The sequence below is a fragment of the Cervus canadensis genome, chromosome 10 (genome assembly GCF_019320065.1).
Source record: "Cervus canadensis isolate Bull #8, Minnesota chromosome 10, ASM1932006v1, whole genome shotgun sequence".
Lineage (NCBI taxonomy): Eukaryota > Metazoa > Chordata > Mammalia > Artiodactyla > Cervidae > Cervus > Cervus canadensis.
This window is the reverse complement of record NC_057395.1, coordinates 65,567,234-65,638,515: the sequence shown is the minus strand read 5'-3', so window position 1 is coordinate 65,638,515 and position 71,282 is coordinate 65,567,234. Positions and strand designations below refer to the sequence as shown.

The 71,282-nt window shown below is 50.7% G+C and overlaps 1 protein-coding gene across 1 annotated transcript; it reads right to left on the bottom strand.

Annotated features, from left to right (window-relative positions):
* Positions 1 to 21,158: 21,158 nt before the first annotated feature.
* Positions 21,159 to 59,562, bottom strand: VSTM2L (V-set and transmembrane domain containing 2 like). Its single transcript, XM_043480079.1, has 4 exons — positions 59,150 to 59,562; positions 33,178 to 33,347; positions 31,199 to 31,249; positions 21,159 to 22,557 (listed from the first exon to the last, which is right to left on the bottom strand). The coding sequence occupies exons 1-4, from the start codon at positions 59,268 to 59,270 to the stop codon at positions 22,285 to 22,287; spliced, it is 615 nt and encodes a 204-aa protein (XP_043336014.1). The 5' UTR covers positions 59,271 to 59,562; the 3' UTR covers positions 21,159 to 22,284.
* Positions 59,563 to 71,282: the final 11,720 nt, after the last annotated feature.

Sequence of the window (71,282 nt, the reverse complement as noted above, 5' to 3'; positions counted from 1 at the left end):
GACCCTGAGACAAAAAGGCATACATTCTGTCTCCTAAGAGCCAAGCTCAGAGGAGAGCTGAACAAGACAGTCATCGTGAGGAGGCAGTGATAAAGTCTGGATTGGAAGAAGGTTGGGAGCAGCAGTTAAGAGCATGGCCTCTGGACACACAACCTGGGTTTGACTTCTGACCCTGCTGCCTCAGCAAGTCTCTTCATTGCTCCAAGCTTCAACAGAATGGACCTAAAAATCATAGCTCCCTGAGAGCATGGTGAGAATTAGAGCCTGGTGAGAATAAAGTGCTCGACTCAGGGCCTGGCCTCTGGGCAGTGCTCTGTAGGAGCTGGTTGTCAGGCGATGATGAGACCTTAGGGGTGTAAGTGCCAGCTCAGAACATGAACTGAAAGGAAACGGAGTCTCCGCTGAAGAGAGGCCGTCCAAGCTGGCTTTGCAGTATTTGCCCCTCAGGTACAAAGGGAGGGACCCCTCTAGGAAGAGGGAAGGAGGCAGGGACAGTAAACAATAAGGCTGGGGATGTTCCTGGTGGTACAGTTCAGTTCAGTCACTCAGTCGTGTCCGATTCTTTGCAAACCCATGGACTGCAGCACACCAGACTTCCCTGTTCACCACCAACTCCCGGAGCTTGCTCCAACTCATGTCCATCAAGTCGGTGATGCCATCCAGCCATCTCACCCTCTGTCATCCCCTTCTCCTCCTGCCTTCAATCTTTCCTAACATCAGGGTCTTTTCTAAGGAGTCAGTTCTTCGCATCAGGTGGCCAAAAAATGTATTGGAGCTTCAGCATCAGCATCAGTCCTTCCAATGAATATTCAGGACTGATTTTCTTTAGGATTGACTGGTTTGATCTCCTTGGCATCCAAGGGACTCCCAAGAGTTTTCTCCAACACCACAGTTCGAAAGCATCAATTCTTTGGGGTTCAGCCTTCTTTATGGTACAACTCTTACATCCAAACATGACTACTGGGAAAACCATAGCTACCTGGTGGTACAGTGGATAGGAATCCGCCTGCCAGTCTTCCCAGTCTGGGAAGATTCCACATGCTGCAGAGTAACTAAGCCTGTGTGCTACAACTACTGAGCTCACACTCTAGAGCCCAAGGCCTCAAATACTGAACCCACAGGTCAGAGTTAGTGAAGCCCACTCACACTAGAGCCCATGCTTTGCAACAAGTGAAGCCACTGCGATAAGAAGCCCATGCACCGCAACAAAGAGTAGCCTCCTCTTGCCACAATAGAGAAAAACTTGTGCAGCAATGAAGACCCAGTGTAGCCATAAATATAAATAAGTAATAAATAAACATTACAAGCACAAAGTGAGTTGATGTTATTTTTTTAAAAAAGCATTGTGCTGAGGGGTGGGAGGGGGTTCAAGAGGAAGGGGATATATGTATACCTATGGCCAATCCATGTTGATGTATGGCAAAAAAAAAAATCACAATATTGTAGTTATACTCTAATTAAAAATTTATTCTGTAAAGCAATTATCCTTCAATTAAAAATAAGTAAATTTTTAAAAAAGCATTGAGGTACAATCCTTAAGAAATAAGGCTGTACAAAAAGATGAAACTTCAGGAAGGGAGACTGGTCTATTCCAAACCCAAAGGCAGACAGAACTCTACTTCCAGTGGGTGCTCAGTATGTGCCTGAGGAATGGATTGGTAGCATTGCCCCGGGGAAGTTGTTCTCTGTGACTTTTCTGCAGGACTGGATGGAGGGCTGAGTTCACCCCTGCCAGGCACCCCCAGTCCTACCCTCCACTGTCCCTGAGGCCTCTTGTGGGGACAGAACTGTCCTTCATGTGGTGAAGTGCATGGGATCTGAAGGCAGCCTGCCTCTGCCATTTATGCACTTTCCAGACATATGACCACGTGACAAGTCAGTTTCCTCATCTGTAAAATGGGAGTAATAATAACAGCTCATCTTGTCGAATTGTGTGAGGACTCACAAAAATTTGATGTAGGAAAAGTGATCCCACGTGTGGGATCTTAGTTCCCCGACCAGAGATTGAACTTGTGCACCCTGCATTAGAAGACAAAGTCTTAAGCCCTGAGCCACCAGGCAAGTCCCAGGAGCCTGGCTGTTAATAAGAATGAAAGAATTCAGGACACTGGGACTGCCAGGTAGCCACATTCTCAAATAGACCCTCTATTGGCCATCAAGGAAGTTAACACCAGGGTGTGAGCTGATACTCCTGGCTACACAGCTCTCTCTGATCTTTACAACAGCCCTGAGACTGAATGTTGTGCCCATTGTACAGGGGCAGAAACTGAGTTCAGAGGACTGAAGAAGCAGATTCCCAGGGTCCCACTGCGAAGTGGGGCTTTCCAGCGCGATTCCAGCTTGTCAGCGCCTGCTTTCCTGACTTTTGGGAAGTCTGCACAAAGTAGCGGGGGAAGGGTGGGGGGAGCCCTAGAATTTACACTCCAGTGTGGGAGGCCAGACTTTCCTGAGAAACATTTTCATTTACTAATGGATTTAATGAGTGTAGAACTTCCTGTTTTAAACAAACAAGTGATTAGCATTGACTACAGAAGTGAAAACGAATCCTAATGAATTGCTAATTAGCCTCCTCCCCTTCCTGGATCTTTAACTGGTAAATTCTCTCTGACTACTGGAAGTCCTAGTCAGTGGGACTGGAATTAATTCATTTTTTGCTCATCACCTCACATCTATTTCTTGAGGACCTACTATGTGTTGCTGTGAACAAGGACAAGCAAGATCCTTCCTTACAGTCTGATTGCAAGACAGTCTGTGAGGAAGACATCAACTAACCTCACAAATATATAGTAACACACTTACAGGACAGCGAGCTCGACTGGTGTGCAACAGGAGGGCTTGTCCTTGTGCTGGGGTGGGAGTGTCCCTCAGAGAAGGCTACCTAGAGGAAGGGATGTTTGAGCCAAGAACAGAAGAATAAGTAAGACTTGACTACATGAAAGGGGACAGGAAAGAGTAGAAGAGTGCTTCAGACAGCTCCAGAACAGCACATGCAAAGGTCCTGTGGTGAGAGAGAACAGAGTGAGTCTGAGGAAAAGGAAGAGGCCAGCAGGAGGGGTGTGCAAGTAGTGTGTGTATGTGTGTGAGACAGAGAGAGAGATGTGAGGCTGGGGTTAAGGATGTTGGTTCTCTCCTTTGTAGCAGACAGGGCCCAGTGTCTAGCCCACATTCTTCAAGTCTTACCACCTCAGTGTGCTCCCACTAACTTCCTGCTACCCCATATTTGCATCTTTTTGCCTGAAGACTTTGCATAGATAAGGAGGGCCTTCTTAGCAGACCACAAGTCTTGGCATATTAACAGCTTGGGAGCAGCCTTCAGCCAATGACTGATGGAAGTTCATGTATAAAAGCCACAGGTCCCCCAGCGCTAGGGGTGACTTTGAGGTACATGCACTATACTGGCTCCCAGAGCTCCCTGGTAGGACAGAGCCCCACTCGCTCACAGTGGCTGCTTGCCTGACCACTCACACTTTCCCTGTCTCACTTCCCCACTCCCCTTCTGGTACTTTCTGGAATCACCTCCCCAAGTAAACTACTTACCCTTAAGCCTTTGTCCCAGGGACTTCCCTGGTGGTCCAGTGGTTGAGAGTCCGCCTAGCAATGCAGAGGACTTGGGTTCGATCCCTGATCGGGGAACTAAGATCCCATATCCCACGCCACAACTACTGAGCCTGTGCTCTCTGGAGCCCGCGCTACAATGGAAGATCCTGCACGACACAACAAAGATTTCAAGTGCTGCAACTAAGACCTGATGCAGTCAAGTAAACAGATAAATAAACTTTAAAAAATAAATATTAAAAAAAAAAAAACACCCTTGTCCCAGCATCTGCTTCTGGAGGAACCACATGCTACAACATCCCTTAAACAAGACACAGGTAGTTTTCCAGCCGCCTCTGCATCCTTGCCTGGACGCCTTCCTCTCTCGCACTTGCTTCCCTTGCAGAGTGGGGCCCATGCACTGTGGTGGCCCAGCTGGGGTCTGCCTGGCACAGTGCATGTCAGACCCATCACCCACCTCTTTCTCAGTACTCTGCCTCTGTAATTCAACCTGAGTTGTCTTTCCTCCAGGACAGCAAGTCCAACAGAACGTTCTTCAGTGATGGAAGTGTTTTATGTCTTCTCTAGCCAATACGGTGGCCACTAGCCACTTGCAATGTGGTTGGTATAACTCGGACTTAATATTTTATTAGCTCAGATTTAAATAGATACATGTGAAAGGAATGAATCTGAGTCAGTTGTAGTGAGGTGGATGAACCTAGAACCTGTTCTACAGAGTGAAGTAAGTCAGAAAGAAACAAACAAATACTGTATATTAATGCATATATATGGAATCTAGAAAAATGGTACAGATGAACCTATTTGCAGGGCAGGAACAGAGACACAGATGTAGAGAATGGACTTGTGGACACAGTAGGGGCAGGAGACGGGGGTACAAGAGACAGTAGCATTGACATATATACACCGTGATGCGTGAAATAGCTAGTGGGAAGCTGCTGTTTGCCACCAGGAGCTCAGCCCTGTGCTCCGTGATGACCTAGAGCGGTGGGATCAGGGGTGGGTGGTGGGAGGGAGGCTCAAGAGTGATGGGGATGTATGGATATACATCGCTGATTCATGTTGTTCTACAGCAGAAACAAATACAGCAATGAAAAGCAATTATCCTCCAATTAAAAATAAATAAGATATTATGAAAAAATGTGTGGCTAATGGCTATTATATCGTACACACAGCTCTGGGATATGCCCTACTGTCTGTAGGCTGCTATATTTCCTGGACATCAAGTCTGATGGATTGTGGGAAGGGCAGCCAAGTGGACCCAGCTCTCTGCACCCAGCTCAGCCAGTGGGCCCATCAGAGCTTCCTCAGGTGGGTCACCAGAAGGCAGCCACTCAGGTCCCAGGGTGGTCAACAGTGCGGGTCTGTCTACAGATTCCGTTCTTAACTCCCTCTTCTCTGAATGCACCACCCTTCAACTGCTTCCCACCCCTCTCTCACCCCCTGTAGCTGGAGCAGAGAACTTTGAGGGAGAAGCTAATGTGGCTGGTCTGGTGGTGGGGAGTGGGGAGTTTGGAGGTGCTGAGTGAGACACCTCCTTACCCACCAGCCTGGCTTCCTTTTGTATAGTAAATTAAAAAGTTCTCCCTGATTTTGAGGAATAATTGTATTTTTCTACTAAGATAGTATATTAAACTCAAAGTGCCTAGAGTTCAGGACAGAGGCAGGCTCAGAGTAGGGCCTGCTAGAAGTCATCAGTAATTAACCTCCCCTTCTTCTAAGTAAAAGAACCCTGGTATTTATCTAGGCCCACAGCTGGTCAGAATAAAGGTCACCCTTTCCCATCTCCTTTGAGCCAGATGTGGCCATGTGACTAAGTTCTGGGCCATGATAGAGAAGCAGAAATGATCTGCAACTTCAAGAAAGCATCCTTAAAGAGAGGCTGTGTGCCCCTCTCTCCCTTTTCCTCCTTCCTCCTGGCTCAAATGCAGACCCAGTGTTGGGAGGTAGAGTGGCCATCTTGGGCTATGAAGAGAAATCTGGCCAAAGGGACCGTAGGTCCCATAGTAATTAGAAATGCCAACTAGTTCAAAACAAGGGTCTTGTGATATTTAGGGAAGGAGAAAACAGGGCTCCAAAAAACTTCCTTTGTTTAAATGAGATACAGTCCAAACTTTGACCCAACCCTTAAAAGCTGTCAGTGCCCGTCAGGGACAGATCTTTATTCATTGATTCATTTACTGAGTGCATGCCATGAACCTCGAGACCTGTACGAGGCATTGGGGACACAGCAGGACACTAAAAGTCTGTGCCCTCACAGAGCCTTCATCACCATTCCTGACATTTTATAGCTCGGGGTACATTCTAAAGTGTTTTTACAATCACCTACAGTGAAGATGGCATTGAGTTCACGCTTTAAAAATAACCTGCCCCTCAACCAGAACACTCATATATTGCAGATGGGAATGCAAAATGGTGTAGCCACTTTGAAAAACAGGTTGGAAGTTTCCAGACATACACTTACTTTCCTGGCCAGCAATCCCATTCAGGTATTTACCCAAAAGAAGTGAAAACATGTCCACACAAAGATTTGTGTATGAATGTTCATGGCAGATTTATATATAATGGCCCCAACTAGAAACAACCCAAATGTCCATCAGTAGGAGAGTGGATAAGCAAATGGTGATATGTCCATACAACAGAATACTGCTCAACAGTGGAAACAAATGAAGTAGTAGTATACACAACCTGGATAAATCTCAAAATCACTATGCTTAGTGGGAGTTCAGTTCAGTTCAGTTCAGTTGCTCAGTTGTGTCCGACTCTTTGCAAGCCCATGAACCGCAGCACGTCAGGCCTCCCTGTCCATCACGAACTCCCGGAGTCCACCCAAACCCGTGTCCATCGAGTCGGTGATGCCATCCAACCATCTCATCCTCTGTCGTCTCCTTCTCCTCCTGCCCTCAATCTTTCCCAGCATCAGGGTCTTTTCAAATGAGTCAGCTCTTTGCATCTGGTGGCCAAAGTATTGGAGTTTCAGCTTCAACATCAGTCCTTCCAATGAGTATATACTGTCTGATTCAATTTATATGAAATTCTAAGAAAGGCAAAGCTAATCTATAGAAAGTAGATCACTGGTTACCCGGGGCTGCAGTTTGGAGAAGGGGATTGATAGCAAAGGGGTACAAAGGAAGTTGGGGGTTCATGAAATTATTCTTGATTATATACTGTATATGTTTATCATATAATGGTGACTTTATGACTGCATCAAGTTATACACTTTATATGGATGCTTTTATTCTATTAATATATGAGTCATATATACCTTAACAAAACTGACATAAGAAATATTTTTTAATTTTTATTTATTTTACTTACTGTTGGCTGTGCTGGGTCTTTGTTGCTGTGCATGGGCTTTCTCTAGTTGTGACAACTCTCTAGTTGCAGTGTGTGGGCTTCTCATTGCGGTGGCTTCTCTTGTTGTGGAACATAGGCTCTAGAACACGCACACTTCAGTAGTTGTGGCATGTGGCTTCAGTAGTTGTGCATGGGCTGAGTTGCTTGTATAGTGTGGGATCTTCCCAGACCAGGGATAGAGCCCCTGTCCCGTTTTGGCAAGCAGATTTTTAACCACTGGACTACCAGGGAAGCCCTTGACAAAAGAGAATTCAACCATATTATCCATAAATTAGTGAGGAAAGATAACCTGTTTATATACTGGGCAACAGATAAATTATATTTTTAAATAAATAAAATTACATAACCACACTCACAAGCCCTGGATCTGGAAACAGGCAGAAGCGACCTGGAATTCAAGACCAAAAGGATTCTTCAAGAAGTAGAGATACCATATTAGACTCTTGCTTGAATCCATATCTTAGGTAATGGGGGGAACAGAAGCTGGTCTGGCAATTAGAAATTGAGCCATGCCACCTTGACTCATTAACTGCATCTGTGACATCTCTGATAGCACTGAAATCTGGGAATCCTAAGCTCCAGTAGGAAGCACAGTTTGCAACTAGATTCCTGGGGATTTAGACAAGTGCAGAGAGAGAAAATGAGCATAAAGATTCCTCTTCAAAACAAGCTTGTAAACCAAAATTCTAAAGCACTTGAGGTAAACTGACAGACAGCTGACAAACTCAACTCTTAAGAGATGAATTTGCTCATGAGAAGTGCCAATAAAAAAGAAATCTGAAAAATCCATTAAAGGTTTAGGATCCTAACAAAGGTAAATGTTAGTTGCTCAATCATGTCCAACTCTGTGACCCCAAGGATTGTACCCTGCCAGGCTCCTCTGTTCGTGGAATTCTCCAAGCAAGAATACTGAAGTGGGTTGCCATTTCCTTCTCCAGGAGATCTTCCCGACCCAGGGATCAAACCCAGGTCTCCTGTATTGCAGGCAGATGCTTTACTGAGCCACTGGGGAAGCCCCCAACCAAGGTAAAGGGATGAATAACTTGTAAAAAAAAAAAAAAAAAGAGTTATGAAACAAACAATTAACTGCTAATGTGAAAAAGAAACAATCAGAAATCCTAAAAATGAAAAGGATAAGTATTGAAGTGAATTCAAATGAGATACATTCTAAATAAAACACAGTTGAAGAGACAATTAGTGTATCAAAAGATGTGTGCACGTGTGCTTAGTTGTGTCCAACTATTGCGACCCCATAGACTGCAGCCCGCTAGGTTTCTCTCTCCATGGATTTTTCCAGGCAAGAATACTGGAGAGCGTTGCCATTTCCCCTACTCCAGGGCATCTTCCCGACCCAGAAATCAAACCCTCATCTCCTGCACTGCAGGCAGATTCTTTGCCACTGAGCCACCTGGGAAGCCCTAGGTTTGAAAGATATTCCTGAGTAATTCACCCAGAAAGCAGCACAGAGAGATAAAGAAGTGGAAAATAGAAAAGAATATTTAAGACATAGTGAGCATATAGAAAGAGTCCAACATATATGTAATAGAAATTCTGGAGGATAGAATAAAAGGTATAGTGGAGATACAATATTTAAGAAATGGTGACTGAGAATATTTCAGAATCAAAACAGAAGTCCTCAGATGAAAAACACTTACTGTGTGCTCAATAGAATGGCTAAAAATCTCAGGAATTCCCTGATGGTCCAGTGGGTTAGCACTAGATGCTTTCACTGCAGCAGCCTGGATTCGATCCCTAGTCAAAGAACTAAGGTCCTGCAAGTCTCGCAGTGTGACCCCCATCTCCTCGCCCCCAAAGAAATCTCAACCAAGAAGCATTGTAATGGTAGAGTAGAATGACAAAGATAGAGAGAAAAATCTTAAGATTTAAGAGGATAAGGCAAATTGCCAACAAAGGAAATCCAGTTGCGCTCACAGCAGATTTCTCATCAACAGCAATAGATGACAGAAACAGAGAAATATTATCCAGATCATGCAGAGGGTAAAATTGGATCAGCCTACCTCGATGCACAACAGATGAGCACTGAAAAAGGAAATCAAATTACAGATCTTTTCATAGATTAAGAGAGTTTACCACCTGTACTGTTACCACCTGTACCACCTGAGTATTAAAGCAAGTACTTCAGCAAAAGGGAAAGTGGAAGAAGGAAAACATTGAGTGCAGAAACTGGTCAAATATATTGGTGAATCTAAATAATTTCTGATAATATAATTAATTTCTGTGATAAACAGTGGAACTAAGATTCTAACAAGGATGATGCAATGGGGGATAATTCAGCTCATAGTTAGATGGTGTTAGAGGGGTTGTCTTTTCAAGAGGAAAATAAAGATACTGAAAAGCTTTATATGAACGCTGTTAGGAAAATATATACTTAAGTATGTTAAAAAATTAAATCAGGGATTTCCTTGGTGGTCCAGTGGTTGAAAATTCACCTTCCAATTCAGGGGACGTGGGTTCAGTTCCTGCTCAGGGAACTAAGATCCCACATGCTGCGGGGCAACTAAGCCCTCACGCCACAACTAGAGATCTGCATGCTTCAAGGAAGATCCCACATGCTGCAACTAAGACCTGACACAGCCAAAACACAAATATAAATAAATATTTTTTTAAAAGAAAAAATGTTAAAATAGTAAAAGAAATGTGATACACAGCTTTCAAGTCAGTGAGGAGGATAAAGGATGGGGTGCTAAAGAGTGCTATCCATCAAAATTCAAAAAAGAAGAAAAACATTAAAGTAAACCTATGCGTTCCCCTCCCCCAAAAGTGTCATGTTAATAGAAAACACACACACAAATACACTAAAAATAAGATGGTAGAAAATAAGTCTAAACAAGTCAGTAATCACAATAAATGTAAGTGGATTAAACTTACCTATTAAAGACAGAGACTATGAGATTTTTAAAAGAATCAAAATCCAGCATCAGCTTTGTGTAAGAGATACACCTAAGACAACGACACAGAAATATCAAAAAAGAAACAGATATCACAGGCAAATAGTAACCAAAGAAAATGCATCTAAGAACTCCAATATCAGCAAAATAGAATATAATGCAAAAAAGGACTACTAGGGATAAACTGAGTCATGATATTTATGATAAAATGAAGAATCCCATCAAGAAAGTGAAAACTCATGAACTTTTCCTAGCATTTCAAGGGGGTTTTTTTGCCACTACACTTATTCAAGGATTCATTGTTCATTAAACTAAATCTGCATGCAGGCCTAAGTCCCTTAATGTAAGAAAGGGTGAGGCATGAGGACAAAGGGAGACTGAAAAATAAGGTTGCTTACTAAGTTATTAAGTATACAGCTCTGGGCTAAATCAACATAACTGCAAGTAGAACAATAAAGGCCCAGCACAACCTAAATCACTTGTGGTACATTGCATATTACATTGGAACATTTATGTCGCTGTAGCCTAGAAAATGGCCTTTATTTAAATGTGTCCACAGTTAACACTTTCAGAAACCAAACTCCTATGGCTCCAAATGCAACTCAGCAAACCTCCTTTTCTTTGTGAGACGTGAGGGCAGTCAAAGGGCTGAGTTGTAGGTGAAGGAGATATTGGAGGCTCAAGAAACCTGGGGCATTTGACAAAAATTACATTTGATGACCATGTAGACAAGAAAGAGAAATGAGCTAGATGAGCCACAATTAGGTAAATTTATCTTGGGCCCCAAAGGGCAGCTGATTAATTGATGCTGTTAAGCAGGAGGAGAGTTCTTAATTGTAGAGTTCTATATAACCCAGCCTCAAATACTAGGTCCCTCATTTATTTACCAGCTAGGTGATCTCGGGAATTGCTTTTCTTTATTTCTCTGAGCATCAGTTGCCCCAAAAGAAATAGCTGCCCATTTCAAGGGTTGTCGTGAGAGTTAAATAACTCCTTAAAGCATTTGGCACACGATAGACATTCAACAAAGAATAGGGAGAGAGTTTAAGAGCCAGATGGTAAAGAATTTGCCTGCAATGCAGGATACCCAGGTTCCATCCCTGGGTTGGGAAGATCCTCTGGAGAAGGAAATGGCAGTCCACTCCAGTATTCTTGCCTGGAGAATTCCATGGACAGAGGAGCCTGGTGGGCTATAGTCTACGGGGTAGCAAAGAGTTGGACTCGACTGAGCGACTAGCAAACCTTAGCATGATTCCAACACGTGCCAAAGTTTGAGAATCAGTGATCTGGATAGACATACCTGTCAGTGGTATATGAAGGTCTCAAAACTATGCACACGAGTTCCGTTGAAGGACTTGAAGATGTTCAGCCTCGAGGAAAGATCTGACCAACCTAAAAATAAGGATCAGATGGAAGATCTGATCCTCCATGTTACCACAGTGATGGTTAGGACCAAGTGTGGGAGACGTGGCAGAACAAAGAGAGCATGTAGGTTAGAGAACGTGCCCTCATCTGCAAGTAAAGCACAACTAACTGACACAGCAGCCTGAATCAGAAGGGATTTAGTGATTGGTTACAGGAGTCTAGAGGTAGGGAGGTTCCTGTCTGGCTAACCCACCAGATCAAAGACCCAGTCTTCTCCCATCAGTCTTTTGCATCTCAAGTGTATCAGCTGCTCTCCACATGGCTGCCCAGTGATGGGAGAAATTCCCAGCTTACATGCTCAGAGGCTAAGCAGCAGAGGAAGAAAGTATGACTTCCTTGTGTCTCCTCTTAAGAAACTTTTCCCCAGAGGGACTTCCCTCTCCCTCCAAGAGGTGGCTGCTTGCATCTCATTGTGAATGTGACATATCAGGTCACATGACACTTCCTAAACTAGTCTCCAGCTCAGATAATGGAACCGCCAGCATTGGCGTAGGCCAGAGTTAATCTACCTCTTCTGTGCCAGGGACCCCTTTGGTGAAACCTAGGGACCCCTTTCCAGAATACTCTACTTAACCTCATAGAATAAAAATGACAAAAGAAATCAATTGTATTGAAATACAGTTTTCAAAGTTATATTTTTTAAGTGATTTAAGAATAAACTTGCTTCTTTACTAGTGCACTAAATAACAAAATCTAGCAGCAAATCTAATAACAACCATAATTCTTAAGTAGTGATGAAGGTAAACAATTTTCTGAGGTACCTGTAATAACTGTTTTGTGATACGAAAATATTTGTGATTTCCATTGGTGACAGTCACAAGTTACTGCTAATGATACTGCGGTTTGTTGCTTACATTCATAATAGAAGGAAATGCTAAGTTTCAGTTGGAGTTTAATGCAAAGAAAGACAGTTTTTTTTTTCTTTTTTTCCCCAGTGCAAGAGTGTGAATCTCAAGCATTCCATCCACAGACCCTTGACAGGAGTGGTCTGTGGACCCACATTAAGAGTCTGTAGCTTGGATTAAGTAAGATTTGTATTCTGAGTCTTATTGCTGTTGTTGTTCTGTCGCTCAGTTGTGTCCAACTCTTTGTGACCCCACGGACTGCAGCACACCAGGCTTCCCTGTCCTTCACTGTCTCCAGGAATTTGCTCAAAACTCATGTCCACTGAGTTGATAAAGCCATCCAACCAACTCATCCTCTGTCGCCCCTTCTCCTCCTGCCCTCAAACTTTCCCAGCTTCAGGGTTTTTCCCAGTGAGTTGGTTCTTCACATCAGGTGGCCAAAGTATTGGAACTCCAGCTTTAGCATCAGTTCTTCCACTGAATATTCAGGGTTGATTTCCTTTAGCATTGACTGGTTTGATCTCCTTAGTGTCCAAAAGACTCTCGAGAGTCTTCTCCAGCACCACAGTTTGAAAGCATGACTTCAGTGCTCAGCTTTCTTTATGGTCCAACTCCCACATCCATACGTGACTACTGGAAAAACCATATCTTTGACTGTATGGACCTTGGTCAGCAAAATGATGTCTTTGCTTTTTACTGAGTCTGGGAATGGGCAAGTCTTTACTGAGACAAGTGACTTCAAAGATGTGTGAATATCTCTACTAAATCAGGAAGAGGGACTTCCCTGGTGGTCCAAGGGTTAAGAATCTGCCTTCCAATGCAGGGGACGTGGGTTCAATCCCTGGTCAGAGAACTAAGATCCCACATGCCTTGGAGAAACTAAAACCCACACTGCAACCACTGAGCCCAAGCGGCAGCTAGAGGAGCTGCCGTGCCTCGATGAAGATCCGACACAGCCAAATAAATAAATAAACAGTTTTAAAAATGAAAACTAAACTAAATCAGGACTAGCAAGCAAAGAAAAGAAGTGAGAGTGGGAAGAGGGTGGGAGAGTAAAGTAGAGGAGGAGTGAGTGTGAACATGACTCCAGGGTCTGCTCCATGTAGAGTCAGCAAGGGCTTCTTCCAGAAGGATAACACTGGAGGAAGAAATGTTGTCAAGGGGACTCAGATATACTAGGATAGCTGCCAACCTTGACATCTTACATTCCATTCTTTTTATTTACTTTTGTTTCTTGGTCAGTTTTCTTTAAATATTTGTATGTATTTCAAGGTACAGATATTCAGCCCCCTGGAATATATCCCTTTTATCCTAATCCTTAGAAGTGACCACAGCTCTCAGCTAAGTGGATATCTTTTCAGACTACTTGCTACGCACACATGATATCCCACCAGCTTACGCATTTTTATTTATTTATTTTGGGCTGCGCTGGGTCTTCATGGAGGCCCTTGGGCTTTCTCTAGTTGCAGTGTGCAGGCTTCTTACCTCGGCGGCTTCTCTGGTTGCAAAGCACAGGCTCGAGGCTCATGGGCTTCAATAGTTGCAGTGTGTGGGCTCAACAGCTGTGGCGCATGGGCTTAGTTGCTTTATGGGATGTGGAATGTTCTCAAGCTAGGCACAGAACCTATGTCCCCAGCACTGGCAGGTGGAGAAATCCCTTAGTTTTAAACTAGTCTTTATAAAAGCAGACAAAAGAAGTCCTACACAAAACAAGAGAAAGTTACCAGGGAGAGGAGTATTTTATTATTACTTTTTTTTAAAAAGCTTTTTTGATGTGGACCATCTTTAAGTTCTTTATTAAATTTGTTACAATATTGTTTCTGTTTTATGTTTTGGTTTTTGGGTGGAGAGGCATGTGGGATCTGGGATTTTAGCTCCTCAACCAGGGAGCCAACCTGCACCCTCTGCATTGGAAGGTGAAGTCCTAACCACTGGACCACGAGGGAAGTCTCGGTGGGAGTGTTGAGATACTATAGGAAGATGTTGTCGTAAAATGTAAGTTCTGGTCATGTTAATTTACAAATTTTACTGATGCAACCAAAATAACAATCAAATTCTTTTTAACTAGACAAGTTGATTCTAAAGTTCACGTGGAAAAACAAAGAAGAATCCACGGAAGTTCTAGAAACAAAAATTAAATAAAAAGGGAAGTAGGAAACAGGCTTAGACTATATCAAAATACGTTATAAAGCCATAATAATTGAAACAGTAAAGTATTGACCCATGAATGAGATCGGAGGTAGAAAAGAAAGTTGAGAAAAGGTCCATATATATGTGGGAGTTTGAAATATGATAATGATGGCACTTCAAATTAGTGGAGGAAAAATAGTGTTGAGATACGTGATAGACATCTAGAGGAAAATAAAATGGGAACCTTACCTCATACTTTGAAGCAATTTGAATTCCTGAAGGGTAAAATTTACATTTATAGACATGAAACAATACAGAAATCACAAATAATGCTTCATAGATATAAAGATTAATAGACTAATCTTATTAATAGATTTATAAAGATTAACAAATATAAGGTACTTAGCAATTTTTTAAAAAATTTAGTTGGGAGAAAAAACAGAAAAGAAAGCCAAAACACAAAGACTGAGAAAAATATTTGCCAATCAACTTACAAAAAATTCCTACAAATCAATAATATGACAACCAACAACAAAAAAAAAAATAGAAAAATGGGCAAGGATTATGAACTGTCAGTTCACAGAAAGGGAGTACAAATGATTCTTTAGCAAAAAGGTGCTCAGTTTCACTCATAAGGAAAATGCAAATTTAAACCACCACGAGATCCCATTTTAGCCAACAGATTGATCAGGATCAAAATATTTGATCATAGTGTTGGTGACAGTGGGGGGAATCAGGAAATATGGCCGCTCTCTCACATATACAGCTTGTGGGCCTGTAAGTTGGCCCAGCTTCTGCGGAGATCAATTTTGCAATATTTACCAAAATTAAAAATGCAGAAACTCTTTGCATCAGCAATTCTAACTTCTAAATATTTATCCTACAGATATATTTGCATATGGGTGCACAGATTTATACTCTGGGAAATTCACAATAAACATTGTTTATGATAGCACAAGATTGAAAGCAACCTCAATGTTCCACGCTGGGGGACTGACTACATAAATCATGGTTCATCCACATAATGGGCTATTCTACGGCCAATAAAAAACCCATGTGGAACCGTCAGGAAGGTAGATGGTTAGGTGGAAAAAGCAAGATTCAGAACTGTGTATATCATACTATATCATACAAGTATTTTAACACACACACAGTTACACAGAATTTAACTGGAAGGAGGGTAAGAACTTCCTAATGGCGGGACTTCCTTGGTGGTTCAGTGGTTTAGAATCGGCCTTCCAATTCAGGGGACTCGGGTTCGGTCCCTGATCAGAGAACTAAGATCCTACATGCCCAGGGACAACTGAGCCCATGTGCCGAAACTAGAGAAGCCCGTGAATCGCAACAAAGATCCCAGGCAATGAGAGACCCCACATGCCACAACTGAGATCCAGCTCAGTCAAATAAATAAATATTTTCTTAAAAAAGAACTTCCTAATGGTAATTGTCTCCAGGAAGAATTGAGAAATGGTGGATAGGTGGGAATAGAATGTAATTCTCTATAAACACTCTTGAACTTTTAACATTCATATCATGTGCTCTTATTACTTATTAAAAAAAATTTTTTTTAAGATAGTCAAGGTCGCTTGGGGGGAGCAATTTGATAGAATATCTGGTGCTAGCAATTTCATGTTTAAGGATTTCCCCCACACTCTGAAATACCCTGAGAGTGCCACGCTGCTCACAGAGCCATACTTGGGTAATCATTACCCGTAATAGCAAATCATTAGAAATAACTTAGATGCCCATCAGGAGGAGAGTGGTCAGGGTAACTGTGGTACATCCTCTGCTGAAATACTCTCCAGTGAGCAGTGAAAATGAGATAGGTCTGTATGTGGCATGAGGTTAAGTGAAACAAACACCCACCCTTATAAAAAAAGTATTATATTTTAAAGTTATACATGTTTGTTTCTTTAAAGAATCATATAGTGCATTACTTCTCCAACTATACTCCTCTGGCCACCTCCATCAGAATCCTATTGGATGACGACTTCCCTGGGGGTCCAGTGGTTAAGAATCTGCCTGCCAGTGCAGGGGACTCCAGTCTGATCCTTTGATCCCTGGTCCAGGAAGATCCCACATGCTGCAGGACAGCTAAGCCCCTGCACCACAACTACTGGGCCTGTGCTCTGGAGCCTGTGAACCGTGACTGCTGAAGCTTGTGCGCCTACAATTTGTGCTACATAAGAGAAGCCACGACAATGAGAAGCCCATGTACCACCCCTGGAGAAAGGCCACACCCACCAATGAAGACTCAGCACAGCTAAAAATAAGTAACCCCTTCAAAATTCCTGTTGGACATACAGATTCCTGGGCTCCACTCTAGAATTAGTCACCCCCAATCCTCGATGGTTCACAAGCTCCTGTGACTCAGATGGCCCTGGGTTTAGGTGATGTGTGGGCCCCAAGAGGGCAGGGGACCTCGCCCATTCTCAGGGTCCCTAACAGGGCTCCTGAGTTCCTTCCTCCTCCCTCTGGACCAGGCCTTCAGCGTCCCTGCCCCATGCTGGTTCTTCACTGAACTGCTTGGATGATTCTGCGAGGTCCCTGCCTGTCTGGTTTGCTGATTTCACAGCCAGCACTTACTAGGGACTCAGAGGGCAGTCAGTCCTGCCCTGTGCTGGGGGGGTCCAATCCCTGGCTGAAACTCACTGAACACTCTCTAACCTTCTGAAATGGGGAATCCCTGCCTCCCACTCTGAATCCTGGGGTGAAGGAGCAAGAACTGGGGTGAGGGGGTAGAGGCCTGATACTTTGCTGTCAGTTTCTCCCATTCCCACCCAGCAGGGAATGGAAAGGAAAGTTCTGCCATAGAGTTGACAGGGGAGCCCTGAGAGGGCCTGCACCTGAGGGCAGCTGGGGAGGCAGGATGTGCGGGGATTGGGCCAGAATTCAGGGCCTCGGAGACCGAGGGAGCTGGGCCAGGGCTAGAGTCACCCAGGAGCATGAGAACCACCAGGGGCACTAACCATAGAGGTGGGTGCCTGCGGATCAGAAGGCCAAGAGGGGTCTGGAGTTCTGAGTTTGCAATAAGCACCTCCCCCAGGTTACTCTTATACTAGGGAGCAACTAACTTTGGGATGCCAGGGGAAGTTTCTGAGCATTCAGGGCAGGGCCTGGGGAACCCCTTTAACTCTCCAGACTCCCTACTGGCCCAGTGGTTAAGAATCTGCCTGCCAAAACAGTCCCTGGTGCGGGAAGATTCCACAGGCCACCACAACTGCTGAGTCCATGTGCCCTGGTTATTGTTCCACAAGAGAAGCCACTGCAATGAGCAGCTTATGCACTGCAACTAGAGAGCAGCCCCCGCTTGCTGCAACTAGACAAAGCTCGTGAGCAGCAACAAAGACCCAGCACAGAGAAAAAAAAACAAAGAAAGAAAGAACTTCCCTCTCTCAGGTCTGCTGTTTCTCTGCTACCCGCCCCGGTCCCACCCCTGGGCTGCCACTTTGAGCTCTGCTCTGAGGTCAGCACAATTTGGCTGTGGCTTCTACATAAAAATCACAGCAATATTAACAGAAGCCAGAATTTTCCAAGTGCCTCCCAAGTGTCTGTTGTGGGCACGTGGGTGCTTTGCTATCGTTAAGAGGATCCCATTTCCCTCAACAGCTTTATTGAGATATCATTCACATACCGTACAGTTCACCCATGTGAAGTGAAAAGTGAAAAAATGAAACTGAAAGTCACTCAAGTCGTGTCCAGCTCTTTGAGACCCCATAGACTATACAGTCCAGGGAATTCTCCAGGCCAGAATACTGGAGTGGGTAGCCGTTCCCTTCTCCAGGGGATCTTCCCAATCCAGGGATCAAACCCAGGCCTCCCGCATTGCAGGTGGATTCTTTCCTGGCTGAGCCTTAGGGGAAGCCCATTCAAACTGTTATGATGATTTACATTGTATACGATTTTCTGTGCTGTGCTGTGCTTAGTCGCTCAGTTGTGTCCGACTCTCTATGACCCCATGGCCTGTAACCTGCCAGGCTCCTCTGTCCATGGGGATTCTCCAGGCAAGAATACTGGAATGGGTTGCCATTCCCTCCTCCAGGGGATCTTCCCAACCCAGATATCAAACCTAGGTATCCTGCATTGCAGGTAGATTCTTTACCATCTGAGCCACCAGGGGTGGTGTTAAAATTTCATTGGTTTTTTGTTTCTTTACAGAGTTGTGTGTTCATCACCCCAAATAATTTTAGAACCTTTCCATCCCCCCCAAAAAGAATCACATACCAAATCAACCCCCACTTTCCTTCCCCCCAGCCCGGGCGACCTCTGTTCTGCTTTCTGTTTCTGTAGATTTTTCTATTCTGGACATTACATAGAAATGGAATCCTACAGTATGTAGCTTTTTGTGTCTGGCTTCTTTCACTTACAGTAACGTTTTGATTATCACTTAGAATAATCCATGATGTAACAGAAATCAGTATTTTGTTCTTTTTTCTTGCCAAGTCTCAGTAATGTTCCACTGTCTGGACACACCACATTCTATTCACCCATTCACTGGTTGATGGGTATTAATGTTGTTTCCACTCTGGGGCTATTATTTATGAGTGAATAAATAATATGAGTGATTATTCATGCACAGGTTTTTGTGTGGATATATGTTTTCAGTTCTCTCGGGTACATACCTAAGTGTACAATCGCTGGGTCATATGGTAACTCTATGTTTAACATCCTGAGCAACTTCCAGACTGTTTTCCCAAGGAGCTGCATCATTTTATCATCCCACCAGCAGTGTATGAGGGTTCCAATTTCTCCACAGCTTTGCCAACCTTTGTTATTCTGTCTTTTTTTTACTAGGCATTTTTATTTTTAGCTAATTAATTTTTTTGGCTGTGCTGACCTTTTTTGAGGTGTATGGGCTCTTTGTTACACCATGTGGGCTTTCTCAAACTCCAGCACAGAGACTTCTCTGGTTGTGGCTCAGGATTATTTGCCCCGCACCATGTGGGATCTTAGTTCCACGATCAGGGATCAAGCCTGCGTGCCCTGCATTACAAAGCAGATTATTAACCACTAGACCACCAGGGAAGTCCTTCTCTGTGTTTTTGATCCTTGCCATCTTAGCATATGCCAAGTGGTACTTCATTATGATTTTGATATACATTTCCCTGGGAGTGTTCCCATTTGACAGAAAAGGAAGCTGAGACTCAGAGAGGTGAAGAACTTTCCCTGGGGTCCTGAAACAATCATGGGCATAGGCAGGATTCTATCCCAGGCGCTATCTCTTCCCTGAGCTGTATTCCCAGCGGAGCAAGAAAAAGCCCTCTAAGGAGGTGGGGACTCCCCTAAAGAGGGAGGGGACTGTAGATGAGACACAGCCCTTGGGAAGGTAAAATGAGGTCCCGTGAAGCCTCAGGATTTCCTGTGGCAAAGTCCTCCCCTGGTGCAGTGTAGGTGATCAGGACCTGTAAGAATTGTCACCGTGCTAGCACGAACCTGTACCCCTCCCCCCCCAGACCTGCCCAGAGGGACCTGGGCTTTTCAGGCCTGCCTTGCACTTGGGGATTTCTGGAAGGGACCATGTTCACTGAATAAAGGGACCATGTTCACTGACTGCTGGCCTGAAAGGACCATAGGTCACATACCATCCAGACTAGGGATCCTGCAACCAGTCCGAGCCCTGCCGGCTTCACAGCCTCGTTGATACACATCCTCATTCAGCCAGCCATCCTCCAGCCTGCTCTTCTCCGAACTTCAGCTTCCTCATCTCAAAACTGAGGATACATGCCCCCCTTGGGGACTGCTGTGGCGGTCAGCACAGTGCCTGGGGCACACTTGGTGCTCAGCCAGCGTCAGTCATCATTTCCAGCATCTCCCAGACCCTGCTCTTGAGGAGGCTCACTCAATCTGGCTGGCAGGGGAGCTCGGGGACAGGCAGATGCCCCAAGCTCCATGTGGGTGATGCCAATGGTTTCTGTAGGGGCACAAAGGGGGTGCCATCTGGGCATGCTGGCTACGAAGGCTTGACTGATATACCCCCAGGCAGATTCTCAGCAGGACCGAAGTGGGCAGGACTCTCGACTGGGATGAGCAAAGGGGAGTCCAGAACCCAGGGCATGATGGAAGCAACAGTCAAGCTTGGCAAAACAGATTTCATTAGCTTAGCCTCTCTGAGCCCATTTCCTCAACTGTAATATGGGGGTGTTGATACCTGGGGAGAAAATGAGATCCCTAAAGTACTGTGCCCAAACTTCCCGACTGACCAGTCCACGTGCTCACATGCAGGGCCATTGATTACAGTGCACCCAGATGGGACCACAGATTCTTGTCAACAGTATTAATGGATGAATAAATTGATAAGTTGTAGGATAGTCAAGCAGTAATAAAAATGGACACATTACAGACACATGAAACAATCCAGATGAATCTCACAAACATAAGAGTGTATGAAAGAATAGATACGGTATGATTTCATGCATATAAAATTCCAAAAATGTAGATAAAACTCAACAGTTTTGTTTAAGACGACATACATATAGGCAGTAACACTGTAAAAAAAAGAACACTGAGAATGGGATTACCTTAAAAATTAGGGTGGTGGTTCCCTCCGGGAGAGAGGAGGGGTAATCTGGAAGACACACGGTAGGGGGTTCTTCTCTGGGGCCGCCTGGTGAGCTGGTAACTCACCCTTACTTCATTTATAAGTTATTTATTCACAAAACAGTGTAAACATGTTTTTTGTTCGCTTCGGCATGGGTAATGATCTCAAAATCAGAATAATTCAAGTGCCTGGTAATTGGATTGGCGCTGGACGAGGGCTGGTTTTCTTTCTCCTTGAGCCCCTACTGGAGTTCATTCTGTGCTTGGGGAGTGGAGAGCAGGAGCGAGATGGGACTGAGTGAGGCGCGGGTGTGGGCTGGCCTCCCCCTGCCCATCTCCCCCTCCCTGGCGGCGCTGTTCCCAGACGTGAATGCCCCAGAAAGACGCTGACCAGAGGTTTTTGTTTAAACCGCTTTATTCAGGTCGGCTGGTAGTCACGGACTGGATCATGTGTACGGGGTAACCCACACCCCCCCAGGCAAAGCCTAGGCCTCTCCCACATCCCCCGACTCCATCGCTGAGGGGTGGCCAGAGGTTCCAGCCAGTTCTGAGGGTGTGTGGGGCTCAGTAGAAATATTTACAAATCACCAAGGGGGTGGGTGCCCCCCTGCTCAGGAATTGTGAAGGGATTTGGTATGGGGGGGCCCTTGGCTCCCAACAGCCCCAGGCCCTTGGGGGGAGGGGTGTTCAGCATGGGTCCTGGGAGGGGGCTGGGATGATAGGAACTGGCAGAGGGGGCTCCTGGGGAGCCTTGAAGACCCTCCAACAGGTCCCGCTGGTGCAAGACTCTGCGTGGGGCCGAGGGGTCAGAAGGAAAAGGCCCTCCTTCTGACTTGCCATGAGAAGGGGCAGATCCTGGGTCCCCTGCCTCTCCGGTGGTTGGGACAAGGGGCTGATTCTTAGTAGGAGGCTGAACATGAAGGACCTACCTGCAGGCAGGGGGAGGGGTCTCCCCGTCCTCCCAGCACCCCTGTAAGCCACTCGCTAAGGGATCACGGCTCTCCTGGGGGCCTCTGTGCCTCACTCCTTCACCAGAGGCCCTGGTTCTGCTCAGAAGATTCAAGTCCACATTTGGGAGGGGTCACCGTTCCACACCCCGGGGTCCAAGCAGGGGATGGGAGGAAGGAAGAAGAGTAAGGCTGGGAGGTCCCCGGCTTGGGACGGGATGGGGGACAAGCAAGCAAAGCGAAACACTGGACTCAACTGAAGCTGGTGACGGATGAGGGGCAGCCCGGTCCCGGTCTGGTGCCCCAGCCCAGCGTTCCGGGGCGGCTGTCCCCTGGGTGCCCCGGGCCACCTTCTCCAAGGAGCCAGGTCGCAGCGAGGGTCTGAAGGGGGAGGGTTGGGCGGGGCTTACATGCTGAGCCGAGGGGTGGCGGGCGCAGGGCCGAGGAGGGGGCCACGGGCCGTCTCGGGGATGGGGAGGAGCTGGACCCGGGCAGCCCCGTCCCCGGCGGTCCAGCGGCTCCTCGTGCACTCGATACAGCCGGAGGGGCGCGGGGCCGGCCGGCGGCGAGCTGGGCATCAGTCTAGAGGCTGCAGGCCTCCTCGTCCACCGAGCGCTTCCGCAGCTCCTTGCCGGGCTTGGGGGGCGGCGGGGCGGGCGCGGCGGGCGGGGCCTCGGGCAGGTGCAGGACGGAGTTCTCCCCCGGCTGCACCCGCAGGTAGGCCTTGACCTTGTGGTGCCGGGCCTTGCCGTCGCTGAAGTCGATGACACGGCACTCGTAGGTGCCTTCGTCCGCGGGCTTCACGCGCGACAGGCGCAGCTTGTGGGAGATGTTGCTGCCCACTACCTTGACCACCTGGGGGCGACACAGAGACAGTGACCTTGGCCCCTGGAGTCCAGGGCCCGCTCCGCAAGCGGGGCCCCACGGACACTCCCATCAGGGCTCGCGGAGCTCAACAGCAGAAAAGCCGAAGCAACTTAAGTGTCTATCAACAGATCAGATAAACAGGCATTGGTCCGTTCATTCAGCGGAATATTACATAGCAGTGAAAAAGCATGATCTAGAACTAGCCCGGTTAGAGCTCAGGGATATGCAGGGTGAAGAGATCTCATTGCAAAACTTCTGCTGTGTGATTTTCAGCTTTTTAGTTTGAATTACGGACTCAGAGAAAGTTACAAAGAGGTCAGAGTCCCCTGTCCTCTTCTAGCTTCCCCAGTGATGTATCTGATAGCTGAAAAAAAGAGAACTTTGCCCTATAAAGTGGGGGTGGTGTGAAAGGGGGCTTCCATCCTTCTTATCCCCTTCTTCCTTAGAGCCAAAAGAAGCCTCTCCTACAGCTCCCACCCCATCTAGACAGAACAGGGGAGAACAGTCCCCAACACCCAGCTGCTGACCCCCATGCTCAGTGATGCCATTACCAGCCAGCACTGCAGGCTCGCCAGGGCCAGGATGGAGCTGAGTGAGCCCCAGACTGGTAGCCCCAGTCCTGAGCCCAGCTTGTCCTTCTCCCCTGGGGGGGAGTGATGGGGACAGATACCCAGCCTACCTGTTCTTGCCACACCCCAAATTCTGTAGGAGGACACCCTTGCTGATCAGCCTTGCAGTGAGGAGGCCAGGGTGAGAAAAAGGACGGTGTCTGAGGTGGTGTGTTCACCATGCAGCTGAGCCCTCACACACATGACTTCTAATCATCCCATCAATTGGCTCTGGCTTCCCTGGTTCCTTCCTCCTGGATGCCAGGCTCTTTCTGACCTCACAGCCTTTGCTGGTCTCTCTGCCAGAATGCTGTCTCCCATCACCTCTTTGACTCCCATTCATTCTCAAACATCACCTCCTCCAAGAAGCCCTCCATCACATCGTCCTGTCTATTTCTTTCCTAACACTCATCACAACTGGAGAACCATTTATTTGTCTGTTTACTTGATTTTTGTTTTTCTCTTTGGCTAAACTATAAACTCCATGATGGCAGGGATGATATCTATCTTTTTCATCTCAGTGACCACTGCAGAGCCTGATACCCTGTATATAATAATAATGAAAAAAGAAAACATTTAAATGTTTAAATGGACTTACTCTAGTTCCTCCTTTCTCCAAATGAAGTGGTACCCAGATATCATGCTTGTTAATTTTGGGTCACATATATATAATCATACCTACTTTACAGATGGTGAAGTTAAGGCTCTGAAAGATGGCTTTCCCATGGGCATTGAGTCAGTGAATCCAGGTTGCCTTGGCACACTCTAAGCCTTCAAAGGTGTGATGGGCCCACAGAGGGTCACCCAGAGCTGGCAGGGCCATGGGGCACTTCCCAGGCTCCGGAACGGGAGAGAGCAGTGGGCAGCTGCAAGGAGCCTGGCTCACCCTCTCTCCTTCTGACCGTCCTGGCTGGTCATCGTCCCCCGCAAAGCAAGAATACATGGGCTTATGGTGCAGCAGGAGGCAGGAGGTGGGACAGAGGCAGAACTGCTCACCTTCTCTGTAGAACAAGCAGTGGGAGACTCTTCCAGCCGCCCCCCTGGGTGTGGGATACCCCTCCTCCCCGGTACTGGGGCAGGGCCCAGCTGGAGGCCATCAGCCCTGCTGGTTCCGTCACCTCTGACCAAGGGCACAGAGAGGTCCTGGGGCCCTGCCACACTCTCAGGCGAGTTAGGAGACGCCGTTGCAAATGCGCAGCGGGGAGTGAATTACCTCAACATCTGTTTCCCTCACGGATATTAATTATCCTTCATTTGTCAACCCTACAAGGCGCTAATGGAGTAATAATGTGAAGCGCTGGGAGGAGCGCTGGGAGGAGCGCTGGGGAGGGAGCACCACGCATGGCCCACCCCTCCGCCCACCCTTTCCCTTCCCAGGACTGGAAGCTCTGGTCACCAGCTCCCTCCTACCCCGCCACCCCTGTGTGTGACCTCCGCCACTCAGGGAGGAGAAGGGAGACAAGGAGAACAGCAGGCAGTGCTGGGAGGCTGGATCTGACCCTGACCCGTCCCCAGCACCCTGGCCTCAGTTTTCCTGGGCTGGATTCATCCTTTCATTCGACAAGACCATGAGCGAGGCCCACTCCGAGCCGGGCGCTGGGGATACAGCTGCGAGCCAGCCAGACCCCTGCGACTCCCACGGAGGCTCCAGGTCTAAGGGAGAACCCAGACCTCACATCCGTAACCAAGCACCCCGGAGAGCCGGCTTCCACCAGGGCGACAGAAGAGGACACACATCAGTCCTGGGGCTCTGCATCTGTAAGCACCACCCAGAGAAGGCAAATAATAAAAAGAGTAACAACAGTAGTCAGCAGCAGAGCTGGCAGCTAATATTTATGGAGCACTTGATCCCCGGGAGATGATGTGTTAAAGAGTCTACACCATATTTAAACCCCATAATAAATAACCCTATGACGTAGGCACTACTGGGATACCCATTGTGTGGGTCAGGAAACAGAGGCTCAGAGAGGTAAGGTGATTTGCCCAAGGCCACCCAGCTGGTGACAAGAACCAAGTCTTAATCATATCCCTGGGGAGCCTCCCAGGACCAGTAAACAAGTCTGTCTTTCCACCACACCCCACCTCATTCCCTAGGCCCACAGCCCTCCATGTCTTCAGGGAGCCTGGCCCCTTCCTCAGAAGCATCTCTTACGGGAGGGAGCCAGCATCTTACCCAGGCTTCAAGGGGGTGGTGGAGCAGCCTGTTGGATTTCAATATTCACAAACTGGGCAGAAAAATCCTGCAACCCAGCCCCCCAGCACGGGGCTGTGAGGTGGACAGATCCCCACGCGGAGGCCTGGCTGTAAATCATAATCGCCTCGGCATGGGCATCGACAGGCCTTAGCAGTGCAATTAAGCACCTAATTATGCTGAAAGAGACAAGGCCAGTCCATGCCATGACCAAGCTCAGCCTCCTTCCTGCCTGCCCATGGCCCAGGCCTCGCTGGACACGGCAGGAACCCACAGACCATCAGGTGGGTGGGCTGGGATCCTTCTCCCGAGCTGTACCAGGAAGAGTGGATGATGGCAAATTAGTCCACAGTGCCAGACCTCTCCTCCATGTGTCCTCAGCCTAAGAGTGACATGGTGACCCTGAGAAGGTGCCGGGTGGGGAGCAGGGGGTCAGGAGGTCCCTGCCCCAGGCTGGGCTCTGAGCTCTGCCACTCCCGAGCTTCCATCAGCAACACCCAGCCAATTCACCAGTGCCCAGTTGGTAAAGAATCCGCCTGCAATGCAGGAGACCTGGGTTCGATCCCTGGGTTGGGAAGATCCCCTGGAGAAGGGAATGACTACCCACTCCAGTACTCTGGCCTGGAGAATTCCATGGATGGTATAGTCCATGGGGTCACAAAGAGTCGGACACGACAGAGAGACTTTCACTTTCACTTTGGCAAGGCCAGACGCCAACTCAGAGTCCCCCAAATCTGGGCCCCAGAAGCCCTCACCCATTGCAGCCAGGCCCTCCCAAGTCATGACCCCCATTTCTCCCTTCCCACGGGCACAATCCATCTCTGAATCCCACTGATCTTCCTGCTAAACATTACTGGTCCTCCCCTTCTCTCTGGAATCCAGATCCCCATGCACTGGCCAGGGCAATATCCCAGCCTCCCCCAGGGCCTCTCCAAAGTGCTTTGGCCCCTTCCAATCCATCCTCCCAAGACAGTCAGACATATCTTTCCAAAATGGCTCCAACTTAGAACCCTTCCTGCGATGGCTCCCCATAGTGGCTGCTGGGGGAAACTTTAGGGTCTCATCCTCTCCTTTCCCTCACCCACCAACACACGCAGTGTGTGTGTTGCAGTTCCTCCAACACACACACACACACACACACACACACACACAAACACACACACACTCAGAGAAGTTCCCTCTACTCCAAGTCAACCTCCCTACACTCCAGTGCTCACTTCAAAGAACACCTCCTCCAGGAAGCCCTCCAGACCCCTCAGACTAGGTCAGGTCCTGTGACTGGCTGCACTCCTTCTTATTTTGATAGTCACAGTTGTAATTTTACTTTTTATCATGTGTGATGGTTGAGTTATCATCCATTTGCCACACCGACTGGGAGTACCCTGAGAGTGGGGACTGGGTATGTGTGATCATGGCCTTCACAGAATAATCTTTGGGGCCTCAGCCAAAGGCCGGCTGCTCTGTGCCTGTTTCAAGGGATTCCCAAGATGGATGGAGTGATTTCGACTCCACATGAATCTTGCCTCCCTTTCAGACTTCAGAATTCCATGCCCTTTGTATACTGTGGATCACTGCAGGAATTTTCAAGGAAATATAGAAATGTCTACTACAGAAAATAAAGTCGTAGTACACCATGACCCACTGCTTGGCCTGTTAATCCTTCATGAAGAATGCAGACCTTGTGTGCTGCTCTCGTTCCCAGCCCCCACTCCCTGCATCAGAAAACACACAGTATTCATGTGTATATCACATGTATGGGGTAGGCAGGCAAGGCAGGCAGGGGCTTGATCTGACAAATACTGCTGCTGCCTTTTAACCATTTATGCAGATTTGGGGGCCCGGGGTTGGGGGCTGCTGTTTGCTTTCCACAGTTTTTCAAAAATCCAATTAGGTCCCAACAGTTAAAAATCAGGGGCTTCCCTTTGCAATGCAGGGGACACTGGTTCGATCTCTGGTCCGGGAAGATCCTACAGGCCTTGGGGGCTGCAGCGTGCTTGCTGAGGCCTCTTTGGCTGCCCCCCGGCTTTTAGGGCTTGGCTGGAGTGGAGGCAGGGCTTAGGATAGCGGGGCTGGAACACAAGGCCACCTGCATATTGGGACCCAGGCTGCCCAAGGCTGTTTTGGACTGAAACAGGTTACATGAATCTACAGCACAAACAACTGCAGTTAGACCAAAAGAGAGACTAACAGTAACAAAGGCAGGTGAGCCTCCTGGGAAAAAGGATACATGTGGGGAATTTCACCTTATTTTAAAATTCAGCAGTTGGGGGCCATCTCTACTTGCGAAATTGTTAGTTAAGGGGACATTAATTCCAAAACACAGAACTTTAGTGAAGTCAAAAGAAAAACTTCCAGAACTTGAAAATGGACACAGGCAGAATTCATCTGAGCCCCAGGAATGAGGCCCTGATAAGGGAATCTTCAGCATATACAAGCTCCCAAGGGAGATAATTTTTAAGGCCAGGGGATCCTTCCCCAGGCCCCAAGTTAAATGAGATAAATCACATTGTAAAGTACTCATCATGGTTCTTGACATATGGCAAGCACTCAATAAACGTTAGCTGCCTTGTTATTATTGTTATCAGTGCTATTATTACAGGTGCCTGTAATTTAAACGATCTCTTTATGAGATTCTGAGCTCTTTTCTTTCCTTCTCCCGTTTTCTGCAAAGAAGCTGGGCCTCCTTTCCCTGCTCCACACCCCTCCACCCCCAATTCTGGGAATAGGAATCATGTGATTTGAAAATTCATATTAAGTTTCCACTGTAGTAATCACTGTCATTTACATGGCCGAATCCAGAGGACTTTACAGTCTCCATAGTGCTTTTCATATATTTGCTAGACAGCAATGAGCGGGGGAGGGAGGCCCAGGGAGGGGGCAAAGCTGGACCAGGACTCAGGTGGTCCTGGGACATTCGGTGTTGGCCCACTGTGTCCTCACTGACCCACCCCTGCACTCAGCGCTGCTGTATCTCAACCTCCCCAGGGCAACCATGGTGGACCCAAGGGGTTACAGCACCCATGATGGAGCCCTGCTTCCACCTAACCCCCAGAGACTCATTTTACTTCCTCCTCTGAACCTGGGGCCCCTGAGGTGCTGACGCTGCCCAACTGGGAGACTGAGTTGTTTGCCTTCCACAAAAATCAAATTAGGTCCCAACAGTTATAAAATCAGGGACTTCCCTGGTGGTTCAGTGGTTAAGAATACACCTTGCAATGCAGGGGACTCGGGTTCGATCCCTGATCCGGGAAGATCCCACATGTCTTGGAGCAAGTAAGCCCGTGTGCCACAGCTGTGGAGCAGAGGGCGTGCTCTGCAACAAGAGAAGCCACTGCAATGAGAAGCAGCTGGGGAGTAGCCCCGCTCACCACAACTAGAGAAAGCCCGCAATCAGCAACGAAGACCCAACACAGCCAAAAATAAAATAAATTTAAAAAAAAATCGGGAGATACTTCCTGGAACTCGGGATTTTTAGGTGACATAGGACTCTGGGGCCAGCACTCCTGCCTGGCTCATCTGGCTCCTGCAGACACAGGGCGTTCATTCCCAGGCTCCACCTTCCCAAACGACCCCTGCACACATACACGCACAGGCACGATGCGCATGGTGTTGGCATGTCCGTGTATCAAAATCTGTGTCTGGCTTTGCGCTGCCATTGGCCTGGGTGTGTGTTTGTGTGTGTGGCAGTCACTTGATAAATATTTATTGGGCGCTGACTACCTGCCAGGCATGGTGCCAGGCTCTGGAAATCAGGCAGGCACAGTCTCAGCCCCACTGTCTCCAGGGAAGGCAGGCCTGAAACAGAGGCTCACAAGCACAGATCAATACAGACAAAAATGCAGCCAGCAAGGAGAAGGAAGGGGCGCCGGCTGAGTCCCAGGGTCCAGGGAGGCTTGATAAGCTGAGTTCTGAAGGAAGAGAGAGGAACCGTTTTCTGACATGTGCAAATGTCAGGAGGTAGGAAGGAATGAGAGGCTGGGAGGCAGCCAGGTTTGGAAGGGACAGGGGAACCAGGTCCAGCAGACGAGATGGCCCAGAGGGTGAGCAGAGTGAGTTGTACAGAATCTCGAAGGCCATGGAGAAATCTGAGCCTTCTCTCGGGCTGCAGGAACCTGGGGTGTGCTGCAGCTCACAGATGTCCGTTAACTGTGCGTCCATGTACTTAAGAACTATCACAGGCAAGATGCTGTCTGCACAGGGAGCTGGGTCTGTGTTTGCCTGGGAATCTCCTAACAGAGCCCCAGCTGGTGCAGGAATCGCCAGGGATTATTGGGGTGGGGGGTGGGTATTGCATGATCATGCTGAGTACATTTATTTTATTTTACTAATTAGCATCTTTGCATGCCCCTCACGTGGGGCCCAGCAGCCTTGAATTCTAATCCTCTAAGTCAATTAGATTATTTTCTCCTTTGCCTTAGACGCTTCTTAAACCCCAAACAAAATCATCAGTGAGAGAGTTGCCATGAACGGTGTATATTAATGTACACAGAGGTCTCCACCTGGCCAGGCTTAAGTGATGGGTGTTTGGGCAAGAAACAAGGTGTTACGCATGGGCGTGCCCTTGGCAGAGGATGAGGGTAAGGGGCCAGGGCTTTAGAGGCGGTGGGCCAGCAGCCGCCCTGAGCCAGAGATGATTTACATTTTCCCAGCTCAGAAAGGCCCCGAGGGTAGATAGCACATATGATGCTTTGAAGGCCTTTTTCTGTCATCTGCCCATCTCCTGTCTGAACCTCCATGGGCGCCTCCCTCCCAGCCTCCCGGCCTCTGTTCTGCCACCTCCAGGGCCTGGCATGGCACCTCACGCCTCCCAGTGCCCACTCTTTACACTGTGACTTCTGCTCTGGGGGATCCTCTGTGTCTAAGTGGCCTTGGGGCCCCAAGCACCCCCACAAGTCCTTGATGGGCTTGGGAAGGAGCAGCAGCAAAGAGTGAATCTGGAGGTCACTCCCACAAATGCGTGTCCATACCCCTGTGGGTACCCGCATCTTCTGGGCGTGTGTCCAGTTGACTCCCAACCTCCTGCCAGGCTGACTGCATGCCCCTTGCACAAAGCCAACCTGGTCCCATGGCCACGCGTGTCACCAGGTCACTCCCCTCTCCTCAGCCTCTTCCAGACTCTGCTTGGGGCGCCCTTCTCTACAAAAACTGGCACTCCCTGAGTCCCTTGCGTGCCCTACCTCATAGGGCTCCAGCATAGCCTGGAGACAAAAGCTCGAGGCGGCTCAGCCAAGTCATGACCTCCAGCAAGGCTTTGACCCCTCTAAGCCTCAGCTGCCCCACCTGTAACATGGACCAAAGCTTGCCCTTCCCTCGAGAGATGGAGAATGATAAAAATGAGTCAATGCATTCGAAGGCCCAGCCAGCCCTGAAACCCTTCAGCTGTAGTTCCTCCGTCCCGCCTCACGTCCGGAGCCAGATGACCCAAGTGACCATGAGATGCTGCAGCTGTCATTTGTGATGGGCCGAAAAAAGCCGACTCAGTCTCCTTAGTCCCTCGTTGGCTCCCCAAATAAAAAAATGCTGCTGAGACAGTCACGAAGCATCAGGGATGCACACAGCCTTGGCCCCGACAGGAGAGAATGCATCTTCTCTCCCCCTGTCATTTGTTTGTGCCTGTCATTCAATGAACTTGAAAAATCTCTGGCTTTTAAAAAACAGAGCCGGGCCAATTTTTCCCCCTTCTTCTTTTTTTTTTTTTTCTTTTTTCCTTCTCCTCCATCTTCTTGCCAAAGCTCCCTGCTGAACTAGACCAATTTTTTTTTTTTTTTTTTTTAAATTACAGCTGCGTCCTCCATTAGAGCCCTTGTAAGAAGTCATTATCAAAACTCACACTTATTTTGGTGGCGTCCTTCCCTGCGTCTTCCTGCTGAGATGCTTTTAGCTGTTGGGAGCAGGAGGGTAGAAAAAGCAGAGACAAGGCATTAGCATCACAGGGTGGGGGTATGGGCCATGGCTAAGATTCTTGAGACAGCAGGTGATGCTCCGGGGACCATGGGTCTGGAGGCAGGGCTGCGGGGGAAGTCCTTCAGCTCTGCATCCACTCAGGGATGGAGGTGAGTCAGAGCAAAGGAAGATAAAGGAGGTGTCTATAAAACTGACTGCATACATGCTATGCATTCTGATATGCAGGGTATTTGGAGATACATAGGGAGGGTAGGTGTGAACAGGCAAAAATGTAATTTGGGTTTGGGGTATCTGTAGGATTGTCTGTCTGCACACTTGCGTCTCTCCCCATCTGTGGATGTGGCCTGTTTTCAGGTTTGTTTGTACAGATGCTGCCAGAGCCCTGTCCACATACTATCCCCTGCAAACTGACCCCAGAGGCTTCCAACTGCAAAGCCTGCAACTCCATGCCTAAGGATTTTCTCTGACCACTGGAGTCCTCTAAGCCAGTGTGCTGGGGAGTGGACACCCCCAGGAGCTAGATGATTTTAATATGTATTTGTGAATATGTTAGAGGCCATTTCATGAAACATGCAAGAATGTGTGAGCATGCCTGTGTGTGCATATGAGGGTGTGTCATATATGTGTTCATATGTGAACAGGTGGGCAGATACATATATGTTTGCATAATACTTATATACACACAAGTGTAAGAATGAGAGTGTCTTAGTTTGCTCCCCCAGAAGCAGACCTTGAGACAAAGATTCAAGTGCAAATGATTTATTTGGGAGGTGATGCCAGGAAACACCAGGAGGCGAGTGAGTGAACAAGTGATACCAAAGAGCCAAGGAAGTTAAGATTGGGTATGTCCTCAAGCCAGTTACCGCAGTGGGCAACTGGAACTTTCTCCCTCTGAGCACCTGGGGATGCTCTTCAGTTATCCCAACTGAAGGGCGAGGGAGCTGGGTTATTTACCCTCCAACGGCTTGTCAGTCATTGGTGGAGCCCTTCTCCAGCCTGCCTTGCCTTCCTGCAGGCTCTGTAGTCCGGAGAAAACCCTCAGGCAGTGTCGCAGGGGTTGGGAGTGGGGCTGGTGGTAGGGGATAGTGTTGGCCGGGCAGGTGGGCGGGGACACCAATAGCGTCTGCCTCCGCGGGGGTGTGTGTGTGTGTGTGTGTGTGTGTGTGTGTGTGTGTGTGTGTGTGTGTGTGTGTGTGTGTGTGTGTGTGTGTGTGTGTACATGTACCGTGACTGGGCTGCCTCGTGTGTCTGCAGGTATGTGGAAGGGCATGAGTGCACACGTGTATGTGTGTGACAGAACTGGGCAACAAGACTGTCCCGTGTTTAGAGGGCCATGGCTCAGCTGGTAAAGAATCCGCCTGCAATGCAGGAGACCTGGGTTCGATCTCTGGGTTGGGAAGATCCCCTGGAGAAGGGAAAGGCTACCCACTGCAGTATTCTGGCCTGAAGAATTCCATGGACTACCCATGGGGTCTCAAAGAATCGGACCCGACTGAACGACTTTCACTTTCACTACAAAGCAAGTGCTCCCAGGGCTTGGAGAAGGTGAATCAGGAGACCCGCCTTGCCCATTAACCTGGAGCCAGCTTCCGTCCTTCTGGCCTCAGTTCCCCCACCTGCACCTGAAGGGCGGGACTCTGCTCCCTGTAGGGCCCTACAAGCTGCACGCTTCCCAGGTGCACAGCCTGGCCCCACCCCCAGCCTGGCCCCGCCCCCACACCGACACCCCCACCAAGCTTCCATTCCAGGAAGAAGGCAGGGAGACCGCTGGGGGCTGCAGAGGACGAGCACAGCTGTAGCCCGTGCCCTCAGAGACGATGAGGGGCAGAGACATACCCACTCCCCGGGAGTGGGGGGGGGGCGGGATCCTCCCAGCCCCACTCGGAAGTCTCCCCCGGGAGGTACCTGGTTCGAGGCCCACGCCTGCTTGTCCGTCCAGTCCCTGTGGCTCCGCACGTACCACCACTGGATCTCCAGCGAGTACGAGGGCGAGCCGCTGCCGCGGAAGGAGCAGGCCATCTCCACGTCCTCGCCCGTCCGCGCCGTCATGTCGTGGGGCGTCTCTGTGAACAGGGCTGTGCGGAGACACCGGGGGAAGGGTGGCCAAGGGCTCAGGAAACCTCAGGGCCGGCGGCGGGGGGTGGGGTGGGGGAGGAGAGGGGTGGGGGGGAGAGGGGCGGGAGGAGAGGGGTTGGGTGGGGGAGGAAAGGGGTGGAGGGGAGAGGGGTGGGGGCGGGGGGTCCGGCGGCAGGTGGGGCATCTGGACAGGCTCAGCGCGGCTGGGGAAGAGGGCTGGGCGGCGGCGGCAGGCGGCAAGACTTGGGGATGAGGGAGGAGGTCCGGGGGCCCCGAATGTCCCACACGGGCCAGCCCTCAACCCCCGAGATCGCGGGCACCAGATTCTCTGGAGAGGGTAGTGACAGATCTGAAGAGGGCTTGGTTGGAAGGTGTGAGCAAGGAGGCCAGGAGGCCAGGGAGGAAGCTGCCGCTTTCATCAATTCTTCCCAGTTTCGCCGCCAGCCCCCGGCCCTGGGGGGTTCTTCTCAATCCCAGGGCACAGCATTCAACACAGTCTTTGAGAAAACCGGACCAGACCTGGGCCCCTACCCCAATCCAGGAACCCCTGCTGGGGTCCCCTCTGCCCAGGTTGGAGGGCAGGCCACTCCCACCTTCCCCTGGTCTCCATTCTGTCCTATGAACAGGCCTCCCTTTTCCTGCCTCACTTTGGTCTCCGCTGTTTCCAGTGCCTGAAATGTGCTTCCCTTGGTCCCTCTTTGGCCAGGCAAGTCACTCAAAGCTCCGCTGAAACCTGGCCCCCTCAGAAAGGCCTTCCCTGACCGACTGGGTCGGTTCCGCTCAATGCCCTGATCATGGTTACGGTCATGCACACCCCCTGGCTGTGGGCACTGCCTGTCGCAGCTGCAGGACAGCAGGGACTGGAGCTGCCTCACTACACATTTCCTGGCACCTACGAGATGCCTCGAACAGGTGGTACAGTCTCCATCCTCTCAAGGCCCCCAGGGGGCGGTGGGAGACGCACCTGCCTCCCGTCACCCGCGCCCCACCCCGAGCCGGGTCCAGCTCCCCAACAAAGCCCGGAGCAGCGGTTCCCCAGACCCAGCAGGACCCCCACCCACCGCCACCCCCGCCACGCTGTCAGGTAAACGCGAAAACCGGTCCCCACTGGGTGCAGTTCAGCACTGCTCCCACCATATGTTCTGTCTCTTGTCTTTCCAAACAAATACTGTCCTGAGACGTAATTAGAATTCTTTCCTCTTCTCAGGATGGATTATCTCGCCCTGGAAAGACGCCTGGCAGCGGGCAGGTCACCCAGGGAATGTTGCCTCTGTTGGTCCCCGCCACCCCATGTCTGTTTTGCTGCTGCCAGGCGCCCCCACCCAGCGGGCAGACAAGCCCACCTTGCAGCCCCCGAGGTCCCTCCTGGCACTGCTCGCCTCGGAGCTGGAGGAAGACAGAGCCTGACTGGAAGCGGGGGTCCTGCTCTGGGGTCACCTGTCGCCACCCCGCTCCCGTGATCCCAAGCACTTTGGGAGGGTCAGGATTGATAAAATCCTGTTGTTTCTGCTGTACACACAGGGTTTCCAAATGGAGCTTGACTCCAGCAATGAGCCTGTGGGTTAAGAGAAAGTCTGTGACATCCTTGACCTCCAAAGTCATGGGTTCAGGCTGCCCATGTTCTCTGAGGTTCGTGAAGGACTGACTGCCGTTGCGTAACAAAGCCAGTGTAATAAGAGCGGATGTTGTTTGAGTTACTGAACACGTATCAGGAGTGGTGTGTCAGCAACTGAGAGCTGGGACTGTCCTTGTTTCCAGTGGGCAGGAAACACATGGGCTCCTGGAGGAAGGTACCTGCCCACCCAACTTTGCCCTCCAAGTGCCCAGGCCCCCCAAAAACTGTAGGGTCTCCCTTGCCTCCTTTGTTCTTTCTCTTATGCCCCCATTCGGTCTCTGAGGAGTTCCATGGGTTCTGTCTCCAGAACATCTCCTGAATCAAGCCCCTTCTCCCCGCTTTCACTGCCCCACGCTGGGCCAGCCACCACCATCTCTCACCCATGACCGTGGGGGAACCACTGGTCTCCCTGCCGCCACCCACCCTCCTCACTGATTTATTTTCAACACAGCAGCCAGAAAAAATTTGGCAAAACACCCATCAGTCCCCCCAGCTCTCAAATCTCCCATGACGCCCTCTCCCTAAGACGAAAAACCAAAGCCTTTACAGTGGCTGACAAGGCCCTCCATGTTCAGGCCAGTCCCCTGTGGAGGAAAAGCTTCTACTTTCCCCCTTGCTCATTCCAGTGCTGACACAATGGCCTCTGTGCTGTTCCTCAGACATTCAGCTGAGATCCTACCTCAGGACCTTTGCACTTGCCATTCCCCCTGCTTAGAACTCTCTTCACCCAGATTATCACCGGACTCCTTCCTCCCCTTGCAACAGGACTCTGCTCAGATGTTGCCTCTTCAGCGAGGCCTGAGGGCTTCCCAGCTGGTGCTAGTGGTAAAGAGCCTGCCTGCCAATGCAGAAGACGTAAGAGATGAGGGTTCAGTCCCTGGGTCATGAAGATCCCCTGGAGAAGGAAATGGTAACCCACACCAGTATTCTTGCCTGGAGAATCCCATGGACAGTGGAGCCTGGAGGGCTACAGTCCATAGGGTCGCAAAGAGTCGGTCATGACTGAAGTGACTTAGCACACATGCACGTGCAGCAAGGTCTACCCTGACCACTTCACTTAAAGCTGCATCCCTGGGAATTCCCTGGTGGCCCAGTGGTTAGGACTCAGTGCTCTCAGTGCCAGGGCCCGGGTTCGATCCCCGTTCGGGGAAATTATATTCCACAAGCTGTGCAGTCAAAACAATTAATTAAAATTTTAAAAAAGAAGAAAAATTGCAAAATACAATTTGCATTGGGAAAAAAAAAAACCAACTGCATCTCTTGCCCCAACCCAGAGCTTTGAAACCCTCTTCCCTTCCAACAGTGCTGCCCACTAGGACTTCCTGCAATGAGGAAAATGGTCTATATCTGAGCTAACACAGTGGCCACCAGCCACATGTGTGTGTTAAGCACCTGAGATATGTATGACCAGTGTGAATAAGGAACTGAAGTTTAAGTTTTACTTCATTTAAATTAATTTAACCTTAAACGTAAGGACTTCTGTGGTGGTCCAGGAGAATAGGCCTGCCAATACAAAGGACACAGGTTTGATCCTTGGTCAGGGAACTAAGATCTCATGTGCTGAGGGGCAACTAAGCCCATGTGCCACAACCACTGAAGCCCACGTGCCCTAGAGCCCATGCTCTTGCAAGAGAAGCCGCTGCAATGAGAAGCCTGTGCACCACAATCAGATAATAGCCCCTGCTTGCTGCAACTAGAGAAAGTCTGTGCAAAGCAACAAAGACCCAGCACTGCCAAAAATAAATATTTTTTAAAAACTTAAATGCAGATGGCCACTAGTAGGGGATTGTTGTCGTTCAGTCAAATAGTCGTGTCCGACTCTTTGCAACCCTATAGACTGCAGCACGCCAGGCTTCCCCATCCTTCACCATCTCCTGGAGTTTGCTCAAACTCATGTCCGTTGAATTGTAGTTAACAGTTACTGTATTGGACAGCACAGCTAATACACTTATTTTATGTATGTTTATGGTCTGCTTTTCCTTCCAGGAGGCAGGGTTGGTGCCTGTCTTGCCTACTGATATTTCCCCAGCTCCTAGAACAGTGCTTGGCACATAGTAGGTGCTCACTAAATACTGATGCCGACTCGCCAACTCGAGCAGGACTGAAGGGGGCTGCCGAGGACCTGAGCCACCAGGAGGGCTGGGAGGTGATCAGAGTGAGCCGTTGGTGCCTGGCCCTGGGGACAGCGGGATTCTTCTCTGATCCACGCCCCTACCTGCCCAGCACCTTTGCAAATGGGGAAAGGATGAGAGCGGTGAGGCCCCCAGTTGGATCCGAGGTAACTGGCAGTGTGACCTTCCTGGCCAAGAGATAGTGAGAGTGACACTGCTGTTGTAACCCCCTCCAGGTGTTCCTGCCTGAGCCATGGGAATCAGAAAGTAACCACCATCTTCCCTCCTGTAAGTGGAGAAAGGGGATCCAGAGCTACTGTGTGGAGAGGGGCTTGCTCCCCACCCCCCCCACCCCACCCCCAGGATCACAGACCTAGGAAGGGCAGAGCCAGCCCTGGAAACTGGCTGTGTGACTCAGCCATGGCACTTCTCCCCAGGGCTGGGGGAGTTCTTCCCACAGGAGGATGGGAAATGGTACTTGTGGGTCTCACGGGTGGAAGGAAGGGCAGAAATGGGTTTCCCCAAGGAAACCCCTTCAGTGGGGTTTCCATCAGGGTGACCTGGGGAGGGGCTGGCCTCCATCCGCCTTCACTCAGCCTCCCCCTGCCCACAGGCCCCCCAGCTGACTGAAAACCCTGACCTTGGTCCTCCAGCTCTTCTTATTGATGCAGAAATCTGGCCCAGGGCTACTCAGCAACCAGGGGTGGGCAAGGTCAGCCCCTCTCCCCCAACCCGGATCCCAGTAATCGTCCTCTAGAGGGCGCTGTTCAACGGACAGGGAATGCGAGCCCCTCACCAAGACAGGGAATTTTCAATTACCTGTCACCATGTTTTTTAAAGTAACCAAAAAAAAAATTTTTTTTAAGAGGTGAAATTAATTTTAATCATTTATTTTATTTAACCCAAGATATCAAAAAATTATTTCAACATGTATAAAATTATTCATGAGAAATTTTACATTCTTTTTTGTGCTAAGTCTTGGAAATCCAGCATGTATTTTACATGATTACAGCACATCTCAATTTAGGCCAGGCACCTTCCCAGTGGTCAGTTGTCATGTACGGCAGGCGTCCTGGCAGGTGGTGACTCTGCCAGCCTCAGCTCCCCACTGCTCAGAGGAGGCAGCCCAGACCCAGCGTAGGGCAGTAACCCTTCCAAGGTCACACAGTGGAGCCTGGATTTGAACCCAGGCCAGGCTTCCCAGGTAATGTTAGTGGTTAAGGAACCCGCCTGCCGGTGCAGGAGACGCAAGACATGGGTTCGATCCCTGGGTCGGGAAGATTCCCTGGAGGAGGGCCTGGCAACCCACTCTAGTATCCTTGCCTGGAGAATCCCATGGATAGCGGAGCCCAGTGGGCTACAGTCTATGGGGTTGCATGGAGTCGGACACGACTGAAAAGACTTAGCACACTTGCACACACACACTGTCTGATTCCCAAGGCCGTGTGCTCTTTCCCACAGAACTCAAACTCCTTTGGGTGGTAGGACTCTTTCTTAAAAAGGAACAGTCCCCAGTGGCCAACCTTGTTCTGGAAGGTCCTGAGGAGGAGCCTTCCTGTGGGGCCAGGTGGGGGGGTCTGTTTTATTCTGAGTGTAAAGGCCTAGGCTGGTACGGAGGAGGCATTTCACCCGGCCTGAGGCAATCAAAGGAGGCTTCCCAGAGGAGGTGCTGCTCCCTACCACCCCCACCAGCCCCAGGTGGGCCAGGTAGTCCTGAGCCCAAGTGGGGAGGGGCCCTGACTGGGAGGATGGAGGGAGAATCTGCTCTAAGAACTCCTGTGAGCCAGGAGAGTTGGCTGTAGGTGCAGCCACCGGCTCTCCCTCTCCCCAGGGGGCTCTGGTCCCTCGCTTTCTTTCTCTCTGATCCTCTCAGACCCTGCCAGGAGGCACAGTGTTGGGTGGGTTGAAGGAGGCCCCCTCAGGAGCCCATTGGCTCCATCCTCCGTGATGAAGGGGGCAATGCGTTCTCAGGCCAAGTAGGGAAGCTGAGGCTCTAGGCGTTTGATGGCATATCTGAGTCTCCATATTCCAGAGGCAGCAACATGAGGGTTTGTTTGGGCCCCACCCCAGAGAGCCCCCTTCCTGAAGGGAGAAGCCACATGCAGGTGAGTGCCAGGACTTGGAGCCGGGGAGGAGGGACTGAGCCTGTTTCTGCCATCAGACTTGCTGTGTGACCTTGGGAAAATTTCTCCCCCTCTCTGAGCCTCGGTTAGCTCCTCTATACAATAGGGTTAGTCCTCACAGTATGAGACCCCACCAGCTCAAACAAACCCAAGGGAGCCAGGTCCTGGGCACTGGGAAGGGGAGGGGTCCCTTCCACTTGGGGGAGGAGGGGACTCTGGGGGAAGAGGAGGTGACCTGGCCCTTCAGCTGCACCCTGAAGGAGGGGTGAATACCAATAAGCAGAGGTAGGGAAGGATAGTGTGAACCAAGGAGGGAGGAGGGGAAACTCAGGGAGCTTTGTTAAAAAAAATAATAATAAAAATCACACCTTTTAAGGGGCATCTACTAGCATGATGCTGACATTGTCTCTAACAGTTTCTAATCCACTCACTCCCATTTGACAGATGAGGAAAGTGAGGCTCAGACAGATGACATCATTTGTCCAAGATACACACAGAGCTGGATTTTGAGCTTAGGGTCTGACCAGCAGGTGTGACCAAGACCCTGGGGGTCCATCAGCTCCCATCAGAATTTGGTCTGAATTATCAGGTCAAGTTCAGCCACCAGATTCCATTCTTCTGTGTCCCATTTGGACACCTCCAGAGACGGGGAGCTCAGCTCCTCATGCCTCCACTGAAGGTGGGCGGCTCTAGTTGTCAAGAGGTTCTTGCTCCCTCTGCTAATTCTGTGATGAGGACTCAGCATCAGCACCAGAGACCAGAAGGTGATCCACCTTAATTTTGATGATGACGATGATGATCTCTGACAAATATGGAGTGCTTGTTAGTATTCCATATTTGTTAGAGATCATCGTCTCTAACAAAGCCCTCTGCCAAGCTCTTTACACACCTTTTCTCATGCTCCCATCAGGATGCTACGGGGGGGAAGTGTGATCATTATCATCCCCATTTTTCAGATGGGGAAACTGAGGCTCAGAAGGGTTAAGTGACTTGCCCAAGGCCCCAGAGTCAGTGGTTATGTATGAACCCAGCTCTAGAGGACTCCAGAGTGGCAGCCCATAACTTCTAGACCATGCTCCTATAACCCTCTTCCCAGTCCCTCACCCCGCCGCTTCCTTCCCTCTAGCCTCTCAGACCCCTCCCCCACCTCCACGTCAGCATCCTTGCTGAGTTTGGGATGTTCAAATCCTTTTTCCTCTTTGACTTCCTCCCACCCCTCCCTGTTCAGATAACTCCTCCCAGCCAGGGAGGCTGATATAATTATAGATGTTTGAGAAGGATATTATTGTCCTCTCCAGCCCCAGGGCCCTGAGCAGGGCTGGGCTCACTGGGAAGACAATTAAAACCACTGTCCACAAATTAGGATTCTGCAGGAGAAGGAGAAAGGGGCTTGATTGAATGCAACATCTCCTTCCTTTCTGCTTTTAATTGGGGGAGCAATGTATTAATTAACCCCAGGCCTGGTTATCGGGCATCATCTGCAGGAAACAGCTTGTGGCTACAGCCGGAGTCACTGAGTTTGGCTTCTGGAAAAGGCAGGAGATGATTTGGAAGATCTCACCCGCCCTTAAAGAGCGGGACTCTGACCTCCTTCCTAACCTTTCATGCCCGGTTCAGTACAAACATCTAGCGCTTGGCCTCTGGCATGGCTCTGAATCCTGTTTCCTTGAGTTCAGTACAAACATCTAGCGCTTGGCCTCTGGCGTGGATCTGAATCCTGTTTCCTTGAGTCCCTAGCTGTGCGACCTGGACAAGCCCCTTTACCTCTCTGAGCTTCAGTTTCTTTAGCTGAAAAAGGAAGAATGAGAGGATAGAGAGAGTTGCACAAGGCAACATATGCCTTATGCCTGGCACATAGTAGGTGCTCAAGAAAAAGCACTCCCTTCTCTCAGTTTCTAGCTCAAAATCCTACCATCTCCAGGAAGATGTTTAAAGATGCTTCCTTGTAGCTTCATCAGATTATGCAGTGGAGGCAACATCTGTATTTCACTCACACCTGGACCATGACATCCCTCATCCATCAGGCCTGTACTCTCCTTCCTCATTTGCTCCCAACAGTCATCCCTGCCAAGCCAGGGGGATTCACGCAGGTCCCAAGGAGGTGTGTTGACCAAGGCAACCCTAGCCCAGTCCCCATGTCCCTCCATCTCTGAGCTCAAGTTCCTCATCCCAGACACTCTGGTCCAGCCCCAGGTCTCCCTCTGCACAATCCTTTCTGCCTTTCCAGTCTCCAGGTTACTGGACTAAGACTGCCTCTTCCAGGAAGCCTGCAGAGACTGGCCCCAGCCCACCCATCAATCTTTGCTGGAGCTAATATTCCCCTGGGAGACTGGTGGCAGGGGCAGCTCCTTGTCAGGGGAACCAAGGCAGATCTGGAGCTAAAGAGAGACAAAGCAGGCAGAACAGAGAGAACCAGTGTGGACCCTGGGGTCCCGAGGTCATCTCTGTCCCGGGTCCAATCTCTTTCCGGGAAATACCGAGTTGAGTCTTGAGTCGCTGCTTGCTTAAAACCTTCAGTGATAAATGGATAAGCAGGATGTGGTCCCTCCATACAATGGAATATTATAGTCTTAAAAAAGGAGATTCTGACATCTGCTCCAACATGGAAGAACCCTGAGGACATTAGGCTAAGTGAAATAAGCCAGTCACAAAAAGATAAATACTGTATGATTCCACTTCTATGAGATTTCTAGAGTAGTCAGACTCATAGAGACAGAAAGCAGAATGGTGGCTGTTGGAGCTGGGGGAGGCAGGCTGGGGACGTCACTGTTGAATGGCTATAGAGTTTCACTTTGGGATGATGAAACATTTACGTAAGTGGATAGTGGTGATGGTCACAGTAATCTGAATATATTTGATGCCACTGAACTGTACACTTAGAAATAGTTGAAATGGTAAATTTTACATTATGAATATCTTACAATTGTTTTAAAAAAAACAAAACAAAACAAACCCACTTCCTGTGGCTTCCCAGCTCTGCCACATGGTTTTTATCAACAAAAATTTCCCTGCACTAGTGTCTAGAATGCTCCCTCTGCCCCCCATTTCCATGGGGGCCTCTCACTTCTTTCATCTTTGCTCAAATGTCATCTCTTGTATCTTCCCTGTCCACGTCTCCCTCATATTTTTCCTTACTGCTTACTAATATATTATATTCTCACTTAACGTCTCTCATGTACTGTCCCTCTTCCACCCAGGGTGTAAGCTACTCAAAGGCAGGAGATTTTGGTCTGTTTTGTTTACTGCTGCACCCTGCCTGCTAGAATGATGCCAGACACATAGTGGTTGTTCAACAGCAGAACACTCTGCTGTCACACAAAACATACGCAGCAGCTCTGGTTAAAGACCGAGAAAGGATCCCATCCTCCCTGCCCTGGAGGATCAGCAGGGAGCTCCTGAAGGTACTCATGCTTGGGATGCCCCACTGAGAAACTGCCAGCTCTCAGGGTCAAAGTCAGACTCCCAGGTTGAGCATCCGAAGCCTTTAGCTCTGGCCCCGCCCAGAACCCAGTTCAGCCCCTCCTGCCCTTGGGCCATGTGTGTGTGTATCTCCCTCGGGGCGCAGCCTTGCATGGTTCCTGGAATCCCTACTCATAAGGGCCCTCTGCCTGGAGACGCCCTCTCTCCCTGGACTAGGGCAGAAACCCTCCTTGGTGCCCCCAATGGTCTCTGAGTCCTCCATTCGCTGCCCCACTGGCCTGTGTTATATGGCAGGTATTAATCAGGGTGTCTGTGTCTCCCCCAAACTGGAAGCTCCCCCAGGGCAGGGCTCCATATTGCCCAAGATAGAGGAGGCACGCAGGCAGTACTGCTGGGCATGTGCTGAATGAAGGAAGGTTAGACAAAAACTTAAGAGACTTAAGTTAGAAACTTGAAAGAAAAAAACGAGATGGAGACATCATCCATTCATTCATTCATCCCGTCATTCACCCACCCACCATTTACTGGGCGTCTGCTATGTGCCAGATTAGAGTCTGGGGGGACAGCACCCACAAGTGCAGATGTATGGACACAGGCAGCCAGGGAGGTCCTGAGTCGGGCCCCCACAGACCCACCCTACCTCCCACTGGCCCTCACAACCACCAATGCCCAAGTCCAGTCTGGCCCACTGGGTTCAGCCAAGGGGCTTCCCAGCAAGCTGACAGGCAAGCTGGAGGCTCCCCATGATGATGCATCAAGTTGCCATGTGAAATGTGACCAAGGGTGAACAGGGCAATAAAGAAAAGCTGAAGCTCCAAGAAGGGCCCACAGCTCACCTGCCCTTGAAGCCCAAGGATCAGCGCCATCAACCTTGCAGGGTGACCTTCTGACTGGAGGCCCACAAGGAGCCAGAAAGTTGAGATGCGTGTTCCCAATAATCCTCACAGCAACCTGCTGGGCAGGGGTCACTGTCTCTTTATTACAAGCGGGGAAACTGAGGCTCAGAGAACCTGGGGGCCATTGGGGACAGTCCCCTGCCCCAGTGTTGAAGGGAACCTCTCTATGTGGCAGACACTCTAAACAGGACCCCACTTCATCCTCCCACAGAAAAAGGAAAGAAAGACAGCACTAAGTCATGTCTGACTCTTGTGATCCCATGAACTATATAGCCTGCCAGGCTCCTCTGTCCATGGGATTCTCCAGGCAAGAATACTGGAGTGGGTTGCCGTTTCTTTCTCTGGGGAACTTTCTGATTCAGGAATTGAACCCTGGTCCCCACATTGCAGGCAGATGCTTTACTGACTGAGCTGCTTGATGCTATTTACTATCAGTCCCTGCTCACAGAGGGAGCCACTCAGGCTCCATGCCTAGGGAGGCAAAGTCAGATTTCAATCCCAAGGCTGACTGTGGAATTTCCCAACCCAAACTTGAGTCCTCTCTCACCCACTCTCCTCTTGCAGCTCTAGAAAGTGAGAGTCACTGGGGGACATTTCCAGAAAGCCTGCTCTGTGACCAGCTCAGCAGAGTGCTGGGGCCGAAAGGGTGTGTGACATGGGGTCAGAAAAGCCCAGAGCCTCCTGAACTCCCAGCTGGGAGGCAGAACAGGGAAAAGAACTGCGGAGGGAGTGTTGTTTGGGAAGCTCCATCTCACACGAGACTCTCACAGAGCTCCTGAAATCAGGGCATGTAAAATGTCCATAAGAGGAAAACCTAAAGAAGTGGAATGAAAAAGCCTCCAGGGAATGAGAAGCCTGGTGGGGATGGGTGCCTGGTGTCTGCTCTGGGATGGGCCCGGGGTGGGGGGACACCCAAGGGTTCCCTGTTTCCTCCTGGGAGGGCAGGTAGCCCACAGCAAGAGGGATCGAGGTCATGGAGGCTGTTTCATCTTGGAGTGGACAGGTGTCCTCTTCTCAAGAAGTGAAGAGGAGGGAACTTTCCTGGTGATCCAGTGGCTAAGAGTTCATGCTCCCAATGCAGGGGGCCCGGGTTCAATCCTTGCTCGGGGACTAGATCTCACATGCATCAATGAAAAGATCCCGAGTGCTGCAACTAAGACCCGGTGCAACCAACAAAATTAATAATGATAATAAAAAGAAGTGACAAGGAGTGCATTTTGTACAAAAGTTTGAGGAACTGAGTGTGCCTTCTTGGGATGATGGGGGCCTGGGCATGTGGTAGGGACTCAAGTCCTCCCTGCAGAAGAAATGAGAGATCAGCGTTCACGGATGTCTACACTGGGCCAGTCCCTGTGCTGGGCTTCCCAAGATGCTCAGGCCAGGCCCTGATCCTCAAGAGGCACACATTCTGCAGGAGCTACAAACACACAGACCAGTAACTATTGTTGGGACTGGGTAACTAGAGGTGGGACTGAGCCTGGGTCGGCATGTACGGTTGTTCAGGGTGTGCACCATTCACAGAGCCAGGAATCCTAGTGCTCTGCAGAGACGTGTGGCACACAAGTGTATGCAGAAGCTCTGGATGGAGGCACATGTCCTCGAAGAGGAAAGCTTCTGGGAAAACGGGACAGGGTTGGACTTGAACACTGATGGGATTTGCACAGCCGGGGTGCTCAGGGACCAGAAAGGGCATAGGAAAGAGAGTTTTGCAAGTCCAACCTTTTGGCGACCACTTTACCATTTCTGCAGGATCCCTGTATCACCTGCACTATTATTTACTTAATATTTATTTTCAAAGCATCTTTCTCTTTTTCACTTAAATAAATTTCGCTTAAAAGGAGACTTTTATTACTGCCATAAATGGAAAATCAGCATCACTTGCCATAAAGAGAGGGTAACAGTAAAAATAAACACTATGAAAACCAAACAGCGTTCGTAAATTCTAGCCAGGGAAGGTTGCCTGCTGAAGGCTACGAGCCTCCGTCCCTATTTCCTCTCATTAACAGGGGAGATGGGTGAGAGTTAGGTGTTAAATTCAGAGTGGCACCAGGAAGACACTTTCTTCTTGATCAGACTGGCTTGGGACGCAGGTCCAGCTGACGTGTGCCCATCAGTGGGCAGTCACCTCCCCCACTGTCACCGGCTCTGGCTGCCTTGGCCACTGGCCCAGTCCCACGATTCATCTTTAGTTGGCACCTCCGAGATCTTGTTCTCTCTGGCCCATAGACCTGAAAGCTTTCCCACTCACCTATATGGGGCAGCATCCTGTCTGATTTGCCAGAAGGTTCCCTGTGTCTTGCATGTGGGGAGGACTAACATCAATTTCAGGAATGAGGAAGCCTGAATGTGTGCTAGTAGGATGAATGACCAAAGAAATGAAAGGAGGGCTCCCTTCTGGCTGTACTGAAGCTTTGGAAGTGACTTTCTGAGGCATCAGTTTCCTTCCCATCCCTCTGCTGCCCCCACAAATGGGAAAAGAACATTACTTTTGTATTAAAACAAACATGAATATATTATGGCATGGAATACAGAACTCATGCATTTTGGATGAAACGGGAGACATCAAAGAAATGTTGCCCTTGGTGGGGAGCTGTTTACTCTCCAGCACGAGGCGAACCCCTTGTCAAGGACCTCCATCCCATCCAATCGGAGGCTGCCTTCATCTCTGCAGCCTCAGGCTCTTCAGACCATGCTCTGTGCACTGGAGGGTGAATGTGTTGGGAAAAGGGGCAGAGGACTCAGAGGAAAAAGAGGGACTGGGGACAGGTGAAGTCCAGGATTTACAGATGTAGATGCCTTTTCATCCATACCACAGAGCCCTTTTCACGAGTCCAAGCCCAATGCAGGGCATGATCCACAATCCTCACAACAATCTTACGGTTTTTCACAGATTAAAAAATCTAACACTTGGGGACAAAGGACTGTGTATCACAGGGCACAGATCCAGTAAATGGTAGGGCAAGGATGTGAACCCAAGTTCCAGGAAACTCCAGAGCCTGTATTATTCCACACCAGCCCCTCTCCCTAACATGTGGCTCCACTCTTTCTTGCTGTGTGACACCGTATAAGTCGCTTCACTTCTCTGGGCTTCAGTTCCCATGTGTGTCATTGGTTAAAGGCTTATTTTGAGGATTACATGAACTGTGCAGGTGAAGAGCCTGTTTCGGTGTTCTGGACACAGTAGGGCCTCAACATCCACTCACTGCTGAGTTTTAGGGACACACAAGCACATTGACCTAGGTGGGGTCCCTGCCCAGCCCCAGCTGATTGCCCACCCAATAACAATTCAAACTGCTAACACTTAATGTGCCTCGGTTTCCCCATCTGTAAAATGGGGAAAATAATAACAACCACTTCAGAGGCTGATGTAAGGTTTTTTTTAAATTAATTTTTCTTGTAGTTGCTAATGTGGTTAGTTTCTGTATACAGCAAAGGGAATCAGCTATTGTTTACATCTATGCCCTTGTTGTAAGGATTAAATCCATTAGCATTTTTATAAAGTGTCTGACTCCAAGTATGTGCTTATAAAAGTGTTTCCTTTTTATTTATTTATTTAGTGGTAATTGAAGTGAAATTCACATAACATAAAATTAACCGTATTAAAGTGTACAAGTCAAGGGCATTGAGTACAGTCACCAAGTTGTGCGACTACCATGTCTATTTAGTCCCAAAACATTTTCATCCTCCCACTAAGCAGTCACTCTCCCTTCCCCCAGGCCCTGGCAACCACCAATCTGCCTTCTGTCTCTATGGATTTGCCTATTCTGGATATTTCACATAAACGGAATAATAGAATATGTGGTCTTTGGGGACATGCTTTTTTCACTAAGCATAATGTTTTTGAGGTTCGTCCACATTGTAGCATATTATCAGATTTCATTCCTTTTTATACAGTTGTTTCTTTAATGAAATATCTCACAGAATCCCTAGCACAACCTGGGAAGCAGCCACTGTCACCCTCCTCTTCTTCAGATGAAGAAACTGAGGCACAGAGAGGGTGGGGACTTGCCCAGGCCCCCTACCAGGCAGCCCCCATGCAGCAGGGCTGGCAGGCTGGGGGCGGGGTGCCTCCCAAGGCCACCAGCGCATATTGAAGGAGACAGCCGTGGAATTACAAATCTGGGGAGATTTCAGGAGAGTGGAAATGTTCTGGCACTTGCAGGATTGTGGAAGTTGAGCAGGTTTCCCCAGTGGAATTCCCGCCTCCTCTTCCCACACATCTAGGCCACAGGGGATCAAAGGGCTTGGGAGGGAGAAACCAAGTGTGGGGATGTTCATGGAGCCAGGGATGGGATGAAGGCTGATGGCTGCGCGGGTACCCTTTCTTTTCAAGCTCACCTGCACATCCTGCAAAGCCGGGGCGGGGGGTGGTGAGCCACCCACTGCACTGATGACTAGTGAGGCTCAGAGAGGTTGGCGGGGGAGGAGGGGCCAGGATTTGAGCCCCGGGGTCTGAGCTCAAAGTCCAGGTGCGTACCCATCCTCAAGGATTGTCACAGATTGCAGGGGGTGTGGATGGAGGAAGCACAGGGAGGCTGCATCAGCCACAGAATGAGAGGTTACCCCAGAACCCCAGAGAGAAGCTTCCCCAGATCCACCAAGAAGGGGAAAGAAAAGTCTGGAAGCACCCAGAGTGGAGCGAGGGAGGCCGGGACCATGCAGGACAGAGCAAGAGAGCGGCAGAGACGGGGGCACCTGAAAGCCAGGTGCAGACAGAGGCTGAGGCAGCGCGCCCAGGGACGCTTCAGAGCAGAGCTTCTGGGGATGCCCACAAGGCAGGGGCAGAGAGCAGAGTGGCTATGCTGCCGCCTCCTCCACCCCCTCTCCGCCGGCACTGGCCCAGTCAAACCCAGCTCCTCCAGGGACCCAGTTCCTGCCCCCACCCCAGTCCCTCCTAACTGCCCAACTGTGTCTGAGAAATCCAAGACTGTAGCAGTAAACACGTGGGCTCTGGAATCGAGCTGACCTGGATTTGAAACCCAACTCTACTTCCCAGAGGTCAGCCAAACTCTGAACCCGTTTCCTCATCTGTAAAATGGGTATTGTGGGGACTCGAGGGGATCACACATACCTGTAAATGTCTGGCACACGGCAGGCTGCACAGAGCATTGTCCCGGCGGCTGCTATTCATGCTGCCTCTCTGGCGGGGCGGGGGGTCTTGCTCCAGCCCCGCCTCCCAAAGGCTCCCACCTCCTTTTCCCTCACCTGGAAGACTGGCCTTTAGGGAAGGCTTTTAAGCCCAGTGACTATTCTAGAAGCAAATAAGCCCTAGCTGAAGGGTTCTGCCCTACCCCAGGGCCTTTGCACTTACTGTTCTCTCTGCCTGGGAGGGGATTTAATAGAAAGCAGCAGAGCTGGGATGGGGTTGGGGGCACCCAGTGCCTACGTGGAGTTCAGTGACCACTGCTGCGGTCTCTGGGGAACATGAGGAGACCAGCTGCTGAGTCTCCGGGCCCTGCCCCGAGAGCCCTGCCATCAGCCAGCCTGTCCGCCCCTCCCTCTCGTCTGCCTGCCCGAGACCATTAGCGTGGCTTTGCTGTGAGCACTATTTCCACCACCATGTGCTCTGGCCGCCGGGCCTCCATTAGGGACCCTTTCCTGGGGCCGATGACAGGCGGCAAACAGCTCCCCAGCGAGCCAGCTGTAATTGCTGCCGCCTCTAAGGTCGGAAATGATTTTTTTAAAACCTCACAAAGCAAAACAGACACCCTGCCGCCTGCTCTCTCCCTCCCCGCCCTCAGCCAGGAACCAAGCCTGAGGTTTCTGAGAAAGGGGGGTGCAGTTAAGATTCCCCTCAGCCCAAGAGACACCCTTAACATGCCAGGCAGGGGACAGCAAAGTTTGGGGCTCCGATCCCTTGCTTTGAACTCAGTGTGAGGCCCCAACATCTAAGCCACCCCCCGTTTCCTCCTGGGCAAGACGAGCGTGTTGATGGGTATCTGGGGTGCCTGCCAGGGTGACCGTGATGGGGCGCTGACAGGAGGTCACGGGCCTCTCCGTGAAGCAGAGAGAACCGCAAGGCAGGAGGGGAAGGAAGAGGGCCCGCCAAGAGGAGAAAATCACTCGGGAAAAGGTTCTGAGGAGGAAGGAGCTCGTGTGTTCAAGAATGGAAGCCAGCGTACTTCTACACGCGCGTGTGCGCGCGCGCGCACACACACACACACACACACACACACACGTGCACACACACCAGACACCCGGCTCCCCTCTCCTTTCAAGCCCATATTCCCATCAATCCCTGGGCACTTAAAAACCAGCTCCAGCATCCTATGAGCCCAGAAACTCAGCCCCTCTCCCCACAAACAGCCTCTCCTCCTCCATTAGCCCCTCCAGCCTCCAAGGCCTATTTCAGGCCCCCACTTCAACCTGCAGGGCCAGCCACGCCTTGTGCCTTCACCACCCAGAGATCCTCCAGGCCTGCCTCTGCCCTGGGGATCAAAACCAACCCTCCCCAGCCTATTCTCAGCACCTCCAGCCACGGCCTGCTTTTCCGGGTACGCCAGCAGGCCCCTCCAAATGAAGCCCCTGCCAGACCCAGACAGCTGGGCAGGGCTCCCTGCCGATCATCAGATTCTCCTCTCAGCCCTGATGGTCCCTGGACGCAGGCAAGGTGCCCACCGCCCCCAGGAGGTCTTCCCTGACTGCACCAGGACACAGCAACCACTCTTGCTGGGAACCCCCCGGAGATCTCCCTCCTCTGTGGCTCACCTGCCCTTTCTGTGGCTCTCACCTATGGCTGAATGTCCTCCATTATGTCTCCCTAAACTCACTCCTGCAGACACTCACCAAGGAGCTGCCGGGGAAAGGAACTGAAGCTTCTTCCGAGGCCACCTCAGGTCACAACGAGAACAGTCCCCGGGGGTAGGGGAAAGACTCCAGAGCCTGGCTCTGCTTCACACCAGCCCTGTGTCCTGGGGCCAGCCTGGAACCTCAGTCACCCCCCACCCCCTGCCCCGTGACATGAAGGCTGCTTCCCCTGAGGTCCACAAGGGAGCTTTGGGGGTCCTCAACAAGCCCCCCGACACTGGACCAAACCATGTGGTATTTTCCTGAGGAAACAACCCAGTTTTCACCAACCAGTCCAATTCTCAAGAGGATCGTGCCCTCCAAAAAAATTAGGAACCATTAGTCTAGACCAGGTCCAGTGCCCCTTGTAGCTTCCCCGTGTGGTCATTCACTCGTTTATTCATTTTGTTCATTCAGCCGGCATTTCCTGGGTGCCTGCTCTGTGTGGGTGTCACTGTGATACACAGAATCCGTGCACATGTAAGCCGGAGATGTCACCTGAAGAGAGGAGTGTGTGTGTGTGTGTGTGTGTGTGTGTGCAGAGAGACAGAGAGAAAGGGCAGACTGAGGTGGGAGAGATGAGAAGAGAGAGGAAGGAGATGGAGCAGACACAGGGAAAGGGACAAAGAAAGATGGAGAGAGATGGAAAGATGCAGATAGAGATCGAAAGAGAGACAGACAGACAAACCCATAGAAAGAGATCCGGAGGAAGGGAAGCAGGGGAGCATGTGGCACCGATGGGCACTGCCAGGCCCCTAATTGATGGCTCTGAGCGAGGCCTCCTGGCTCCAGCTCTAACCTTCCAGATGCTCCCAGAGCCTCCACACCTCACATCCCAAGGGCACCTGCCTGGAGGGGGCTGGGGAGGCCGGACCTGATGCAAAGGCAGAGGGCACCTGCCTGGGCCCTTAGGCCAGTCCGATCAAGGACCACCCAGGCCCCTTCCTCCACACTGCCACAGCTCCTCCAGTCACACATGAGCAAATACCCGAGCGTTCACTCCAGACTCAGGCTCAGACAAAGACAGCAGCCCCCGTGGGATCCAGGCAGGCGTGACCCTACTCCCACCGCTCCCCACTGATGATGCCAGACTTGGATCCAGGACCCTAGACTCTCAGCCCTGGGCTCTTTCAGCCAGAATGGGCCTTCTCAGCCTTTTGGCATCACGGGCCTTGACAGAATCCCATGAATCCAGGGCGCGCTGTGGAACAAAACACTGGCCCACAAGCCCAGCTGGTTTGGCAACCAGCAGAGGACAGATGAGCGGGTTAAGAGCTGCAAGCTGGGCTCCAGCCCGGCTCAGCCATCCAACATCTGCGTGTCCTCAGGCAAGTCGCATCACCGCCTGCCCCCGCAAGCCTCAGTGGCCCCGTCTATAAAATGGGAGTGCCCTCTGCACAGAACAGGCAAGGACTGGATGAGAGGAGGTAGGGAAGGGGTAGGCACAGAGAAAATCCCCTGTGAGCCCTGGCTGGTGTTTTGGTTCAGAGCCTGCAAGGCCACTGAGAGCTAAGTGGCAGGTGCCAGATGGAATGCCAGGCCACCATCGGCTCCATCCTCACCTGTTGATTGGAGGACAAAGGACAGCACTTGGGAGGATACAGATGGAGGTGTTCCAGATGCTTAGACCTTAGGAGAACTCGGCGCTGTTCAGGTGGGAAAATGAGGCCCAGAGAGGGGCAAGGACCTGCCAAGCCACCCAGAAGCTGGAGGCAGGGGGAGGGTGGATAAAAACCCAGGTTTGACTCCCTGCCCCAATTCTGGCATTTTAAGTGGGAGCGGAAATGATAAAGGAATCTCTCAACACTGGGAGCAGCGAAGGCCCCCACCCCCACCGTGTCCCCAGTGTGGGGCTGGGCCTCCTCAGTGTTGGGAGCCCTGCCCAGCTCAGCCCTTGTCCCAGCCCCACCACTAAACTGCTGGGTGGCACATCTCATTAACACCCACTGTCTTCTGGCTTCTGCCCACGTCACCAGTCTTTGCTTATTTGGGAAAGAAGGCAGGCTTCCCCTCTGTGATACCCCCAGCTAATAACTGGTTCAGCTTGCATACCTCCTGTGATGGGGAGCTCACTCTTGGTACCTTCACTTCTCCAGGAGGAGGGTGCCCTTCTCCAGGCTGAACATCATTCCTGCTCCTTAACTCATCACAATTTACACTTACATATATTTTACAAGTTTAGTTGTCTGAGCAAGAGCCCTATCTGTCTTCTTCACTGGTATATCCCCAGTGGCTAAAAGAGCCTGCTTCATGGTAGGTTCTCAACTATTAAGATATTTGTTGAATGAAGAAAGGAATGAATGAATGATCTTGGAACTGTTAGGCCAGCAGTTCCCAGTGTGAGGAATAGGAGTATGAGGTGGGAGGGGGTGGCCTGCAGGCCAGCACCCCCAAGTATGGTGACCCCCATACACGAATGCATCTGTGTACCACCTGTACTATTATGTCCATCATGCTTTTCTATAAATGAACTCACTATGTTTTAATATCCCTGTTAGGCTCATTCTAAGCAATCATATCTGTGAAATCGCAGTTTTGATGTGCTGGTTATATTTTTCCAATCCACATTAAAATAAATGCATAACTATTAAAATGTAAGAGGTTTGTCTGTGTTCTGCCTAAAACCATCTCTCAGGTAGGACCCAATCTTGCTGGGAGGGGTCTTCTTGAAGAAGGGGATGGTGGAGCTGAGTCCTCTGCTGGCTTCAAGGAAGGGGAGGGGACACAGCAGTGGACAGGGGGACCTGGAGCAGCAGCAGCCCCTCTGCCCACCCCCTGCCCCACCTCCCTTCTCCACAGCAGCAGGTACCAGAGTGATCCTGGGGTCACCAGCCGGTAAAGGAGTGGATTTATCCCCCTAGCGAGACCATGGCTCCTTTTTCCATTGGAAGAATCCTACTGGGGCTGGGAGAAGAGGCTATATCCTGGGACCCCGTTACCCTCAGGGCTGAAGCATCTCATATGCACCCCAAGGGGCTAGGCCTGGGGGCTCTACCCACTGCAAGAGGAAATCACCCTTACTCACCCTAGATGCCCATGTCGTGGTCAGTAAGGATGAGGAATGGGTTTGGGTTTTGTGATTTTTCTACTAATAACATGGATTTCTTATGAAATTAAAATTAAGTGAATGTTTAAAATGCACTGACTTGGCATGAACAGAAGTTTACATTCAGACCTTAGACTTCTACCTCCTTGCCACCCTCTCCATCACTCCCTGCCGTCTCCCTGGGCTGGGCGTTGTGGTGGGTACCACGACATGAGGGACTCTGGCCCGCTCCCACCATGGAGCCCCGGTCATTACAGTGAGGGTGGTGAGAGTGCCCAGATGCCAGTCCCCATGTGCCCAGCTGGCCCCAAACTCCCTTGGGGCTGAGACACTCTTCCCATAATGCCCTCAACAACTGGTTCAGTCCCTAAAGTCCAAGGTCATGGCTGAGCACCAGGAGGTGGGCTTGCTTCACGTCCCCTTTCCCTTCTTTCTGACACCTACCTCTCCCAAGGGTGCCGATGTCACTGTTCACACCACGTATCCACTCTCCTTACCCATCTGATTTTCTCAACCTATGACAGAAGCTAGAAAGTCACCAAGACAGGTTCTGGCCTGGGGGTGGCCAGGTCCACGGCTGCGCAGCTCGGGTGTGGAATGTAGAGGTCATCATCACGGGGCCAAGGGCCTCTCCCTCCTCTCTGGCACACAACAGCATTGCAAACTTGGGTCCCGTCTGGGCTCCAATACTTGCTAGGTGCGTGACCTTGGGCAAGCCCTTTTAACCTCATGGAATCTCAGGTTCCTCATGAACACAATTGGGCCAGGGGAAGTCCCCTCCCCTTAGGCTTCTTATAAGGATCAAATGAAACAATGCCATTTAAAACCCTGACATGACGATATACATTTGCTTCCGTATAATTCTCACTCTCTTTTTTTTTTTAAGTATTTATTTATTTGGCTGTGCCAGGTCCGAGTTGCAGCATGTGAACCCTTGGTTGCAGCATGCAAACCCTTGGTTGTGGCATACAAACTCTTGTTGCAGCAAGTGAGATCTAGTTCCCTGACCAGGGACTGAACTCAGGCCCTCTGCATTGGGAGCCCAGAATCTTAACCACTGGCCCACCAGGGAAGTCCCCTCACTCTCTTTTTGTACAGAGGTGGGTCAGGGGATCCCCAAAGCCAAGCACTAACCTCCCAGGCAATCTGGGCGCACGCTCTCTTGGCCAAGGCCTTGGTTTTCCCCTTTGTGAAATGGGTAGAAGATGGTCCCAAAGGCCCTGCTGGCTTGGCCTGAGCCTCAGTGATTCATTCATTCCAAGTGCTCCATCTCTTGCCCCGATGACTGGCAGGTGGGAGGGGACCACTCTCCCCACACCCCAGGCCCTGCCCACTTACTTGTCACCAAGAGACTTCCCCCAACAGGCCTGCTGTCACGGAGGCAGCGAGTTGAATTCCCAGTCCTGCTGGCCGCCTGCGGCTCCCCTTGCTTGGGGAAAAGGCTGAGGGAGCCGCTGATAGGCAAAGTGTCAAAAGCAATTGGTGTGAAGGACTTGGGGAAAACTGCTTGCGAGGGCCAATTCCCCACAGGAGGCCAGGAAACCCTCAGCCCAGGGCGGAGTGTTTACGGGCGTAATTGATAGAATAATCACCAACACCCGAGACAACGGCGAACACATTTTTAACATCATAACCTTCGGGAGACAGCACTCAATTTTCTCCATCTCCCAACCACCAAACTAGCCAGCTTATTGATGGGGAGATACCAACAGTTCGGGGAGGAACGCAAGAAAGCCAGGGTCATTTTTCAGTGCACGGGCTGTTTGCCAAATGGCCTGGCGGCCCCCACCCCCTCCCAGCATCCCGCTGCACCCTCCTGGCAACAGAGAAAACCTCAGGACAGGGAATCACTCAATGGACAAAGGCCCGGCCAAGCCAGGATCCTTGTCTGCATTGGGGTGTATTAATAATTGAAGGTGCTGGCCTAGGGGTGTGTGTATGTGTGTGTGCGTGTGTGTGTCAGGGCGAGGGCGGGAGGATGGATGTTTGCTGCAGTGAAGGGCTTCCTGGGGCTCCTCTGAGGGTCCACATACCCATTCCAGGCGGGACTCTTCCTCGTTGGCAATCCAGCAGCCCCTGGCACCAGGCAATTTCCCATCCATACATGTCTCATCAGGTTGGGTGAATAGTTAAGGCAGTGACTCTAAGACTCCAGGCCTGGGGAACTTATTGAAATGCAGATTCCAGGGTCCTCTCAACAATCATTTTGGCCAATGAATCTGTATTTTAACAAACTCCCTGGTTGCCGGGAACACAGGAGATCCATAAAGATCCTCATTAAAGATCCTGCCTCCTGAGGACTTCTCTGGTGGTCCAGCGGTTAGGACTCTGTGTTTGATCCCTGGTCAGAGAACTAGGATCCTGTGTGTGGTGCGGCCAAAAAAATTAAAAAGATCCTGCCTTCCAGACCCCTACTGTGAATAAGATCTAGGAAGGGTCCTGAAGAAGAAGTCTAATCCAGCTTCCTGCTTCTAACTTGCACGTGGCCTCAGCAAGATCTCATCACCTTGCTGAGCTGCTGGTTCCTCTTGGTGGAACCCACTGCTTTCCCAGTTCTCCGGGGAGCTGAAAGGCAGTCCCTGGGGTAGGGACGGGCAGGGGAAGGAGTTACATCACACGACTGGCCAAGCCTGCCTGACAGCTGTGCTGGGGGAGGCAGGTTTGGAAATGCCAGACACACTTTCATTGTAGGCTCACGCTCCCAGCTCTCTGTACAGACTCAGTGACCTTGAGCAAGTCACTGGCCCTCTGTAACCTTTGTTTCCTCCTATGCTGGGTGTCAGCCTTAGTGAGTAAACACTGGTCAGGGGTTTGGAAGCACCTACCACACCGGAGGAAGTTCATAAATGCCAGCTCTCTTTCCTCCCACCTGCGCTGTGCTCAGGGCAATGAGCTAACCCTATCTGATCAGAAAAAATCAAATTAGCTGCTATTCATTGAATACCTACTCAGCATAGATACTGACCATCACCACCCTCGCCTCCTGTTTCCCGCTGTCTCCCTAAGAGACAGGGACCACTCCCTCCCCATCACTCCTCATGCCTTTAAAATCCCCTCTGCGAAGTGGGCTGAGTGGAGGCAGCCAGGAGGTGGGAAGTGAGACCGATGTCCTTGCCGACCCATCTGACTGTGGGCTTTCCCTGTGACAAGCCCGGGGCGAGCGGGAGGAAGGCGTTAGCCTGGTGGCCGGGCTGGGCTGGGCTGGAACTGAGCTGGAGAGCAGCCACCAAGCGGTTGGGGTCAGTGGACTCCTCCCCGGGAGCCCCCACTTCCAGCTTCCCACCCCGACCCGAGGCACAAAGACACCTCCCCAAGCCAGGCACATTTCCTGAATCAGCTGAGGACACGCAGAGCCCAGGAATAATGGAACGATCGGGCTCCAATCTGCTAAACAGCAATTTCTGGGCTTTTTCAGCACACACAGCTTTTATCAAATTGGTATTCTCCTCCTGAACACAAACGGCTTATTAGACATGACCCACTTATCCACCGCGTCTCACTATCATTAATAACAGTTTCTTTTTGTGATTAAGTGAGTGGCTCCGAGCCCTTCCTGTGGTGTTGGGCGTCTGGCCCGGCAGAGGGGCAGCGGTGGGGGCTCCTTGGCATCAACTACTTTGTGACTTTGAACCTGGTAGTGATGGGAGCCGGCAGTCTGGACCCTGCAGAGTGGTCCAGCCTCTTCGCTTCTTGAGGGACAGAAAGAGCCCTAGAGGGGTGACTCAGAACTGCATGGTGGGTCAGGGAGAGGAGCCAGGCTCTCCTGCAGCCAGCGCTGTGTCCTTCCCATCCAACCCCTCCTCTGGGCCCTTGCTGGACCTCCCCAGGGTGCGATGGGGACAATACAGCCAGCGGGGCAGAGCTGTGCCCTAAGCACGCCTGGCACCAGGGGGCAGGCAGAGACTGCCACACAGGGGCGAACTCTGCTTCCCGATGAGGGGCCACCTCGGGGCCTCAGGAATGACAGAGAGGCACCCACAGCCTGGGGGTCTGTGTCTGCACCCACAGCTCCAGGCATGGGATGGTGGCAAACCTAAGAGCACCACTCCTTGTATCTCTCGGGACCGAAAATTCAGGAAAGCCCTTCCTTGGAACACCCTCCTAGTGTGAGTTCCAACCGTGCCAAGAAACTGAGCGGAGCCAGGAGGGGAGCGGGAGGAGGAATCCCTAGTTTCCCTTGAATGGAGGGAACCTGACAGGGAGATGACTGTCCTGGAAAAAGCACTGTCTTTGCCCGACGACTCTGCAGCCAGTCTCGGTTCAACCACTCACTCACTGTGTGACCTTGGGCGAGTCTTTACCTCTGAGCCTTGGTTTTCCCATCTGTATACTAAAGATCGAAATAACCCTTCCCCTATTTTACCACTGCTCCAGCCAGGTCGGTAGAAATTAGATGAGGGATAAGAAAGGTGTGCAAATGGTACACAGAGCAGTTACTATTTAACCTGGTCAGGAAGAAGGGTGTAGGGAGTCATAGTTCCTCAAAAGCAGAGACCCTGAGAAGGGCTTACTCTCCCAAGCAATTCCAACTCATACGTCACGCCCCAGCAAAGCCTTCTCTGATCTCCTACCACCATAGCCCTTACTCTTTTCCATCAGAATAAATCATCCAGTTCTCTGCCCTTTGTGCAAACCTGTCCCCAGTCCTGGGCATACACTGCCCAACATGGGTGCTGCAGCCTCCCCTACCAGCTCAGAAACCCTTGTAGGGAAGAGACGGATGGATGAAGCGTCTCCATTTTCATCTATGCCCTGGTCCTCATGCAAGAAGGAGTCCACTTCACGGAGGAAGGGGGAGCCCCTGCAGCTGCTGGCCTCAGACAGTCCAACTCTACCGCCAACTTGGGCTCCTCTGGGGCTGGAAGGAGCTTCTAACACTCTGGCAGCCAGTGCTGGGAATGCTCACTTGCTCCCCAGCTCCCACGGAGGCTGAGTTGAGAGGTCCCACCTTTTAGTCCTCTGGGGTCAAAGATGAGGATGAGAGGGGACCCTACAGAAGGATGGCAGGGGGCTTCCTGCCCACCCCTAGAGGCAGACAAAAGCTCCAGGCTTCCCTCTTCCCCTTCCACGCCTCCGGCTGGAAGCAGCAATGCTAACTATTCCAGCGTCTTTGAGGGGCTCCCACCAACCCAAGATGCTACCCACCTGATGGGGTGGCTGCAGTCCAGACTACCAGTTCTCAAGAAGCGGGCTCATCTGTCCCCCAGGACCCTTCCCAGTGGGGCAGGTGCAGAGAGGGAAGGGACAAGGACAGCTACCAGGTTAAACCCACAAAGGGGAAAGGCAGATGGGCAGAGAGGGGTGGGTGGGCAAAGTGTGTTCACAAGTGTGTGTATTTTGCCAGTGTGTCTGCAGGAAGGCGGGCAGGCAAGAGTTGTGCACTGGGGTGCCAGCTGGCAGGGTGTGAGCCCTCTGGCTGCACCTGCTGTGTGTGTAGTGGGCACAGAAGTGAGGGCGATCCAAGAAGGTGTCTGGAGATGTGTGAGGATAGGAGTTGTGTGAGAAAGCAGCGAGTGTGGCTGTGTGTCCGTGGCTGGTCATGGAGGTGTATGTGTCCGCGCGAGTGTAGAGGGTGGGAAACGAGCCCTCCGCGTGAGTGGCATGGAGGTGGCACGCGAGGTGCACCCTCGTCCGCAGGAGTGGCCAGGGAGCCAGGGCCGGTCCGCAGACCCGGCAGGGGGCGCCCCCCCTCGGACTCCCGCCACCGGCGGCGTGGGTTCGAGCCCGAGGACGGCCAAGTTGGAGCCGCGCGGCCCAGGGTGGGGTTTAGTGGGGAAGTCCGCGGGGGCGGCGACCCAACTCACCGTGGCCGGAGATGTGATTGTCCCAGGGCGCGTGGCCGGCGGGCCGCGTGGCGCCGCCGAGTTGCAGGAAAAGTGCCAGGTAGTGGAGGGCGCCCAGCGCCACGGCGAGCGGGGCCCCCATGGTGCGCGCTCGGGCCGGAGGGGGCGCCGCCGCCTCACATCGGGGCTCAGAAGACCGCAGACCTCGCGCCCTCCGGCCCCTGCCCGGTGCGGCCTGGCTGCCCGGCTGCGGCTGCTGCCCCTTCGCCCGCAGAACCCGGTCGGGCCCCGGTTCCGGCCCCCGCCCGGCTCCGGCCCAGCTCCGGCTGCGGGAAGCGAGCGCACGCCCAGCCGGCCGCCTCCGACTGCGGGACTCTTCCCTTCCGCGGAAGGCCACTCCGCTCGGCGCCGTGCCGCCGCACCCCCTCCCTCCCGCTCCCCCCGCCCGCCCAGAGGAGGCGGCGGCGGCGGCGGAGGGATCTGCCGCTTGATTTATCATCAAAGTTTTGCCCAGGCTGGGATTTTTAAAGTGGTACCCGCAACTTCTCCCCGCCCGAGAGCGCAAGTGGGGGCGAGATGGGATGGAGGAAGCCACCCCAGGGACCCGGTTCCTGCAAAGCATAACACTACTGGTTCCAGGAACTCAAATGCTCTCCAGTGGGATAAAGAGGAAAACCAATCGACCAGACCCAGCGCGCTCAAGAGGGATTCCTCAACTTTGCTAGCTGGGCGGTGCCGAGGTCAGGGAGGCAGGTGGGGGCGGGTGGGTGGAGGGGAGGGGGAGGTAGAAAGAAAACCTGGGCTGAGGCACAGGAGACCTGGTTAATTAGACCTGCCTGCCGCAGGCAGTGTGATCGTGTCCGAGTGTCTACCCCAGGCTGAGCTTCAAGGTCTTCATCTGAGAAGTGGGAATAAATAGCTGCATTCAGGGATCTTGGTGAGGATTTGCAAAATCGTGTGTGTAAAGCGCTAAGCATAAATGCCGCCCTAGCGGTAGGAGCTCAATAGTTATTACTGATGTTTTCCCTCTCTCTGGGACTCAGTTTTCATGTCCGTGTAGTGGGTGTAAGGCAGGCCAGTTGCTGGGTCTCCTTCTAGAGAGGCTGGGCCTTGTGCAGTGGATTGGATCGCCCCCTTCTGGACTGTAGGGCTCCCTCCCTTGGACAGAGTGGCCTAGAGGTGTTGGTGAACGAAGCCACTTTCATTTCCAGGAGCAGGAATCCTAGGAGATCCTCCGATTCCTCCTCTGACTGTTTTACTGGGGCTGTTGAGACAGACCTCCAGTACAGATATAAGGCGGACCTGTGGCTTCATTTAAAAGAAGACTAAGCACGTTAAATCAGAGACGGAGCTTCTCCGAGGACCTCAGCGAGTCTGGGGCCAAGTTCCTGGCTCCCGGGCAGGATCTCTCCTACTCTCATCCCTTGTGCTTCATCAGGCATCGTTCCGGGCATAGCCCTACCCGCCGCGGTTTCAGCACCTCGGAGGAGGACAGCGTCCACCCCGACACCCATCTTTTCAACCTCACCCACCGCACCTCTTCGGACTCTTGGATGGGAGGGTTCAGCACCATGGACAGACCTTCTGATTGCCTCCCACGCCCCCGCCGAATGGAAGTCAGAGCTAGAGAAGGCCCCACAGCCCTCTCCAGACCACACACAGGTGGATCCAGCATTGTGGACATCACCCCAATTTTGAGAATAAGGTTAGAGCCCGAGGGACAGCTTTCCTCCTCACCCCCGTCTTTAATTTGTTCTCTCATACCCCTTTCCAACAATATGGCGGACGACACACCCGTTGCGGCCTCTGTTCTCCAGCAACAATACAGTTTATTCGAAACCATGGACAGCACCCTGAAGGGTCGCGCACTTAGGAATACTGCTTCTACGGAACTGACAGCATTCACAGAACCGGCGGCGCGGCGCTGCCTTCAGCACCGCGGACAAACCCCGTCGTCATCTAGCTCCTTCCCGGCCATATTCTCTGGAGTAAGGGCCTTTTTTAAAATTTTTTTTGGCCTGATTAACTTACTTATCATTTCCCTCCCACGCAGAGGTAGTATTTATTTAGGATATCCTGGAATGGCCTCGCGTTTTGGATCCTATGAAAGCGTTTCCTCATTCATTAATTCACTTTACCCTCCCTCCCAGTGAAATGGTTTCCATCGCCCCTGTTATAAAGATGGAGAATCTTTTGTTGTTTGGCTGCACAGGGTCTTAGCTGTGGCAGACGGGACCTTTGATCTTCAGTGCAATTGCGGCATGCGGAATCTTTAGTTGCTGGCATGTGGGTCTAGTTCCCTGACCAGAGATCAAACCCTTGCCCCCCTACACTTGGAGTGTGAAGTCTTAGCCACTGGACCACCAGGGAAGTCCTGAAGCTAAGAATCTTCAAGATCACATAGCAGCTGGTGCTATGACTGAATCCCGGGACTCTTTCAATCCCAGCCTGAAGCCTCTCCAGTAGAATGCTGCTGCTGCTGCTGCTGCTAAGTCACTTCAGTCGTGTCTGACTCTGTGCGACCCCATAGACGGCAGCCCACCAGGCTCCCCCGTCCCTGGGATTCTCCAGGCAAGAACACTGGAGTGGTTGCTACTTCCTTCTCCAATGCATGAAAGTGAAAAGTGAAAGTGAAGTCACTCAGCCGTGTCTGACTCTTAGCGACCCCGTGGACTGCAGCCTACCAGGCTCCTCCCTCCATGGGATTTTCCAGGCAAGAGTACTGGAGTGGGGTGCCATTGCCTTCTCCACTCCAGGAGAATAGAATGCCAGAAATGGGGCCCAAACCCAGGGTTTTCTCCTCTTAAATCTCAAATTGGAAGGAAGTGGGCAGAGGCAAGGGCACAGAGAGAGAGAAGAGAGAAGAAAGGAGAGAAAACAAGAGACTCTTCGTTCAGACTGCAGAGGAATGAGGTTAGAGCGGGACAGCAGCCCTGCCCTCACCCACTGACCCACCTGCAGGCACCCTCTCTTCTCACAGTCTTTGCTTAGTTGCTTAGTTGTCTACGACTCTTTGCAACTCCATGGACAGGCTCCTCTGTCTATGGATTCTCTGGGATGGGGTTAGATCTCATAACCCCTGAAGTTCCTTCCAGTACAGATTTCCAGGGATTCAGTGGCTTCCCTGGTGGCTCAGAGGTTAAAACGTCTGCCTGCAGTGCAGGAGACCTGGGTTCGATCCCTGAGTCAGGAAGATCCCCTGGAGAAGGAAATGGCAACCCACTCCAGTATGCTTGCCTGCAGAATCCCATGGAGGGAGGAGCCTGGTAGGCTACAGTCCATGGGGTCGCAAAGAGTCGGACACGACTGAGCGACTTCACTTCACTTCACTTCAATGAGTTTGAAAAGGCTGCTGCTGTAATGGTTCTGCTCAAAAGCCTCCAATGGCCTTGTCTAGTAGAGAAATCTGACATCCCTGGTTTGCATTCAAGCTCCCAGCCTGCCTTCTGCTGCAGGCACCGTCCCCCCTCCATGTTGTCTCCCTGAACCCACACTAGCTTCATCGTGTCCTTACCATTCCCTGTGATTTCTCCACGTGCATGCCTTCCCCTCTGTCTAGCTGAGTCTTCCATTGGCCAAGGTCCCGTCTGAATCCCTCACAGGAAGACATGCCTGCTGGCTTCTCCCAATCTCTGAGCCTCTGTTGGCCCATTACTGCTTACCCAGTGCCGTGCTACTTAGCCGACTTAATCCTCTGAATTACCAAGCCAGATAGGGTAGAATAGTGTGATTTTAAGTGTGGAATCTAGTTTTGAATCCTGCCACCCACCCACTAGCTGTGTAGCCTTAGATAAGTTACTTAGCCTTTCTGTGCCTGAGCTTCCTTATCTGTAAAATGAAGATAATAATGCCTCCATCACAAGGTTATCATAAGGATTAAATGACTTGCTACATGGAAAGAACTTAGAACACTGCCTGAAGAAAGTGGAAGTGGAAGTGAAAGTGAGTCGCTCAGTCAGGTCAGACTCTATTCAACCCCATGGACTGTAGCTCTCCAGGCTTTTCTGTCCATGGGGTTTTCCAGGCAAGAATACTGGAATGGGTTGCCATTCCCTTCTCCGGGGGATCTTCCCAACCCAGGAATCAAACTTGAGTCTCCTACATTGCAGGCAGATTCTTTACAGTCTGAGCTACCAGGGAAGTCCAGAACACTGCCTGTTATTGTTATTCAGTTGCTCAGTCATGTCCAACTCTTTGTCACCCCATGGACTGTAGCCCACCAGGCTTCTCCATCCATGGGACTCTCCAGGCAAGACTTGTGGAGTGGGATGCCATTTCCTTCTCCAAGAACACTGCCTGGCACAAAGTAGATAGTAACACATAGAAAATACATAGTCATATAGTTAGTTAGTTAAGTTGCTCAGTTGTGTCTGACTCTTTGCGACCCCATGGACTATAGCCCACCAGGCTCCTCCATCCATGGGATTCTCCAGGCAAGAATACTGGAGTGGGTTGCCATTTCCTTCTCTAGGGGATCTTCCTGACTCAGGGATCGAACCCAGGTCTCCTGCACTGCAGGCAGACGCTTTAACCTCTGAGCCACCAGGGAAGCCCACATAGCCATATACGTGCTGGCTATTATTATTATTTATACATAAGTAAACAGGTGTTCAGAGAGGTTAAATATCTTCTCCAGTGTCTCACAAGACAATTGCAGAGTGTGGTATTTTGATTCCAGAGCTGATGCTCCTGGCATAATACCTAAGTACATCCACCCAGCTTAGGAAACTAAGACCCAGAGATGATGAATGAATTCCTCAGAGTCACACAGCCAACCATGGCAGAACTAGATCCAGGACTTCTGTCTGTCAGCTTAGGGCTCTCCCACAATACCATACTGTCCTGTCTGCATTTTCTGCAGCACCTAAACTGTACTTTTCAGTTTATAAATCACATTTACACTCGTGCCCTCATATAATTTATGCAACAACCCCTGAGGCCACTATTATTACCTTCCTTCTTATTAAAAAATATTTATCTATTCATTTGGCTGTGTTAGGCCTTCATTGCTGCACATGGAATCTTTGTCGCATCATGTAGGATCTTTTTCTTTTCAGCGCATGGACTTTCTAGTTGTGGCACTCAGGTGCTGGAGTGCAGGCTCAATAACTGTGGGCTTAGCTGTTCCCCGCCATGTAGGATCTTAGTTCCCTCACCAGAGGTCAAACCCAAATTCCCTGCACTGCAAGGAGGATTCTTAACCACTGGACCACCAGGGAAATCCCTACCTTCCTTCTTTTACAGATACGGAAACTGAAGCTCATAGAGATGAAGTAACCTGTTCAACATTGCACGGGGAGGCAGGGCAAAGGCTGAATGTGAAAGGACAAATCCTCAGCCCCCTATTCCTCCTCTGTGAAATTGTGCTCCTTTTCTGCTTTGCGATCCAAGTGCAGACTACAGACACTGTGGAAGCTAAAAGCCTCCTGGAGGCACAGGGTAAACGAAAACTGTTCCAGGAAACAGTCTCTAGGAATTCACTAGGGCGGGTGGCTGTTGTCACTCATCTCACTCTGGGAATGCTCCAGGAGACAGTAAGCTTCCCATCCCTGGAGACAATTAAACAAGCATCTAGTGGTCACGTGGATGCCAGGAGGCAAATATCACAGCTATTTCCACCGCCCAAATGAGGCTCGGAAGGTGAATATCATGTTAGGTATTTCTGTCAGGAAAGGCAATCTTTTTAAAGTTTGCCCCAAGCAGTGGAACTCGCACTGTCCCCTAGCTCTGATGCAAGCCCCCTGGAGAGTCCCCAGCCTCCCCTTGACTCAAGGAGGCCACCCTCCCCTTCCTCCTTGGGAGGTGTCACTTGAGCACCATGGCTCTGTCAGTGGTAACAGCGGTAAGATTTGTCCTTTTAATCCAGAATCAATAACAAATTTCATTTAAAAATAAATTAAACCAGGCATTGGAAATCATTCACTGTGTGGGCCAGGGCCCTCTATAGTGCCGTCTAAATGGCTTCCTTCTGCTCATCTATCAATGCCAAGAGGGGGGAAATACCTAAGCTGCCTGATTCATGGAGAAACTACTTGAATGTATCAGCTCCTAACAATGAGCAATTGAGCCCTGAGTTGCACCTTTTAACACACCAATAACATGTGGAGCACGGCTTCATGAGAGCTTATCGGAGACCCCACGGTCGCTGGCTTGGAGGGAGCCCATTTATAAGGGGGAACAATGGCTTCAGTATGTAGCCGCCTAATTTCCAGAATGCATTACTGAGCTCAGAGGAGCAATGGAATTCTATTAAACTCTTATCTGCCATGGGAGGGTATGAAACCGGCGGGGAAATCCAGACTCAGGAGAGACATGGCCAGAAAGGACTGAGACTGACCCTAGGAGGTGGGTGAGCAAACCTGGAGGGGAAGAGGGGCAGGCGGGGCCCCGGATGGGTAAAAATATGTGCATTAATAGAGCTCCGGTTTCCAGCGATTACGTTTACATCAGCGAATAAAACTTGGCAATAAAACATCGGAGCTGCGTCTCAGACAGCATTTCCTTTTACAGCCTGGTGTATTTCATTCATTATAACAGGAGGCAAGGAGCTTGAGGTGTCCCCATTTCTCCCCCTTTAATTAAATTTTTAAATTACTGCCCAAGATTTGGATAAAGGAAAAGACTTACAGCTTTGCAAATCGCCATCCCATCCAATCTCAGCTCCCATCCCATCACAGTGGTGGCCCTGACTGTACCAGGATCCAATATTATTAAAGTGAAATACTGTGGGCATTGCCTGTCTGGGCTCTGGTTTGTAAAAGGAGATGCAAATTTGGGAGAGAAATTGGCGCAGGCTCAGAAAAGAGGCCTGGGTTCTGAGACTGATTTTTGCCATCACCTCGCTGTGTGACCTTGGGCAAGTTACTCCCCCTCTCTGAGCTTGACAAGTTCCCTTTTCCCCGACACATCCATCTGGAGGCTTTTAGAATTGATTAGGGGCTGGGGGTATCCCCCCCAGGGCACACTGGGATGTCTTAGGGAGCTTTAAAAAAATAATAATATTCAGTGCACACGTGCTAAGTCACTTCAATCATGTCCAGCTCTTTGTGACCCTATGGATTATAGCCTGCCAGGCTCCTCTGTCCATGGGATTCTCCAGGCAATACTGAAGTGGGTTGTCATTTCCTCTTCCAGGGGATCTTCCCAACCCAGGGATCAAACCCGTGTCTCTTTAAGTCTCCTGCATCGGTAGGTGTGTTCTTTACCACTAGCACCACCTGGGAAGCCATAATAATGTTTAGATCTCACCCCAGAAATTCTGACCCAACTGGTTTGGGTGAGGCTAGTCCTGGGTATCCAGTTTTTTCGAAATTCCCCAGGTGATCCCAGTGCACAGCTGGGGTTGAGTACCACTGGCCTAGACACAAAATTATGTAATATTAATGGGCTTTAGACTCTCTGGGGAGACTGGTTGTGCCTGCACTGGCCCAGGCCCCACTCCTGGGGCAACCCTCCTAATCTGGCTGGGGGAGATTTCTGGGGATCTGCCGGCTCACCAAGCCCCAAGTGTACCTCGTGCAGGGATCCAGTGGGCCACAGAGAGGACCCCAACAGGATGGGAGGACCGGGGCTCCTCCTCCTCTGGTCTTTGAATGGGGCCCAGTCAGCCTCTTGGGGTGAGGGGGCTACCTGCCCCAGCTCTTATCTGCAGGGTAGTGCTGGGGGCTGAGCGGTGACCTCCTCCCCCATGTCTGGGACTCTCCTATCCTCTGATGATCGATTTCTTTATCTGTTCCCCAACAAGCTGGCCTCTGCAGTCAGGCCGTGTCCCACTCACATTAGCCTCTAGGTTCTGAAACTTCTCAAAGATGGCTGGCCATCTTTGAGGCAGACCCAGGTCCTCCTATTAGCATAGATTCTGAGCCTTCCTCTTCATTCTGCCTCCCTCAGAACTCGTGGGGCACGTAGGAAGCCCCTAGCTAGGATGAGACCAGGGGCAAGGGGAGGTCAGCTGGCCTGGCCCCTGTCCTTTCTAGGCTGAGAAAGCCCATGAAGACCCTTGGGACCACTCTGGGGTTTTCCTTCTAGATGATAGCCTGGGTGGACCTTATAGAGTGAAGATATGATCTGAAACTCAGAATTTAAAATAGTCCCCTTTTTTAACAGAAAGGGGTCATCAAGGATCAGGAGGGAGGGGACATATGCATACCTATGGTTGATTCATGTTGATGTATGGCAGAAACCAACACAACACTGTAAAGTAATTATCCTCCAATTAAAAAGAAATAAAATTTTCAAAAAGAATCAACCACCATTGCCGCATTGTATAGATGGGGAAATTGAGACCCAGAGAGGGGTGAAGACAACAAGCCTAAGACCTCACAAGGAGGAAACGGCAGAGCCAGACAAAGGACTGAGGGCTCCAGGCTCCAACCAGGCTCTTTCCTCCCCGTGTTGTGAGGGGAGGAAGCTCTGCAACCAGGCAGCTCCTCCACAGGCGTTCCCCTCTGGGGGTTCCCAAAGGGGGCACCTCTCTGAGGTCCGGAGAACCCTATGCTTAGGCCTTGCCCTCTGATTTGAACCCAAGCCTGTAAACTGTGCTCTACCAAGGCCAGTAGAACTCACACTAGATGCATATCTGTGTTGTCCCAGCAAGGAGCCTGATGATAATCCCCATCAAATGCAATTAATTGCATCAGAAAGAAGGGGTTCCTAGGGCCCTTCACCCTGTGAACCGGGTGCTTATTAAACACGACAGGACAGCAGGGTCTCTGCCAATTTTGAGACTCTGCTTGTGGGAGTGTTTTAAAAATCCTGAAATGACTTTAATGGTGTGGTTAATGCCAGTCTAAATATGCCATGGCTGTGAGTAATTAGCTAGACCAATGCTGTCCAATAGAAATCAGATACGAGCTGCATATGAAATTTCAATTTGGGGTGACTCCCTTGGTGGTCTAGTGGCTAGGACTCCACACTTTCAGTGCTGAGAACTCAGGTTCAACTCCTTGTCGGGGAGAACTATGATCCCACAGGCTGCATGGTGTGGCAAAAAAAAAAATAGCAGGTAAAGAACCTGTCTGCAAAGCAAGAGACACAGGAGCACAGGTTCAATCCCTGGATTGGGAAGATGCCCTGGAGAAGGAAACGGCAATCCACTCCAGTATCCTTGCCTAGGAAATCCCATGGACAGAGGAGCTTGGCGGGCTATAGTCCAGTGGGTTGAAAATTATGGAACACGACTGAGCACACAGACAAAAATACATGCGTGTGTGGGCCTGCATGCTCAGTCCTGTCTGACTCTGTGACCCCATGGACTCTAGCCTGCCAGACTCCTTTGTCCATGAAAATTTCCCAGCAGAAATAGTAGAATGGGTTGCCATTTCCTACTCCAAGGGATCTTCCCGACCCAGGGATCGAACCTGTGCCTCTTGCCCTGGCAGGCAGATTCTTCACCACTGCATCACCTGGGAAGCCACACATAATCATACATGACAATAAATGAGTAAATAAAAGCTTCTAGTAGCCACAATACAGAAAAGTGAAAAGAAACACTGCTCAGTGGTAAGGAATCCACCTGCAATGCAGGAGACTTGCAAGAAATGCGGGTTCATTCCCTGGGTTGGGATGATCCCCTGGAGAAGGAAATGGCAATCCACTCTAGTATTCTTGCCTGGGAAATCCCATGGACAGAGGAGCTTGGTGGCTGCAGTCCATGGCATTGCAAAGAGTCGGACACGACTGAGCGACGAAACAGCAACAGAAAGAAACAAGTGAAATTAATTTAATAATACATTTCATGTAATACCCAAGTATTATTTCAATGGGTAATCAATATAAAACATTATTCACGAGCGGCTTCACATTCCCTTTATGTATAAGCCATTAGGATCCGGTGTGTCTCTCACGCTGATGGCACACGTCTATTTGGGCTGTCCTCATTTCCAATGTCCAGTAGCCACATGCAGTGCTAAACTCCCCTAGCAGACAAAAGAGGATCCCTCCAAGCGGAGGCCCAGGACTTGCATCTAACAGATCTCACACAAGGGAAGGGAACAGGCCTCTACTGAGCACTTACTGTTTGCCAGGCACCAGGATCGATGTCACAAAACCCCCACGACATATCTGGAAAGTAGGTGGTGTTCACCCTATCTTATGACTGGGACAACTGAGGCTCAGAGAGGTGAAATGACCAGGCTGAAGTCACACAGCAGCTGGGACCAAAGTCCACTACCCCAGGCTTCTGCTGAGGCTCAGTGAGGTGGCCTCACGTGAGCCCCGAATCCTCAGGAGTTATTTCCCTCTCGTCTCCCCTCTGGGTCACAGTGTCTTTTTGAGATCTCTGGCTGCAGAGCAGAGGGAGCCTGTGGAAGGGGTTTGCCCAGCCGTGTCCTGAGCTCTGGAGAGGGAACAGAGCCCCAGTGCCAGGGTGGCAGCAACAGAAGAACCCTTTTCACAATTTTAATTAAGCAGTTAGTTGTACAATGAGCTGCCAGTGTCTGTCTCCCCTCCTAGACCATGAGCTCTTATAAAGGAAAATAATGTCGATCTTTTTTTCCACTGTATTCTCTAGACGAACAGAGCCTGCCCCAGCCAACTGCACCTGTGGGTCTGGGTTCGCTTCTTCTGGAACCTCCTCCATCCCAAGGAGCCTGACAGCTCCAGGGGAGGCCCCTTCCATCTCTGACAGGTGCGATTTGATTGAAAAGGCCGCCCCATGCCTGGACTTGAGCTCTTGCTTGCCCATTTACTTACACGTAGTTTGGGACAAGTCACTTAAGCCTGCTAACTCTCAATTTCCTCAACTCTAAAATGGGAATAAAAGAGCCCATCTCGGGACTTTTCTGATGGCCCAGTGGTTAAGAATCCTCCTGCCACATAGGGGACACGGGTTCAATCCCTGGTGCGGGAACTAAGATCTCACATGCTACAGGGCAACTAAGCCCCTGTGCCACAGCTACTGAGCCCATGAGCTGCAACTCCTGAAGCCCTCACACCTGGAGCGCATGCCCTGCAATGACAGAAACCGCTGCAATGAGAGGTCCTTTCACTGCAACTAGAGAGTAGCCCTTGCTTGACACATTTAGAGAAAGCTGGCATGCAGCAAGGTAGACCCAGCGCAGCCAATAAATAAATGAACAAATAAAATATTGAAAAAAATATAAAAGAGTGGTCCATGAAAAAAAGAAAAAAGCCCATCTCCTGGGGTTGTTTTAGAATCAGAGGGAAAGACACATGGGGAGCCCTTTGTTCTCTGCTGTATCTGTATTGATGACCACCGATGACTTTATTGATACAGGCGAGGCCTCAGTGGACCCTCTGGACCAAAACTGGGGACTCTGTGCCTCTCGGATATTTGAAGACAGGGATCAGGCTGCCATGTTCTCTTGTCTGTGCCCCAGGTGTCCCCAGCCCCCTCCACTGCCTGACTGCCTTTATTTGCTTTCTTTCCTTCCAAGTGTGTCTGGCGTGCCTGCACTGGAGCGAGTCCCGAGTGGTCCTGAGGCTGGGACCATGCTGGTGACTCTTCACAGCACTCATCTCCTCACTCAGGCCGAGACCAGGCTGCTCACCAGACCTCACAGAATGCATCAAGACCTGGGCAGGTCATGCATCACCTGTCTGCCCGTATCCTCCTTGTCGTCCCCTCACCTCCCGGGCTCCAGCCACGCTGACATCCTCGCTGCTCCTCAAACATTCCAGGAACACTCCTGCCTCAGGGCCTTTGCATTGGATGTCTGTGCCCCCCCCAGAACACAGTTATTTCAGACCTTCCAGCCTCTGATCAAATGTCTCCCTGAACATTTAATATAAAACCGCAGCCCCCACCCCTCTGAAACCCCTGACTTTTCTTTGTCTTTCTGAACAGTGACCATTATCTGTCACATTACATGTCTATTTCTTGACTCTCTGCGGCCCTCACTACAATGAAAACCCCATGAGAACAAGGGCAGTGGCTGTCTTGCTCTCCAGCTTGGGTCCTGGAGCAGAGGGGGTGCTCAAGAACTAATTACTGAATGAACACACAAATGTGCTTTTTGAAACGTGTTCGTGCTGGTCTCCCCCATGGACTGGGATGTTCCTGAGGGAGGGGCCAAGCTGCTTTTGCTCATGACTTTGCTCCTGTAGGACCAAGCACACAGTGGGCCCTCAGCCGCTGCTGGCAGAATGGAACTGGACCCACCACACCCCTGGAAGGGGTGTAACCTCTGTGCTA

Coding starts and splice junctions, on each gene's coding strand:
- VSTM2L (XM_043480079.1), bottom strand. CDS start 59,270: ATGGGGGCCCCGCTCGCCGTGGCGCTGGGCGCCCTCCACTACCTGGCA. Junction 33,348..59,149: donor CAATCACATCTCCGGCCACG/GTGAGTTGGGTC, acceptor GTCTCCGCACAG/CCCTGTTCACAGAGACGCCC. Junction 22,558..31,198: donor AGGACGCCACCAAAATAAGT/GTGAGTTTTGAT, acceptor TGTCGCCCCCAG/GTGGTCAAGGTAGTGGGCAG.